The sequence below is a fragment of the Geotrypetes seraphini genome, chromosome 2 (assembly GCF_902459505.1).
Source record: "Geotrypetes seraphini chromosome 2, aGeoSer1.1, whole genome shotgun sequence".
Classification (NCBI taxonomy): domain Eukaryota; kingdom Metazoa; phylum Chordata; class Amphibia; order Gymnophiona; family Dermophiidae; genus Geotrypetes; species Geotrypetes seraphini.
The window spans coordinates 265,670,810-265,733,017 of record NC_047085.1 but is presented as its reverse complement, the minus strand read 5'-3'; the positions used below and the strand labels follow the sequence as shown (position 1 = coordinate 265,733,017).

The 62,208-nt window shown below is 43.4% G+C and overlaps 1 protein-coding gene across 1 annotated transcript; it reads left to right on the top strand.

Annotated features, from left to right (window-relative positions):
• Nucleotides 1–1,632: 1,632 nt before the first annotated feature.
• Nucleotides 1,633–47,413, top strand: GALR3 (galanin receptor 3). The gene is made up of 5 exons (XM_033929591.1): nucleotides 1,633–1,698; nucleotides 6,991–7,039; nucleotides 9,103–9,198; nucleotides 27,633–28,001; nucleotides 45,564–47,413. The coding sequence occupies exons 4-5, from the start codon at nucleotides 27,655–27,657 to the stop codon at nucleotides 46,348–46,350; spliced, it is 1,134 nt and encodes a 377-aa protein (XP_033785482.1). The 5' UTR covers nucleotides 1,633–1,698; nucleotides 6,991–7,039; nucleotides 9,103–9,198; nucleotides 27,633–27,654; the 3' UTR covers nucleotides 46,351–47,413.
• Nucleotides 47,414–62,208: the final 14,795 nt, after the last annotated feature.

The following is a 62,208-nucleotide window of genomic DNA, read 5'->3' as shown; positions in this document are numbered from 1 at the left end:
TCAATACATCCAGTTTCCTAACCATCTGTCTTAGCTAAAGCTTTTCCCCTGCAAACTTGCACATAGGCTCACGCCATGGAGACCCATTTCTACCAGTCACCAAAATGGCTGCAATCATCATCCCCACAGAAACTCAGGACACCCTTTATAGAATATCGGTCCACAGTGATTTTTTTTTTTTTTCTGGCTCTCAAATTTGGGCACTATTTACTGAATCCAGCTGTGCACCAATGTTACAGAATATTGCTTGCTGTGTCTTCTCCTAGGACTCCTTGTACTCCTTGTACACCTGTGTGTGCGGGTCACCGGACTGGATGGACCAAAGGTCTGATTCGGTGAGGGCATTTCTTATGTTCTTATGTAAGCTGCGTTAGCAATTTTAGCGCGCGCTAACTCCACGCTACGCGGAAAATATTAACACCAGCTCTATGGAGGCATTAGCGTCTAGTGCACGCAGCAATGTAACAGCCCAGTTGTATGAGCAGTTCTTAAAATAAAGCTTCAACAATTCAAAGATTGTGGAACGTTGTGTTCTCCACTCACTGTAGTAACCACCAAAAAACTGAGACAAGTAAAAGTCAAAAACAATTATATATGATATATCCAATAGTGGAGATAGAGCCTCAAACACCCACAATACGCTGGTGTTTTTGCTGGAGTAATGAATATCATCACAGTCTCTATAAAAGTGGTCTCAAACTCACGGCCCGGGAACAACATGTGGCCCTCCAGGTACTATTTTGAGGCCCTTGGTATGTTTATCATAATCATAAACGCAAAATAAAAGTTTCTTCATCATATGTCTCTTTAGCTATAAATTACAATATTATTATTAAGACTTAGCCAAAAGGAAAGATTTATAAACTATAAAGAGTTTTACTTCATGCAAAATTTTCATTTCTCTAATAAGACATTAACTGCTTTTCTCTGCGGCCCTCCAAGTACCTACAAATCCAAAATGTGGCCCTGCAAAGGGTTTGAGTTTGAGACCACTGCTCTATAATCTTCCACTAGAATTGTGCCGTAATGTTTAATAAACTGAACTACAGTAGAATTAGATGAAGCACTACTTAGCTTTTGACCTGACGGGAGCTCTTGTCGTTTCACTTTTGAAAACTTCATCTGGGGTTTAAAGTTGTTTTAAGTCTTCATATTATTGTTCACAGCACATTAGCATAGACACCAGCTTTTAATAGATACCAATATAATATGCAGGAGTAAGAGAGAAACATCAATATCCTCCCCCCTTCCCCCCCCCCCCTTTAAGATTGTCAGCGATTTTCAGTCCAGCATTTTTGGGATCGTTTCTCATTATAAGAAATACTTTTTCGTACATTTTTTCAGCTGGGTTCGCATTGACAAGCTTCAATATCCCATAGGGCCACACTTGACATTTGTCCATTTGACATCTGTCAATTTGAATAATTAATTATGTTGTTTGTGACGTCAGACGAAACAATAGTAAGTTTGTTGCTCACATGAGGACCATTTCTCTTCGCCGACAGTTATGGCTTTTGGTGCTAATTCTGTGCTGATACATTTTGGCCTTATTTTTAAAGGAGTGAGTCCCTTGCCCTGACGCAGCTATACCGCGAAACACCAGCTAGCTATCGTCGGCAGTAAACCGGGGCACAGCAGAGACGACACTCAGTGAATGAGATCAACAGAGACTTGAACGATTCGACTTGAGCAAGATAAGTTTATTTACTTTATTACTTTATTAAGCTACAATTGAAGTGAAAGCAAACATTGCCAGCTCACAAAATTTAAACTGATACATTGATACAGATAATTTCAAGTGCTAAATTAATTTGTTACTTTGTGTGTTGTTGAAACATATGAAAGACTTGTTCATTTACTATCGTTTTAAAGCGGGAGGTTTTCCAGCCGATGAGGTGGTTTCCCTCTCTAGTATGCTTGTTCAGTCTAGTACAGTGAACATAAGAACATAAGAAGTTGCCTCCGCTGGGTCAGACCAGAGGTCCATCCCGCCCAGCGATCCGCTCCCGCGGCGGCCCTTCAGGCCTATCACCTGTGTAGTGGTCCCTGACTGTTCCTATAACCTACCTCAACTCCTATCTGTACCCCTCAATCCCTTTATCCTCTAGGAACCTATCCAAACCTTCTTTGAAGCCCTGTAACGTGCTCTGGCCTATCACGGCCTCCGGAAGCGCGTTCCATGTGTCCACCACCCTCTGGGTAAAAAAGAACTTCCTAGCGTTTGTTTTAAACTTGCCCCCTTTTAATTTCTCTTTGTGTCTCAAACTTTCTCAAGCTGGGCAACACTAAAGGTAGTGGCCACGGCTTAAGGCACCCAGAAGTGCGTGGACATCACCATGATTACATCATGCAAATGTATGACATCATAACGTTGATGTCCGTGGCGCGCATGTGCAGAGGCCCTCCAGATGGACCCTGAGACGCCAGTAGGGGGTGCCAGCAGGGAAGAGGGCCGGAGAGAACGAGAGGCACTGGCGCCAGCTGATTGCCTACAGCAGTGTTTCTCAAATACTTCAAGCTAAGTACCCCCCTAAATCTAACAAATATCAACTGAGTACCCCAACCACAGACCTCCCTAAGCCTACCCAAGATCCCAACCCCTTTATTAATTGTAACGCAATTTTTTCCATTAATTTTTCATATACACACAAATATACACAGCAGATATAAATTTTCAAAACTGACACATTTCAATCATTATATTGAAAATAAAATCATTTTACCTACCGGCGATCCTCTGCAGGCTGCTGTAATTAGTTTTAAAGGTGAGACCGGGAGGCCAGGGGGGAAGCCAGAGAGCATTTCGGCCTCAAGTCAGTGCGCTGGTCAAAAATTGTTTTTACAAGATTAGGATGATTAGATCTTTGGTTCCCCTCCTTGACATAAATTCTCTTAATGTGTTAACTCATTCTCTCCTAAATGGATTACTGTAATTCATTATTAAAAGGGATATGCCTAAAAGATATAAAACGTCTTCAACTTATACAAAACACAGCTATTAAAATTATTTCAGGCTCAAAAAAAATGTGATCACGTCACTCCTTTGTTACAAAAAGCCCACTGTTTACCTGTTCTACATAGGGTTATATATAAAATTGCCCTCTTGAACTTTAAAACTATGCAAACTAATGCCCCGGCATTTATAGATAGACTACTGATCCCCTATGACCCTCCCAGAATCTTAAGATCAACCTCACAGTATTCCCTTAATGTCCCATCCTTAAAGATAATTGGTACTCGTCGTACCCTTTTTTTTCCAGTCACCGCCCCTTCAATTTGGAACTCTCTCCCTCTATACCTTAGAGCCGAACAAAACTTGCAGAAATTCAAAAGCAGCCTAAAGTGCTTGTTCTTTAAAGATGCCTATAACTGATATTTACACATGTATCTACTCCAGCAATTTTTAACTTTTTCCCTTTTCCTATTGTATTTTCCTTTTATGTATTCTTTCTATAAAATTGTAGTTCTTCCCTCCTTTCCCATTGTTCTCAAGTCATAAATATGTTTGTTTGGTTCATGTATGTCTAATAATCAGTTCATGTATGCCTAATATTTTAAAATTGTTTGTCCCCTAGCTATTTTTAAATACTTTGTACAACGCTTTGTATTTTTGGATAAGCGTTCAATCAAAATTAAATAAACTATGACACTATGAATACTAGAGATAAGGGGAAAACATTCAGGCCTTTGGCAAATCGTGCAGTGCTGGAGCTGTACCGCGTAGGGAAGTCAGCTGACAGGCACCTCTCTTCCTCCTCAGTGTGCCGTGGTATACTTGGAATCTCAGGAGGCACACAGTTTGAGATACACTGGTCTAGTACTGTGTTCTTCAGCCACCGGTCCATGGACCTGTGCCGGAACACAGAAATTTCCTGCCGGGCCACAGGGCTGGCAAGTGCATCTGGTCCAAAACAGTGTTCTTCAACCGCCGATCCACTATGCGATCGATGCAGCGTTATCTTCAAGCCAGCTCCCTCTTCCTCACTGATTCAGTGCACAAAGCCACGGGCAGTGGCTCCTAAGTGCATTCTGCGCCTGAACCGGAAGCCTTCTCTCTGATGTCGCAACTCCCTCCAACTTAGGAATCAAGGAAACTCTTATATCTTGGCATCCCAAGTCCTGTAAATTTTCTTCACACTTCTACCTCTAACCCTCTGTTGTAGTTCCTTCCTATTTCTCCTACTGTAAACCGCGTCGAGCTCTACGAACATGGAGATGATGCGGTATACAAACCTAAGGATTAGATTAGATTAGATCCCCGAATTCTGGTCATGTGACCCCCTATTGGTACAAAAAAAAATGTATACCTAACTATTCCTCCTCTCAGTCCACGCCTCTCTCACTCCTCCCCTACGAGAGGAGCCCAAGCAGTCCAGAAACAGAGAATTCTTCATGAACTTTCTTCCTCCAGCTCTGAGATCCTTATCACTTTGCAGATGCTAATTAGTGGTTTTACAATTCTGTGCATCTTCAGGATGGCATCCTTGTATGCTAAAAGTTGGCAAAGGTGACCTTTCAACAATCCAGCTGCTTGGTTCCCATAACTCGGTTCAGAGACAGGGAGCAAATGTTTTGGTACCAAGTTTTCTCATCTCGCTACACCCACATCATCCTGCAGGGATCCTTGCTCATTATAAATGTTGTATGGCTTTCCAGGGTGCCTGGCATATGAAGTCATACAGCACTAATGACAGTTCAGCAGAACCTTGGAGAAATATCCTCCCAGCAGGGAATGGAGACAAAAACTTTGTAGCAGAGGTCAGCTGGGTTAGCATTGCAAAGGATACATGTGTTCACAGACAGAAAGGTACAGGCTGGGCCTGGCTATGGGAAAATATAGGTCTGTAGTGCCCAGCATACACAAGTGAGGCCAGTATGTTCAGATGATCCATCTGTATGTCCAGGTTATCCATCTCAATGTGCAGGAGATCTATTTGCATGTAGTGCTTTCAATGCATATTCATTGGGGAAATCCTGAACACCCGACTGGCATACGGCTCTCGAGGACCGGAGTTCCCTACCCCTGGATTAGGCAATCCCTTTCCTAGCAGAATTTCCATAATGACAAAGGCTTAGGACAAGGGTAGGCAATTCCGGTCCTCGAGAGCTGGAGCCAGGTCAGGTTTTCAGGATATCCACAATAAATATGCATGAGATAGATTTGCATATCAAGGAGGCAGTGCATGCAAATCCATCTCATGCATATTCATGGTGGAGATCCTGAAAACCTGATCTGGCTCCGGCTCTTGAGGACCGGAATTGCCTACCCCTGGCTTAGGAGATCACCATGTCTGTCAGTCTGTGCAGGTGTAGATCCCTAATAATTTTTGTATTATGCACACCAATTTTTAAGACATGTCAGGAGGTCCAAGAGAAGATCTCTGCCCTGATTGTGGCTAACCAGACAGACCACTACTGGGCACACTTCTAAAGTCTGTGCCCTGAAAACAGCAAAGACAAATAAAGTATGTATATGTAGTATCACATCATACTTTATGAATTTACCATGTTGGCCAGACTGGATGAATTATTCAGGGTTTTATCTGCCGTCATCTACTATGTTACTATGAGAATCTTTTTCGAAAAAGAAAACCATCTAAAAAGTGGCAGATGCCAAAAAAGTACAAAAGACCTTCAAGTTCTGGGTGATTCTACTTTAATGATGACACAGGCCGTGGTTCAGCACCTCTGCCCACGTCAGGGTTCAAAAAGACTTGCTGTTCAGTATAAAAGATCCAAGTTCTGAAGTTATATAAAAAATCTTTGCCCAAACTGGTGAGAAAGGAACATGCTTAGTCTGTCGACCTGGCATGACAAAAATGAAAATACACGCGTGCATACTGCTGTGCTATTCAATCAAACTATCAGACTCATTTTCAAAAAAAAGAAAAACATCCAAAAAGTGTAATAAAGGGACAGATGGACAATTTACTCACCAATCCCTTCCAATTCACTATTTTCGAAACCCACTTTCTAGCCGATTTCTATAGTGGTTGCCTGCAGTGTGTCTAAATCTGAAGGGGGCATGTTGAAGGCATGTTTTGCACAATTGGTGGTTTAAAGGCAATTTGAAGAGTGGCAGTTTGCTTGAGCCCTGCATGTCCCTGAGGCAGAAAATGAAACGAGGCTCTCGTCAGACTTATTAGAAGCCAGCAGCAGATAAGTTTTTGAAATATCACACTCTGAATAGGAGTGTCTTGAATTGTGGAATTAATTTTGTGTCTTTATCAGTCACGTTTACAGAGTGGGCATATAATTGGAATTTGACACAGCATGGATGGACCCTGAGATATTGTGAAACATTTTTGATTAACATTTTGCAGTGTAATAATTAGCATGAGAGCAACTCAAAACTATTTTGAGGAGAAAAGTAGTGTTCAAAATACCATATCACATGAGTAGAAACTGATGAACACCATTAATTGCAAAATGGTGAAATTTTTATAAATGAAGAAAAAAGCACCGTTTTGCTGTTAATGGAAGTCTTTATTTTTGTAATTTGCACACAATTTGAAGAAAATAAAAAATAATACAGAAAAAAAAATATTAAATTCATAACAAACACACACAAGCTTTTTCTGACCCATGATAAGAAGTTATGCCCTAATGTGTTGTGCTGACACTAATCCCCTCCTTTTACAAAACCGCAATAGCAGTTTTTAGTGCAGGCCGGTGCGTTGAATGCGCTACTCCCAATGCTCATAGGAACTCTATGAGGGTCAGGAGCAGCGCAGAGCATTCAGCGCCCCAGCCTGCACTAAAAACTGCTCTCGCGGTTTTGTAAAAGGAGGTGGGGGGAAGGCATAGTACAACAAAAAGAATCTTGAGATCTTTTCCTCGTTCACTTAACATCATTTGATGGTGTTCATCAGTTTTTTTTTGGGGGGGGTTGTCTCTCACCACATGCAGGACACAGATCTTACAAGTCTCTCCAGCATTGGGCATCATTCTCCCATTCTTGATTTTGTCACTCTTTGTCTCTATTTGCAGGACAGACCACTCAAGTCTACAGCATCGGCCTCAGCTCCCACTATTCTTGGTCAGTGGTCGGGCCCAGTCATACTCTGATTCTTCCCTCTCTCCTTAAAGAATGACATGGAGATGGTTTCCCATGCTTATCCGCGGGGACAGGAACAGTGATGGATTTTGTCAAAGTGTCATTCTCTGCTTGTAGCCTTAAGCAAATGCTAGATACTTCCTGCTTTGGTTTTATAGGTTAAGAGTTGCATGTGAGCACTGCTGTTTGTGCTTCTGCTGTATCCCATTTGCAGATCGCCTGCCTCTCTTTTCATCCCCTGTTAGCTGGGAAATTCAGTGACAGTAACGATGACTGGCTAGTTCAGCAGGGTTTAACTGAACAGGAGCTTCTTTGGAATTTATACCCCATAAAATGGACAATCCTATCTACCCTAAAAAAAGGAGAAATGATAAATTTATTCATTCATTTAATTTTCTATACCATTCTCCCAGAAGAGCTCAGAACGGTTTACATGAATTTTCCGCTATAGAAATAATGAATAGTAGTAGTACTCAAGCATTTTGTCCTGTCTGTCCCAGTGGGCTCACACTCTTATCTAATGTACCTGGGGCAATGGGATTAAGGGATCCTTTTACAAAGCTGCGCTAGCGGTTTTAGCGTGCGCTAAATTGCTGTGCGCGCTAGACGCTAACGCCAGCATTGAGCTGGCGTTAGTTCTAGCCGCATAGTGCGGGTTTAGCGCAAGCTAAAATTCTGCGCACGCTAAAAACGCTATCGCAGCTTAGTAAAAGGAGCCCTAAGTGACTTGCCCAGGGTGCTGAGGCTGTAGCTTTAACCACTGCGCCACATTTCCCCATTCATACTCTGGTTCTGGTAAAAGGAAATTATATTTCATTTATTCTATACAATATCTTCCTGTAAAACCTCTCATAGACCTCCCTACCATTCCTCACACTATTTTTGTTTTTAAAATTATGTATGTAATGTTGTAATCCGCCTTATATGAAGGCAGAATATAAATAATAAACTATAAGCAAAGCCTGGTGTAGCAGGCTTCACTCCTTGGACTCCTTCCTGCAAGCATAGAGGTGTTGCTCAGAGAGAGAACCCACCCTTATACTGCAGTGGTAAACAGTTTACTCAGCCTGGAGATCATAAGATCACACAAGACCAGAAGGAAGTGCCAGCTGGTGTGTTTTGAAAATGTTTGCATGCCGGTACAAAGAGAGATTGCACAGTGGAGGAAGCACAGAAGTAGGGGATCCCTCCATTTAGGCTAGTTGAGGTGGGGAGAGATTTGGGGATTGAAGCCAAGGAGGCAAAAAGGACTCGTTATGGACTAACTGGGTCCGCTACTCTCAGCATCGCTTGTATGTGGTTAGCACTTTACACCAGAATTTTTTGAAGCTCTGGAGCACTTCCCACTCATATGAAAATAAGAACTGTGATGTGACAAAGTATATTATGCATGCTATAACTCAGCACTGACTTGGCACATTCATATTCTGCATACTCCTGGGACTACTAGTAGAATCCGTACAAACCTATTCTTTTCCTAGCGACTAGTGAAAAAAAGTCTCTCCATTAGAGAATGGAGGAGATATGTACAGTATATGTTGCTGTCCATCTGTGGCTTGTAGCAGTACTGAATGCAAGGAATCAGCTGATAGGGGAATGAAATAGTTAACTGAAGCATCAAAAAAGGGGGGTAAAAATAAACAAGTGGTATTCAAATAAAGCTGAGCTGTGATCATAGAGCTTAACCAAGGACCAGAGAAAAACACTTGCTTGCTAGCAGGTACAGGGTGACAGGAAAATATGAACAGAGTGACAAAGAAAAAGAGAGTCAAGGTCATATTCAGTGACAGAGACACATACATAAAGCAAGAAATACACCTACATACACTGCACAAAGAAAGCAAACACAGAGCAACATCCAAAGACAGACTGGACCATTCCTAAGAGAAGGAGACAGTCTGACCATCCATAAGAGGAGGAGGCAGAGTGGTGGAGTGAGAGAAATACCGAAAGAGGGAGAGTGATCACTGTGGATTATTTATCAGAAATTTGAGGGTCTGTCCTAAAAGAAACATTGGAATTCTCCTTTCTTCTTTCCCCCGAAGGCTCATGATGGAAAGTGCTCCTGTCCTGGAGAGCAGGTTCTATTCAGTACAAATTCTAAACAAGCCGTTGTCCCAGAAGCTGCAGTGCTAACTAAGGTAAGTACAATCTGTAACCCAGCCCAGCAATGTGGGCTGCTGAAGCAGAACTTGGATTGGTACGTGCAGGATCTGTTTGCATCACCCGCACCGCCTTGGAACAAAACTTGTGCGACCGGATGGCAGTGTGTGTCGTGTGTTTGCACCAAAGGCACGGGTGCCTGTAGAATGCTTGTCCTCATTTTTGTGTAGCATGATTTGTACATTTCTGTGGTTGGATGAGTTTCTGTAAAAAATTTTTGCCTAAGCAGCTGTGTGTTTGCCCTCATTCTGAGTTTCACCTGTTTACATTCCTAGGTGTGTCGTTAGAGACTTTGCTTGTATAGATGTTGCTATTTTACTCCAATGGGGAAATCATGTAGTCATTTATCTGCATGCACCCTTGTGTGTTCATACCACAGCCTGTGTTATGGTTAGGGGAGCGGCCCACATCCACCTGAGCCTCTGTGATATGTAACATGTTTTGTGCACACGCAGAACATGTGCTTTTGAACAGGTGAGGGAACAATGGTCATATCTTTTTCCATTGTGACGTATTTGTACATATGCTGTGTGTTTAGTGAAGGAGTTCTCAACCCCGTCCTTGGGGACACACTGAGCTAATCAGGTTTTCAGGATATTCACAATGCGTGCAAATCTCTCTCATGCATATTCATTGTGCATAAGCCGAAAATCTGACTGGCTTAGTGTGTCCCGAAGACTGGGTTGAGAACTCCTTGGTTAGTGCAAGTGAGGTAATACCGGGGGGGGGGGGGGGGGGGGTGAAACAAACTGCTCTTTTGAGTCAAGCTGGGAATCTGTAAGACTAAGAGGAAAATGGAGCACTGAAAGCAGCCTCTTCCTTGGTACTCTTTTCTCCAGTAACTGCCCCAGTCAGCTGTGAATGGAATGCATGGAAATCTGTCTATCTGCTTTGCATTTCTCTGTGTGCTGCTTGGGTTGGGATGAGTACATGATTGGACTATTGGAAATGCCCTGATGTCCATATGCATAGCGTGGAGATATTTTGCCCGTGAATGTGAACATTTCACATGTTTACATGTAATTCAGCTTGCACCTATGCATAAAGAAGATGGATGATACCTTAGATACATACAGTTACCAAAATATGGGCTGGGTTTAGCTCAGTCCTGTTACAATAGTCGCTCAAGGTGAGTCACATTCAGGTACAGGAGGTTTTCCGCTGTCCCTGGAGGGCTTACAGCAGGGCTTACAGCAGTGTATCACAAACTGTGTGCTGTGGTGAGATTCTGGGTGAACTGTGAGACACCGGCGAGGATGCTTGCAGGATGTGCCTCTTGTAGCGAGAGGCATGTAATGTAGGCAGTCAGCCGGCGCCTCTTCTTCTCTCTGCACCTCTTCTCCTCCAGCACCCCCCACTGGTGTAGTACTAGCAGGCTCAGGGCCCTGTCTAGAAGGCCTCCACGAATGCACATTACATCATCATATCGAAGTCCACGCATTTCAGGATGCCCCGCCCCAGCCCCATGTTTAATGTGTCTTCAAAAAGTTTGCAGGGCACTGGCTTATAGTTATAAGTGTTCCCTCTAAGCCAGTGATTCCCTACGGGGGCGCTGAGAAGTCTAAGGGGGGCATTTTGTGTTAAAGTCATATTGAGGGGGTGCTGAGGACCAGCTGGCAATTGGCGAATCCAATGGCCACTGATGGCAGCACTGCCCCAAAGCTTCTCCTCTGACGCAAGCTGCCCAGGTGGAAACAGGAGGAGAAGCTTTAGGGCAGTCGCACGGGACTTGGTGAGAATGTTGCCACGTCTGGATACCTCAGAAAGAGAAAAATGAAGAGCGCCCACAAAGATGGGAAAGGGAGGAAGGTGGCCCGATGAGGGGAAGAGTTTGAGTGGCACTGAAGGGAAGTGGAGGGAGATGGGGAAGGGTATCAGATGCTGAAAGGAAGTGAGGGGAGAGAGAGGGAAGCAGACACTGAAAGGAAGTATGTACAATATAGGTTACCCAAGGGGGCACTATCGAATCATTCACTGAAAAAGTGGACTCTGATTCAAAAAAGGTTGGGAACCTATGCTCTAAGCTGAGTATGAGTCCTCCACCTACAGTCCTGCCTGTGTGGGGTGCTGTTTCATTATCACATTTTCATTGGTGAAGGACAGGCAAGTCTATAGGACTCCAGGGAACCAGCCTGTCCCTAAGAATTCAATGCACCACCCCCCACTGGCAACAATGCAATTGAAGGACTTCCGCTCAGCTTACAGGGAACAATATTCAGCCCACAGCTAGTGTTTAAAACAATGACAACCACGGTGAAAATAACACTGCATATTCAGCACTAGTATCTGGGAACCAGCTACTGCTATCCTGTAGGTGGTGATTTTCAGACCAGTGGGTAGTAAGGGGAGGTGGAGCACTCTGGGCGCCATTTTAGCTGGGGTGAACTGCCAACATCTCTCCTACCTCCCCCCAGCGACGGGAGGTGTCTCTTAAATGCATTTACCCCCTTAATACCTCTTCTAGTCTTGCTAACAATGAGCAAGAACTCCTCCCCACTGCTCACACCAACTTCAGCCCTCCATCTGTCATCACTTCCTGTTTGCGGAACCAGGAAATTATGTCAGACAGAAAGCTCAGCTGGCACAATCAGCGGGTAGAAGATCCTACTCACTGCCGATAAAGAGAGAAGACTCAAAAAGGTAGGGGAAGAGGAATGGAGGGGAAGAATGCATCTAAGAGACCTCCCCCACTACTGGGGGGCGCACAGCGCAGTGATGCTAGATGCCTCCACCCCAAGCGAAGGCTTCCTTCACTATGCCACTGATTCAGACCACTAACCAGATGAAGTTAGTAAATTCTTGTTAATAGTCTGAATAGCACGGTTAACCAGATTACCTCTGGCTATGCCCAAAGATCACCCTGGAATCTGTCTTTATCTGCTAAGTCTATTCCCTTCAGTAAGAAAAAAAGACAGAAATAAAGAGGGGGGCAGGGGGAGAGAGAAAGACAGAAAGAAAGAGGGGGAAGGGGAGAGAGAAAGAAAGAGAGACAGAAAGAAAAGGGGAGGGGGCAGAAATAAAAAAATATTGGATTTACAGAAGCAGGAAGTGCAACCAGAGACTCATGAAATCTCCAGACAAAAAGGTAGGAAGAATGATTTTATTTTCAATTTAGTGATCAAAATGTGTCCGTTATGAGAATTTATATCTGCTGTCTATATTTTGCACTATGGCCCCCTTTTACTAAACTGCAATAGTGGTTTTTTAGTGAAGGGACCCTATGAGCGTCAAGAGTAGTGTGGGTCATTCAGCGGTTTAGTAAAAGAGGAAGGGGTATATTTGTCTATTTTTGTTTATTCTCACCCGCCTTTATCCAAGGCGAGTTACATAGTAACAAACAAAATAAAAAATTTACATTTATCGTACAAAACACTTCAGAAACACACTATAACAAATTACATGCTTACATATCAAATCAAATTACATATAGTTGTTATTGAGATGACATTGCATATTTTAAAGTCATCTGCCTTGACCTCTTTGGAAAAAAAATCCAAATATAAATTATAATTAACATTTTCTCTGCATACAGGTGTGCTTTGTGTTTTTTAAAATATTATTGTTGGTAGATCATTTGGTTACTTTAAAAGTAGCTCGCAAGCCAAGAAAGTGTGGGCACCCCTGGATTAGATAAAATAAAAAGTAACTGACACACACAGAGCTCTGCTAATGCACCTCAGGCCTGACCTGCAGTACTTTCTACTATTCCAATAAAAGGGACCTCCACACAAAACTCTGCCACAGAAATCCCCTTCCCACCCTCCACAACATACACATGTGGCTCTTTGAATACCCCTCATTTATTAGGATAGATGAAGTTAACGCTCCTCTTTCCCTCTGTGAGAGAAGGGCACAAGAAGATATTTACCTGTTCTTATTGTTGGTATTGATTACTTGGATATTTGAACTATGTTTGGTGTATTTCTCGATGACGGTGATGTATTACAGTATTATTTTGCTATTGTTAGTCCCTTTGAGTCTGGGGGGGGGGGCGTACAATATATGAACATGCTATAATATGTAATCTCCAGCATTTTCTAATTATAACCAATGGACTTCAGCCCAATGATTTCTCCACCACTTTGTTGCCATGAGAATTGGAGTCTATTGCAGAATATATATTATTCCATCACAAGTTAAAAGAAACTTGCTGTTTTGTTACCATTAGGGAGAATATTCTGTATAGTGTTTTTGCAGTATTGTGTGGTGAATGTAGGAATTGGAATATTTTTAATGTATGAAACTAGCTGTTGCCCTCTGTACAATCCAATAGTTGCAAACATGGATTATATGTCTTTAAAGGGAATGAAAACAAAATATAACCTAAAGTACATTCTCTAGCTGGAACAATAGGATATTGTACTAATGGCTAGAGTTCAGCCACATGGATCTTTTGCTCATGTTTTATTAGTTCATTTTGTCACACATCCTCCTAATCTAGGCAGAATTAACTATACCTAATTAACTATATATTAACTATAGTTTAAATTTGCCTCCTTCTGCTTCAAAGCACTACACGGACTTGCCCCTAAATATATAACTGACCTTTTCATCTTCTCAGCCAATAGACACAAGAGAAGCTCACATTCCAACTTCGTTTCCCCCCAGTGAGAGGTTGTAAACTGAAAAAACACCACGAACATCTTCTCTCGCACCAAGCAGCATCATGGGGTAAAGACCTAGAACAATTGCTTTCGCCCACTACTTATGAGGAATTTAGGAAACGTCTGAAAACACACCTGTTCCTAAAGTATCTAGACTACTTCTCTCTCCCCTCTATAGCGATTAACTTGTTCTATTGATCACTCTCTCCTCAAAAATGGATTTCCTGTCCTATTAACCCTCTTTCTTCCTCCCCTCTTAAAGTCAATCAATTTGTACCTTTGCAAACCGCATAGAACTTCACGGTATTGCGGTATATAAGCTGTTATTATTATTATTATTATTATTATACCTGGGTACAAATTATATTGCAAGGATAGAGTAGATCAAATTGTAGGGGGATTGCGCTATGTTAAAGAGGGAATTTAATCAAATAAAATAAACATTCTGCATGACATAAATAGCAGTGTAGAATCCTAATGGATAGAAATTCCATGTGTGAAAGGAAGGAACATAAAGTTAGGGTTATACCACCATGCCCCGGGACAAAATGAGCAGACAGATGAAGAAATGTTTTCAGAGATTAGGAAAGCTGAAAAATGGGCAACACTATAATAATGGGTGATTTCCATTACTCAAAATATCTAAGGAAAGAACATATATAATCATAAAGTTTCTCAGACTTATGTCCTATCAGTAACCAAAGGGAACCCCCAAGACACTGCAAGGTCCACCCATTGCACTAAACCCATACACACTGTGTACAAACCCACTCATACAACCACACACAAAAAAACAAAGAAAAAAGTGGAGAAATTGCCTCAGTACAGCTTCATATGGCAAAAAACTCCACTTATAGAACAAGAGCAGGTGAAATCATTCAAACACACACCAGTGTTTGTATGAGTTGTAGTTTCAGTAGATGGTGGGCCTCGACTGCTGGTGATGCAGGATGACTTTATCCCCTGACACAGCATAGCGAAACAGAGATTTACCCGACGGGCACAATTGGCTGCGGGGGCCGGGTGGGCTAATACCTTTTTGGGTGCTTGGAAGTCAGCCTGGATACCGTCTGCAGCTAAGTTTTCAAGTTTTGTTCCTTTAGCTCACTTTTGAAATTGTTTGAGACTTTGTGGATGTACTGCTTTTTTTTGCTCATACATTTGAGTTTTGAAATTGATTGGCATGCAATTACGTAGCCTTGCAACTGTGTAACAACCCGTAACCTGCATCTTTGTAGCAGTCTGTTGCCCTGCAACTCTATAGTAGTCAGTAGCCTGCACAACACCACAGTAGCCTGTAACCTCTTACAACATTGTTTAAGCAGACAGCCAACCAGACAGTCCGCAGCCCATACAGCCTATATAGCCTGACAAATATTTCAACCTGATAAGCCTGTACAACCAGGACAAAGACTATTTACCCCGTAATCTCACACACACCACCCTCTACTCCTCCCACAACACCCTCTTGCTAACTTCCAAACAACAAGCACCTCCCCCCACATGCGCGCCACTATGTTCTGGCCAAACTCTCACCAATGCGCCTCACTGCTCCTACTTTATCTACTCACCATCAAGATCTGCACAGCCAACCCAATATACTCTGCACCCATCCCAGTTCACTACTCCTCATACCGCACAGTAAAATCCAAATTTCATACCTTTACTCACCACACTCCATATGACTACCCAGATACAGGTCCACCCCCTGACACAGGTCCTCCCCCAACCCCAAATCCCCCCTCCCTCACAGATCTACCAAGCCTCACATGAAAAAAACAAAGATCACTGAAAAAACTAGCCTACTCCCACTACCCTCCAACAGACCTCACTAACTACCAGAACCTACAAGGATCTTACCTAAATATAAGATCGATGAGAAACAAATCCATTTTGATCAAAGACTGGTTACTGAAACCAATCCCAACTTTGTTCTACTCACGGAAACCTAGCTGCTATCAGACAAAGATATTATTATCAAAGACTGTCTTCCCCCAGGCTTCAAGATTCTATCCTTAGCCAGAACCTGGGGAAGGTGAGGAGGACTAGCAATAATCTATAGAGACCATCTAAACTGCACCACACTTAACACCAAATCTTCTCCCAACTCAGAAATATTAACCATCTCACTAACTTCAAAGTCATTTGCCTCCTCCCTAACAATCACTTTGTTCTATATCCCACCCAAAAAATGGATCCTAGCCAAAGAGTACTTCGCAGAATGTCTACTAACTAACTCTTTAGCAAGTCCATACAACCTATTATGCGGGGATATCAACATTCACCTAGAGCAAACAGACCAGTCAGATATATCGGGTTTTTGGTCACTTATTTCTCAACTAGGCTACTTCAAACCCCTGCCCATCAAAACCCACCAAAGAGGTCATCAGTTAGACCTGGTGACATTCTCTGCCAAAGAACAAACCAACCCCAAATTCTACTGGAAACAAGATAGCTGGACAGACTCCCTATGGTCTGACCACAAACTATATAGCTTCTCCTTTCACTGCCAACAAAAAACCACCAAAAACAGCAAAAAAAAAAGAAACACCAAAACTCACACCACTAGAGGTAAGATCGACCCGGTCGAATTCTGGTCCCACTATGAAACTATCGCAAAACAAAATGAAGAAACGGATCAACTTATGACCTCCTGGATCAAAGACAGCACAAACATTCTAAATGAAATAGCCCCCATAAAAACCCGTGGAATTAGATCTCCAAATCAGGAGGGAAGGTTCAATTCAGAGCTACTACTAGTAAAGAGGGACCTTAGAAAATCAGAAAGACTATGGATTAAATCTGGAACACAGGAACACAGAGTAGCATGGAGACTCAAACTAAAAAACTACAAAAACCTCACCAAGGAAAAACGAAAAAATTTCTATGCCCACAAAATTGGAAATGTCACAACTAACAGCAGTAACCTCTTTAAACTGGTTAACGACCTCTACAACCTTGAGACACTCACTGATAACCGTGATGATGAATCCACATTAACCGCTAACACCCTAGCAGACTTCTTTAACTCTAAGATTCAGAAATTAAGATCATCGTTAACTGCCCCACCCAACCCCCATGGGGACTTTCCAATTCTCCCAAACACCGACAGGACTAAACCAGACCTAGGGTCCAGAACGGACCTAAGCTGGAATCAATTCACAATTATCGACTGGCATACCTTCAACAAATACTTCAAGAAATATACCAACTCCTTCTGCAGACTGGATACCTGCCCCCCCCAAACATTATGAAAACTGCTCCGATCCACTTCAAAGCCAATATGTTGGCATGGGTAAACCTCCTTCTATCCACAGGTAGTTTCCCAGCAGAACAGGGCCACATTTCGATAACCCCAATCATAAAAAACACGAAAGAACCATCCAATACCCCGTCTAATTACAGACCGATCGCAAGCATTCCGCTATTCACCAAAATAGTTGAAGGGGTGGTAAATGCCTAACTCTCCACATACCTGGAAAAATTCAACATCTTAAACGACAATCAATCAGGCTTTCGCTCTGACCACAGTACCGAAACCATCATAGCCTCTCTACTAGATCACCTACACACACTCTTTAGCCAGGGCTCCAGCGCCTTGATCCTGCAACTCGACCTGCGCAGTGCATTCGACTTAATCGACCACAACATTCTCTTAGACTGCCTTGCATACATCGGCATCTCCGGCCAGGTCCTCAACTGGTTCCACGGGTTCCTACGAAACAGATCATACAGGGTATTTAAGAATGACTCTTCTCATATAACTGGGACAACTCCTGTGGTGTTCCGCAGGGCTCCCCCCTGTCCCCCATCCTGTTTAATGTCTACCTTGCATCCCTGGGAAACCTCCTGCAAAGCCTCAAGCTAAAATTTTTCATCTACGCAGATGACATCACAATAGTCATCCCGCTATCCAGTTTTACACCAGAGTTTCTCACCTTCCTTTCAAGTACACTCAATCAGATAGAACTCTGGATGCTATCCTACAGACTAAAACTAAACCCCGACAAAACAAAATTCTTCCTAGCTACCTCCAAAGACAATATCAAAGACACCACAATTCAAGTAAAAGGATCAACCTTCCCCCTCGAACAAACCTTTAAAATACTGGGAGTCACACTGGACAAACATCTATCCCTGGAGAAACACACTGATATTACAGTTAGGAAAAGTATCTCGGTGCTCTGGAAACTACGCACCATAAAAAAATATTTCGACGACACGCCATTCCGCCTGCTAGTACAATCCTCCATTCTTAGCATACTGGACTACTGTAATATCATTTACTTGAGCTCCACGAAGAAAACCATCAGAAGACTCAGAATGATCCAGAACACCGCTGTCCGCCTCATAATCGGCCTGAAAAAATGGGAACATGTCACCCCTTTTTACCACAAATTTCATTGGCTGCCATTAGAATCCAGAGTCCTATTCAAATTCACCTGTTTTTGTTACAAAACAGTATTTGGTCTATCCCCAAGCTACATCAACCCACACTGCTTCCTGAATCACAGAAACAAGAATTTCCGCAGAATTCAGCTGTTCACCTTCCCCTCCCTAAAACTCTGTCACTCCAATAAATTCCTCGACAAAACCTTCGCCTTCCAGGCTGCCAAACTAAACCCATGGATAGCCCAAATGATCCTCGATGCCCCCACCTACCTCGGCTTTAGAAAATTACTCAAAACTCACCTCTTCCAAGGCCAGGACCCTTAATGCCCCCTCCTCAAAGAACCAAAACCTCGCTCCCCCTATTGTACCACCCTACCCCCCCGACCCACTCTTTCCTACTCCTTCCAAACTCAACTACTCTGTTGCCTGCAACTCTGATCAATTGATACTGAACCGTTTGTAACTCTGTATTAATTGATGTGAACCGCCTAGAACTCCCTGGGTTGCTACAGGGCTGCTACAGTGTTTTTCCCACTGCTGAGAAGTTACCACATGTGTGTTTGTGATTTCACCTGCACTTGTTTTATAAGTGGAGTTTTTTGCCATATGAAGCTGAACTGAGGTATTTTTTCCACTTTTTTCTTTGATTTTTTGTGTGTTGTTGTATGAGTGGGTTTGTACACAGTGTGTGGGTTTAATGCTGTTGGGTGGACCTTGCAGTGTCTTGGGGGGTTCCCTTTGGTTCCTGATAGGACATAAGTCTGAAAAACTTTGTGATTTCAATTACCCCAATATTGACTGGTTAAATGTTACTTCGGGGAGTGCTAGGGAGGTAAAATTCCTAGATGTCATAAATGACTGCTTCTTGGAGCAACTGGTCCGGGAACCGACAAGAGGGGGTGCTATTTTAGATTTGCTCCTTAGTGGAATGCAAGACATAGTACAGGAGTTAACTGTGTTGGGTCCACTGGGATAATAACGTGATAATAATGTGATCAAATTTGAGCTGATACCAGGAGTAACGTCGCAAAAGAAATCTACTGTAGGAGCATTTAATTTTTGAAAGGGCTATTATGATAAAATGAGGAAAATGGTTAAAAAGAAGCTAAAAGGATGAGTTGCAAAGGTTAGGACTATATACCAGGTGTGGATGTTATTTAAAAATACCATTATGGAAGCCCAGACCAGATGTATTCCATGTATCAGCAAAAGTGGAAAGAAGAGGAAACGAGAGCCAGAATGGTTAAAAGGTGACGTGAAAGAGGGTATTAGAGCCAAAAAAACATCCTTTAAAGAATGGAAAAAGGATCCGAATGAAGAAAATAAGAAGGAACACAAGCACTGGCAAGTTAGATGCAAAGCATTGATAAAGGCAGCTAAGAGAGAATATGAAGAGAAACTTGCAAAAGAGGCAAAAACTCATAGCAATTTTTTTAGGTACATCAGAAGCAGAAAACTTGTGAGGGAAACTGTGGTACTGTTGGATGATCAAGGAACAAAAGGGGCGCTCAGGGAGGATAAGGCCATTGCAAAAAGACTGAATGAATTTTTTGCTTTGGTCTTTACAGTAGAAGATGTAAGAGATCTACCTGAACCGGAAATGGTTTTCAAGGGTGATGATGCGGAGGAACTAAAAGAAATCTTGGTGAATCTGGAAGATGTACTAAGCCAAATCAACAAGTTTAAAAGTGATAAATTGCCAGGACCAGATGGTATACATCCCAGGATATTAAAAGAACTAAAAAATGAAATTGCTGACCTGCTGTTAGTGATCTGTAACCTGTTGCTAAAATCATCTGGAGCGCAGGTGGTTTTCTCATCGATCCTCCCAGTTAGAGGCAAGGGAAGAGCCAGAGATGAACGTATCCTGAGGACGAACGAGTGGCTACAGGGATGGTGCCGGGATATGAACTTCGGATTCCTAAACCATGGGGGAGGGCTACAAGGACTTCAGGGACCAGACGGACTCCATCTGACCAGTAGGGGTAAGAACGTCTTCGGACACCGACTAGCCCGCCTGCTTCACAGGGCTTTAAACTAGGTAAGTCAGGGGAGGGTACCCATTCACATATTAGTGCAGAAAGGAATTATCCTGATGAGGTGAGTCGAAACTCCGCTTCCATGTCCAAGGTAAGTACCCACATTGCAAACAGTTCTTTAGGAGTCACACCGACTCGGGTAGGATACGCCTCACAGGGACTTAGCAAACACAAGATATGGAGGGCCATGTATGTCAATGCACACAGTTTAGGTAACAATATTCTAGAATTGGAGGCTGAAATAAGGAATGCCGACCTAGATGTGGTGGCAATATCTGAAACTTGGTTCACGGACTCACATGGGTGGGATATGGCTATACCGGGCTACAATCTACTTCGTCAGGACAGAGAGGGCAGGTTAGGAGGGGGGGGTAGCTCTATATATTAAAGAGGACCACCAGGATCACAGATGTCAAGTACACCGGGGAGTCCCTCTGGGTAAACCTGGCAAGAGGCATAGAAAAATGCCTATATCTAGGTGTGGTATACAGACCCCCAAGACAACTGGAAGACATGGACGCAGAATTAATTGAAGACATAGAGAATATCACTCTACGAGGAGAAGCTGTACTGCTAGGGGACTTCAATATGCCTGATGCAGACTGGAACTCATTTTCAGCGACAACCAGCGGTAGCAGGAGGCTCTTAACCTCCATAAAGGGAGCACGTCTCAAACAAATGGTAACGGAGCCCACTAGGGCCCAGACGATCCTCGACCTGGTACTCACCAACGGGGAAAGCGTCTCAGAGGTTTCAGTAGGAGATAGGCTAGCATCCAGCGACCACAACATAGTATGGTTCAACCTTAGGAAAGGCTTCCCTAAATCAAACACGAAAACAAAGGTACTCAATTTCCGGGGCACAGACTTCGCACGCATGGGAGATTTCGTCCATCGGACGCTGCAGGACCAAGCGGAGACCGATGATGTAGAAGCTAAGTGGTTAACACTGAAATCAACCATACATGAAGTAACTAGCCGCTTCATAAAATCAGTAAATAAACGACAAAGAAACAATAAACCCCAATGGTTCACCGCGGAGATCTCGCACCTCATTAAGGAGAAGAAAAAAGCGTTTCTCTCCTACAAGCGCACGGAGAAAAGAGAGGCAAAGGTAGAATATAGGACCAGGTCTACAGTGGTCAAAATGGCAGTTAGGGAGGCAAAACTTCGAGTGGAAGAAATTCTGGCAAAAAACATTAAAAAGGGGGACAAATCCTTCTTCAGGTATATTAGTGACAAAAAAGGAACACAGGTGGGATAATACGCCTTAGAAGACCGGACGGAAGTTACGTGGAAGCAGATTCCGATAAAGCCGAACTACTGAATGAATACTTCTGCTCAGTCTTCACCTGTGAGGCACCGGGACACGGTCCGCAGTTGAAGGCAACACAAAGCACAGAAGACCCGTTTCAGAATTTTGAGTTCACACCAGGTGAAGTTTACAGTGAACTGGCAAGACTCAAGGTGAACAAAGCCATGGGACCAGACAATTTGCACCCAAGAGTGCTCAGAGAATTGAGCGATGTCCTGGTGAAACCATTGGCTGAGCTATTCAATCTCTCCCTAAGTAAGGGGAAAGTTCCCCTTGACTGGAAATTAGCTAATGTCGTTCCTCTGCATAAAAAGGATTGCAGGGCAGAGGCTGCGAATTATAGACCGGTGAGTCTCACATCAATAGCGTGCAAACTCATGGAAACACTAATTAAAAGCAAATTGGACACGATCTTGAATGAAGGGAATCTTCGGGATCCCAGTCAGCATGGATTCACCAAGGGTAGGTCCCGCCAATCCAATCTCATCAGCTTCTTTGACTGGATAACAAGAAAGTTGGACTTGGGAGAGTCTTTGGACATTGTGATTGGAGGGTGGCCAATGTTACGCCAATTTTTAAAAAGGGCTCCAGGGGAGATCCAGGAAATTACAGACTGGTAAGCCTCACTTCAGTGCCAGGCAAAATGGTAGAAACAATTATAAAAAATAAAATTGTGGAACACGTAGACAAACATGATTTAATGAGACAGAGTCAGCATAGATTCAGCTGAGAGAGATCTTGACTCACCAATTGCTTGACTTCTTTGAAGGTGTGAATAAACATGTGGATAAAGGGGAGCCAGTTGATATAGTATATCTAGATTTTCAGAAAGCTTTTGATAAAGTTTCTCACGAGAGACTCCTGAGAAAATTAGTGTCAAATTAGTGGCAAAGTTCAGTTGTGGATTAGGAATTAGTTATCGGATAGAAAACAGAGGGTAGGGTTAAATGGTCATTTTTCTCAATTGAGGAGAGTAAACAGTGGAGTGCCGCAGGGGTCTGTACTGGGACCGGTGCTATTTAACTTATTTATAAATGATCTGGAAATTGGAATGACGAGTGAGATGATTAAATTTGCAGATGGCACTAAACTGTTCAAAGTTGTTAAAACGCATGCGGATTGTGAAAAATTGCAGGCAGACCTTAGGAAATTGGAAGACTGGGCATCCAAATGGCAGATAAAATTTAATGTGGACAAATGCAAAGTGATGCACATTGGGAAGAATGACCTGAATCACAGTTACTGGATGATAGGGTCCACCTTGGGGATTAGCACCAAAGAAAAGGATGGGTATCATCATAGACAATACGATGAAACATTCCGCCCAATGTGTGGCGGCAGCCCAAAAAGCAAACAGGATGCTAGGAATTATTAAAAAAGGGATGGTTAGCAAGACTAAGAATGTTATAATGCCCCTGTATCGCTCCATGGTGTGACCTCTTCTGGAGTATTGCGTTCAATTCTGGTCTCATCTCAAGAAAGATATAGTGGCGCTAGAAAAGGTTCAAAGAAGAGCAATCAAGATGGTAAAGGGAATGGAACTCCTCTCGTATGAGGAAAGACTAAAACGGTTAGGGCTCTTCAGCTTGGAAAAGAGACAGCTGAGGGGAGATATGGTTGAAGTCTACAAAATCCTGAGTGGAGCAGAATGGGTACAAGTGGATCGATTTTTCACTCCTTCAAAAATTACAAAGACTAGCGGACACTCATAGAAACATAGAAACATAGAAATAGACGGCAGACAAGGGCCCACGGCCCATCCAGTCTGCCCACCTTAATGTCCCTCCCCTACCTTTGCCCTGTGAATAGATCCCATGTGCCGATCCCATTTGGCCTTAAAATCAGGCACGCTGCTGGCCTCAATCACCTGCAGTGGAAGACTATTCCAACGATCAACCACTCTTTCAGTGAAAAAGAATTTCCTGGTGTCACCTCGTAGTTTCCCGCCCCTGATTTTCAACGGATGCCCTCTTGTTGTCGTGGGACCCTTGAAAAAGAAGATATCTTCCTCCGCCTCGATGCGGCCCGTAAGATACTTGAACGTCTCAATCATGTCTCCCCTCTCTCTGCGCTCCTCGAGCGAGTATAGCTGTAATTTGTCAAGCCGTTTTTCGTATGGTAGATCCTTGAGTCCCGAGACCATCCGGGTGGCCATTCTTTGCACCGACTCCAGTCTCAGCACATCCTTGCGATAATGCGGCCTCCAGAATTGCACACAGTATTCCAGGTGGGGCCTCACCATGGATCTATACAATGGCATAATGACTTCCGCCTTACGACTGACGAAACCCCTTCGTATGCAGCCCATGATTTGTCTTGCCTTGGACGAAGCCTGCTCCACTTGATTGGCAGACTTCATGTCCTCACTGACGATTACCCCCAAGTCTCGTTCTGCTACCGTTTTTGCTAGGATCTCGCCATTAAGGGTATAAGACTTGCATGGATTCTGGCTGCCCAGGTGCATAACTTTGCATTTTTTGGCATTGAAGTTGAGTTGCCATGTCCTAGACCATCGCTCCAGTAGGAGTAGGTCGTGCATCATGTTGTCAGGCATTGAATCTTCGTCTGTTGTGCATTTGCCCACTACATTACTCAGTTTGGCGTCATCGGCGAATAATGTTATTTTACCTCGAAGCCCTTCTGCCAAGTCTCTTATAAAGATGTTGAATAGGATTGGGCCCAAGACTGAGCCCTGTGGTACTCCACTAATCACTTCCGTCATTTCGGAGGGGGTGCCGTTCACCACCACCCTTTGGAGCCTACCTCCAAGCCAGCTCCCAACCCATTTCGTCAATGTGTTACCTAATCCTATAGAACTCATCTTGCTCAGTAACCTGCGGTGTGGTACGCTATCGAATGCTTTGCTAAAGTCCAGGTACACGATGTCCAGGGACTCCCCAATATCCAGCTTCCCTGTCACCCAATCAAAGAAGCTGATCAGGTTGGATTGGCAGGATCTCCCCTTAGTAAATCCATGTTGTCGGGGATCCCGTAGATTCTCCTCCTCCAGGATCTTATCTAATTGGTGTTTGATTAGAGTTTCCATTAGTTTGCTCACTATCGATGTTAGACTCACTGGTCTGTAGTTTGCTGTCTCCATCTTTGAGCCTTTCTTGTGCAGTGGAATGACGTTAGCCGTCCTCCAGTCCAACGGGACGCTGCCTGTACTAAGGGAGAGGTTGAAGAGCGCGGACAGTGGCTCCGCCAAGACATCACTCAGCTCCCTAAGCACCCTGGGGTGCAGGTTGTCCGGCCCCATTGCTTTGTTAACCTTGAGCTTTGACAGCTCACCGTAGACACTGCTGGGCGTAAACTCAAAGTTACTAAACGGGTCAACTGAGCCAACCCTTGCCTGTAGCTGAGGGCCGAGCCCTGGTGCTTCTCGGGTGAAGACTGAGCAGAAGTATTCATTTAATAGTTGGGCTTTTTCCGAATCCTTTTCCACATAGTCTCCATCTGGAGTCCTAAGACGTACAATCCCGCCTGAGTTTTTTCTTCTATCACTGATATACCTGAAGAAGGATTTATCTCCCTTCTGGATGTTCTTTGCTAGAGACTCCTCCATGAGGAATTTAGCCTCCCTGACTGCTGTTTTGACGGCTTTTGATTTGGTCAGGTAGTCTGCTCTAGAGTCCTGCTTCCCTGATTGTTTGTAAGAGATGAATGCTTTTTTCTTCTCCTTGATCAGGTCTGAGATCTCCGCAGTAAACCACTGTGGCTTATTGTTCCTTCTTCGTTTACTTACTGATTTTACATAGCGGTTTGTTGCTTCTTGTATGGTTGCCTTCAAAGTCGACCACATGTCTTCCACGTTATCGGTTTCTTCTTGGCTTTGTAGCGCCTGGTGAACGAAGTCTCCCATATCTTTGAAATTTGTGTCCTTGAATTTGAGGACTTTGGTTAGTGTAGTAGATTTAGTGAAACCTTTCCTGATATTGAACCATACCATGTTGTGGTCACTGGAGGCCAATGTGTCGCCCACCGAGACCTCTGTGACACTTTCTCCATTGGTAAGTATCAGGTCCAGTATTGCCTGATCCCTTGTTGGTTCCAACACCAGTTGCCTGAGTTTTGCTCCTTTCATAGAGTTTAATAGCCTCCTGCTGCTGCCGGAAGCAGAGGTAAGTGTAACCCAATCCACATCACTCGATGAAGTTACAGGGAAATACTTTTAAAACCAATAGGAGGAAATTTTTTTTCACTCAGAAAATAGTTAAGCTCTGGAATGCATTGCCAGAGGATGTGGTAAGAGCAGATAGTGTAGTTGGTTTTAGGGAATGTTTGGACAAATTCCTGGAGGAAAAGTCCATAGTCTGTTATTGAGAGAGACATTTATTTTATTTTTTTATTTTATTTATTCAATTTTCTATATCGTTCTACCAGGGGAGCTCAGAACGGTTTACATGCATTTATTCAGGTACTCAAGCCACTGCTTGCCCTGTATCAGTAGCATGGAATGTTGCTACTCCTTGGGTTTTGGCCAGGTACTGGTAGCCTGGCTTGGCTACCGTGAGAACAGGCTACTGGGCTTGATGGACCGTTGGTTTGACCCAGTTGGGCTAATCTTATGTTCTTATATGAATGTACCGATCTTCTCAGGATCAGAGGCCCAATCATATATCCAGCCCCAAATATCCTTCATAGAGCAGCTTCATAACAAAGCACTCGTAGCCAGCAAGCAACCACCCCGGACAAAGGAACATCTAGTGCCTGGGCTTTTGGGATAGGAGAGCATGGAAAAAGAGTCTAGCATGATCTAAAGAAACCAGTTTGGCTGCTGATGGGAGAGGGGGTAAAGGTGAGGAATAGAAATTTGACATTTCAGGCTTTTTCTGTCTTTTTGGATTGGAAAATTATATGAAATTTCTTTTCTTTTATATGTCCATCCCTAATGTTCTCATGCCCTACCACCAGGGACTTTCACAGAGACGGTTTAGCACATGCAGACAGCAGTGTCAACTACCAGGGTTAGAGCAGAAAATTGGCAACCAGCAGAGGAGATAATGCAGTGGTGGGAAAAAGTCAACTTTTGCAGGTTGTTTTGTTCTTGTTGCCTAAACCACTGAGTCCTCTCCAATACTATTGCTTCATGAATTCCACATTCTTCAACACTAAAACGGGCTCCGTATGCTTTCAAGTCACCTAGGATCAGTTTGACATAGGTCATGAAGAGTTACCTTGGGCTCCATTCTCACCACCATCACCAAAGGGCACTTCCTGTACTGCAACATCATGACTTCCACACGCATTACCAATGTTTCATTATTCACGCAGGGATGAATTTAAGTAATTGAACCGGGGCGTAGCCAGACACCCAACTGTGGATGGGCCTGAGCCCAAAGTGGGTGGACACAAGAACCCTGCCCCCCCCTCCCCCCCAGCATCTTTCCCTCTCTTCACCAAGTGACCAGGCATCTTTCAACTCTCTCCCCCACCCCTTTGTACCTTTTAAAACCGTCATTTCTTTGCCAGCAGCAGCTCATACCAGCTGCACACACTGGTCCCAAGCCTTCCCTCTGAACTGTCCTACCAATGCAGAAACAGATGTGTCAAAGGGATGACTTGGGGCCAACAAGTGCAGCTGATTTGAGCTGCTGTTCATTGTTGGCAAAGGAATGCAAGACTTTAAAAGGTACAGGGATGCTGGAACACCTGCTGGGGAGAGAGAGATATAGAATACCCACAAGTAGGGTTACCATATGGTTCCAGAAAAAGGATGAATTGAGACATCTGGTTTTATTTCTATTGAAAGCAATAGAAGTAAAACCCAGATGTCTCAATCTGTCTTCCTTTTTCTGGAGCCCCATGGTAACCCTACTCACAAGCCACTTCATACACACTACTTCTGGGTGGGACTGAGTCCAAAGTCGGTAGGCCTGTGCTCACCTGCAGTTAGGCCATTGAACTGAACTAGAAAGCACTCGGACATCAACCCAAGAGTGTTAGTTCTCCCAGCTTAGCTACAGAAGACTTTTCTCAGCCGTAGACTGGTTGCTCTGTCTCTTACTTTAGGATTTCCTCATATTACAATCAGTCATTTTCTTTTGTTTTTTTCACTCACAGGAGATTCTTGTCATCTGCTGAGATGACAGCAAGTTGGAACACCTCAGAAACCCAGGATGTTAAGCCAGGGGGCATCATCGTGCCAGTGGTCTTCTCCCTCATTTTCTTCCTGGGGACTGTGGGCAATGGTCTGGTGCTGGCCGTGCTGTTGCGCAATGGGCAGATGAAGTACAACACCACTAACCTTTTCATCCTCAATTTGGGCGTGGCTGACTTGTGCTTCATTGTCTTCTGCGTGCCCTTCCAGGCCACCATCTATACCTTGGATGGCTGGCTCTTTGGAGCCTTTATGTGCAAAGCTGTGCATTTCTTCATCTATCTCACCATGTACGCCAGCATTTTTACCTTGGCCACTGTGTCTGTGGACAGGTAAGGGTCCTTCAGCCTGCAACACAGGCCCACAATTCACTGATTTTTCCTTTGTCTAGAAACAAAGGGAGCAATTCTATGACTGGGCACCTAGATTTAGTGTGCTGAACCCAAATTCTAGAATGTCATTGCTGTCAAGATTCTATTATAAAAAGCTAGCATAAGTCAGCATCGCTGTGCCGTCATTTAGGCAATGCCCACTGTGATGAACCAACCTGCCCAGCAGGTCCAAATAGTGCCCCTCCTGGAGGACAGTGCTTCTCTTTCCTCTTCCTCTGAAAGCACAGGGAGAAGGACAGAGCCCCTTCCTCAGCTACTTCAAAGAAAAATGCAGTCAAGCTGAGGAAGCCTCCCATTCATCTGAGAGGAGAATAAACTGTTAACTGTTTATTTATGCTTCAGTGTGGCAAAGCCATTCTTTCCCGTCTTGGTGCCTGGCTCAGTTCTGAGTGTCCCAAGCTTGGGTGCGGTATAATGGTGTTCTCATTCTTTAGAACAAAACAGAAATAAAAAATAAAACTTCCCTCTTCAGCATGGTTTCAGTACAATTCCCTCTTCATCCAAGGGCTAGCTTCAAAGTTTAAATATCAGGGCTCACCCCTCTTCTTACAGGTGAAAACATAAAACTCCAAAACTGCTTTGCTTTTCCATTCTTTTTCTAAGAACCTAGCAGACACAAGCTGCTCAAGGCAAGGCTGCTCTTTTGCTAATCCCCTCAATCAATACAGGCAGCAGCTGTGTTATTTTCTACTTTCCGAGCAGGTTCCAATTCATCTTCCCCCTCACTCCAAGCACTGTAACATTCTTGCTGAGGTGTAATGCATGAACTAACCTCTGCTTTCCAATATAATTTATTTCTATATATTAAAGCGGATTAACTTGGCTACTGCACCATTGTACTCAAAATAATTCCCAGAAAGTTTTTACTCTTCACATTCCAGTACAGGGAACGTGGGACTGAAGTTTCCTTCTGTATTCTTTGCCTTAACCTCAGCCAATCTCAGTATCTGACCCTGGAGTTTAACCAGTCCTGAGACCCCCCCCCCTCCCATTTTCAGAGAAGTTCCTAGAGAATGACATGAGAATAAATTTTCCTTGTCCCACTGGGATCTCTCTAATCCTGTCCCATCCTCATGAGCTCTGTCCCTATCCCTGCCCTATTCCTGCAAGCTCTGTCCTCATCTGCACAAGCCTCAAAAACTTTAAAATCATAAGTGTTCGAGGCTTGTGTGGTTAAGGCATATCTTGCAGGAATGGGACAGGGATGGAACTCATGGGATGGGGATATTGGAATCCTGCAGGGACAGGGACAAATTTGTCCCCATGTCTTTCTCTAGGACAGGAGAGGCAGGGATTCTGTAGACCCTGATGCTGTGTTGCTAGGCAACACCTTCTCCTTGTCAATCCAGGTAATCCTGGCTCCCTGCCAGGAAGAAGGAAGGAGCCAGGAGCTATAAAGTGAGGTTTTTGGGGCTGGTGGGGGACAAAGAGGAAGGAATCATCACACTATGTGGTTTTCTCCTTTGTCTAGAAACTCGTGGCTTATTCTCTTTTGCAAGAAAGCTATAAATTTTACTGGTTACAGTCCACATAAATCTTTAGGCTGTAATAATTCTGTGTTTTTAATATGTTTTATTATGTATGTAATGATTTTGTTACCTGCTTAGAATTGTGGATTTGCGGGTTAGAAATATTTAAATAAATAAATAAAGAATAGCTATAGAGATGGCTAACTGAACTAGGGCTTGAGTGTAATCATTATTAGATTGCAGTGAAAGCAGTGGCTAGGGCAGTCTGTGCATTCCAACATGTGATTTCTTATTTAAATTCCACAAAATAAATTAATGACATGGACAGGAAACCTTGGGCTTTTCCATTGAAACAATGCTAATTGTATATCTCAGAAGTTCTTTTAGATGCTGGGCCGGAAGAGGAACGTAAGAGGTGGAGCTAGCTAGAAGGGTAGGGAGAGAAGGAGATGGTTAGATTGAAAGGGGAGAGGAAAGAGAGAGGTAAAGATGACTGGATTGGAAAGGGGCGAGAGGGAGAAAATGGCTGAACTGAAAGAATAGAGAAGTAAGAGAGGTGAAGATTATAAATTATCTGGTAAAAAATTGCACCTTCCCCAACTCTAACCCAAGTGTCCCAGATTTGATGCCAAAAATATGGTAACCTTACACTTGCAGTATTTGTTTCCCAGAGATGAGTTAAGATTTCCTCAGCTAGGTTGATTCTGCATGATATATAACATATGTGCTGTGACTTGTAAGGTGAGGAGGCTTGATGTCAAAGCCATGAAGGAAACAGTTTCATGAGACACTGGGGTTGATTTTACAGAAAAAAAAAATAGTGATTACGAAAATGCCTTAATTACAGGACTCAGAGCCAGACATATAATCAATATTACATATTCACAGATTAAAAAAAAAAAAAAATCCATTTAAAATCTCCATCTAATTTCCTTGGTAGCACATCTTTGAGAATTTTGTTTTGTAGTCTGCAAAATTCAGAAATGTACAAAATTTCTGTATATTTCTGTAGGAGAGAGCCAAATGTCTCCAGCAGTTCATTTAAAATTTTTTTTTTTTTTTTTAACATGAGAAAAATATAGCTCGAATATAACCCAACTATAGATGCCAACATTAAAAAAAAAAAACAAAAAAAAAACTGGAAGTGCCAAACATAATACAAATTGCCCCTCCCTGGACTCAATGAACGTGCTTGCTCAATATTGGGGGTGCTCAGTACCCACTGTCATTCACAGAGCTGGCTCCTATATTTCCACATATTAAACCTTTATAGAGCTCAGGAATTAATGTTTGACATGCATCTCACTTCTAGTAGTTTCTAAAAGGGGCATTTTTTTTCCATGCTTGATAATTTACCCTAAATTCCAGTGCGTCCTGGCATAGTCAGGGTCTTGCTTTTTCCATTAGAATTCTGCACCACAAGCCTCAAAATGCAACTTCAGGAGGAGGGGATCAAAGACCATTACTGGCCTAGAATCCCCCTTCTGACACTGGGCAGCTGTGTCACAGTGCACTTTCTAATCAGTGATAGGGTTGCCAGATTTCCTCTTAAAAAAAACAGAAGACGCTTGTCCCTGCAACTTTTTGCTCCCAGCCCTGCCCATTCCACCTCCAGCCCCGCCCCCAGCTGAACCTGTTGTCTCCTTCCCCAAGGTCTGGAGGGAATCTGTGCTTGCACTGATGTCAACACGATGATGACACATGCATGCATATGATGTCATTGCGTTGACATCTGTGCATGCGCAGAGGGCCTCCAGACGCAGCCCTGAGCTCGGGGACTTCTAAAACCCAGACAAACTGATGGGTTTTGGAAATCCCTCTGGGCACTCAGACAGTCCTCTACATCTGGTAACCCTAGTCAGTGAGATTATGAACCTACAGATTGCTCCAACCTGATACCCTCCTGACCTTTATTTTCAACTCTAACCCTGAGGCAGGCAAAAGGGGGAGTTGGAGTTGCAGAAGGAGACATTTAGGGCCCCTTTTACAAAGTGAAGAGGTCGGCCTGCAATTAGTTGGCTGGATATGCTGAAAACAACCATGGGGATGATGCTGGAGGACCTTACTGGACTAGCACAAAATCCATTTCTTTTTAGATGTGTAATTCATCAAGTCACTAGGACTTGAATACAAGTCGATGGTGCCTAAGTAACTTTACAAAGCTGCAGTAGCGAGTCCCAGCGCAATGGGCTGCTTTGCATTTGCTGCACCGGGACTCACTACTACGGCTTTGTAAAAGGGGTCCTTAATTCCCTATCCCTCACTTGAGCTGCCAACATTTGACAACAGTAAAGCTCAGCTCTGTTTCTGCTGGTCAGTCAGAGGATGTCTACTTAACAGTGTTCTGTAAAATGTCAAATAGTACTGCATTCTCAACAGAGGTGGAAACCTGGCTTCTCTCCAATTTCCATAGCAGCTTTTCAAGTGTAAATTGGATTTAAGGACTCTTTAGGATCTTTGCTGAGCACTTGGCTATTTTGTTATTAGGTTCAGGGATTGACATGATAGAAAGGAATTAGTGCTGCTCTACAGAAAAGGTAGGGGACTGGAGCAGATCCCTGAAGTTCTTATGTGCTTATCATGTACTTTATAGACATACAAGGCAAAAGCCAAGTATCTTGACTAATTTAAGAAAGCTAAGGAAGATGTGAATTGATAACTCTGTAACATTGTGAAAATAATCATTTTCTGAATAATATGAGCATATAGAAGCATGATAGCAGATAAAGGCCAAATGGCCGATCCATTTCCAACTATTTTGAAAACATCTGAGAACTTGGCTATTTTCAAAGTTGTAAATTCCAATTCTACCCTTACTATTCCAAAATCTTTGCTAATTTTTGTAAACCGTATCAAGCTCTATTGTTTATAGAGAAGATGAGGTATATAAGTCTAAGGTTTAGGTTAGTTTAGTCTGCCCATCTACAGTAACCATTATCTCTTCCTCTCTCTAAGAGATACCAGTAGTCTTCAAGAGGTCCTGGAACATGTATTCAAGGCTTTCCTTTGCCTCCGACTCTCTCTGAAATTCTGGGCATGGAGATTTAGTTGGATTTCTTTATCACCTTTTCATGAAGAGATTCACTCAAAGCGGTTTACAATACATTGAATAGTAATCAAGTACTCTTAAGTATTTTCCCTATCTGTTCTAACAGACTCACAATTTGTGATTTATCTTCCTCTGCTTAGATTTCAAAAAGATGAGTGGTGGATCTAAAATCCAAATCCAGTTAAAAACAAGCCGGTTAATATTCAGCCATCACAAGCAGAATTAAGCCCCAGTATTCGATGTTGGGCCATGTCTGGACACTTGCATTATCCATCTGGGTCTAACTGACCAAGAAATACTTACCAGGATTTAATTGGGTCTTCATATTTAGGTCCCAGTTGAATATTGGCTAGGACCCAATAAGGGAATGGATCAGAAAGAAGGCCTATCTCTACACACTCCCATCAAACTAGATTCCTCTGCAGTTCAAATTGTACCTACTTTAAAATTGCTAGGAGTTATTCTTGACAGCAAGTTCAGCTATCATGCTCAAATCAGTTCTGTGATACAGAAATGTTTTTACAGACTGCAAATGATTTGCTGTCTCTCTAAAGTTCTAGAACCATCATCCATAAACACTTTGATCTACCTACTACTGTAACGCTTTTTATAAAGGCATAGCAAAAAAGAAATTAGACAGCTACACATTGTGCAGAACACATCAATTAAAATAATTTTCAATGTCCCAATTAATCAAAGCCCACTGGTTATCAGTGAAGCACAGAATTACTTATAAAAATTCTACTACTAATGTTCAAAACTCGATCTAGTAACCAACCAGAATTCATCAAAAGGCTTCTTATTCCTTACATTCCACTCAAATCCCTTCACTCAGTCACACAAAATCTCCTCACTATTCCATCTCTAAAACATATTAATAACATGCGATCTAATATCTTCTCAGTTACCACACCCTCCCTCTGGAACTCCACACCAAATAATCTGAGAAGAAACAACCTTAAATAATTTCAAATCAAAATTGAAAACATTTCTGTATACTGACACCTTTGGACTATAATTGTCCTTATAATGACAATTCAATGCTCTTTCCCTACCTCTTGTTTGCCCCTTTTATGTTCCTTTTCTCTCATTATTGTAGTTCAATCCCGCTTTCCTTTTGTCAGCGTTCGTCTGTTTGTTGTACTAACTTTACCTAGTGAAGTTCTTACTTACTAATTCAGATATTTTATTTTAATTTTAAATGTACTTTGCAGAATATCTTTTTACTGATGTACATCGCCTAGAAGTCTGATTAGGCGGTATAACATTTTTTAAAATAAAGTTGAAATTTAATCAGTCAATTCTCCCCTCCCCCCAACCCGGTCTAATCCCTCCTTTTTCTTGACCCTTCTAAACATTACTGCCCCCTCCTAACTCCCCCAAACATCAAGGAAACCACAATCAGAACACCCCCCATAGGCCCTTATTCCAGATCTACCTTTAGCAATCGCAGGGTCCGAAGAGCAAGAGTGATGCCCACTCACTCCTGCTCATCATAGTACTAATCTCAAAATGGCTGCTGCAACTCTAGCAGCAAATGAGTGTATATCATTCCTGACCTTGGCACCCTATTGCTTCTAAAGGCAAGCCTTAGGAGGGGCCTACAGAGAGTGGGGAGATTCAGGTTGCAGTTTCCCTGATGTTTTTTTTTTGGGGGGGGAGGAATCAGGAGAGAGTGGGTACTGCTTTTTGTGGGGAGGTGATCAGGAGAGGTTTCCCTGTTGCTGGAGGGAGTCTAGAGGGAAGGGGCAGTGCTATTTAGGGGAGTGGGAGGGAAGGTTTCCTATTGGCACAGATAGGCAGACTAGATAGATCATATTTATTTATTTTTAAAATGTATAACCTGCTACATCCACCAGTTCAGCACAGGGTACAATAAAACACACACAATAAAATCATAGTAACAACTTATAGTCTTTATTTTTCTCTGTTTCTGTTGTTTGGAGGTTCCAGGAGGGAGAGGACACTGCTTTTTGGAGGAAGGGGCAAGGAGGGAAGGGGATCATAATTGGGGAGGGGGTTGGGGGGCAGCACAAAAAAGCTAAGCCTTTTTGCACAGTCCTATTTGATCACTTAGCCATGCAGACACTGGCACTGAAATTTGCCGACACCCATATAGCTACTGGCTCCTCCCTGACTCTGCCCTTGAAATGCCCCTCTCCTGCCCACTTTCAAAATGGCCAGTTAGTGCCAATATGGAACTAACTTTTTGAAAGTCACAGAAATTATTAAAAAGTTTCATTCTGCCTGGACTGGTTATCATCTGCCTCTCACCTACTTCAGCAACTCCTCCTGGGCTATCTTCTTCCACCACTTCTGCCTCAGGACTCTGCAGCTCGGCTTGAGCTGCCTGGGGTTACTGTTGTCCACTTCTCAGCCTCTGCAACCCCTCCTCTTGGGCTATATTTTCCATTATTTGTTTCTCATTCAATGCAGCTCTTCCTCCTGGGTTGTGTTCTCTGAACACCACCTGCTGCTTTACTGCAGCATAGCCCCTCCTCCTGGCTTGTGTCTTCTATCATTTGCTCCTCAGTCACTGCAGCTCTTCCTGCTGAGTTTTGTCTTTCATCATCTGCCTATCAGTCACTGAAGCCTCTTCCCCTGTGAAGTTAAATTCCAGACACATGGCTCCACCCTGTTCTGCTCCCAGCCCTGCCCCATTCCCCTAGCCCTACCCCCATAAAGCCTCGTCTCTTCATTCCTGACCTCTGGGACATGTCCAGAAGGCCTCCGTGCATGCGGCTGGAGCTTGGGACTATCCAAAACCTGGACAAACTGATTGGTTTTGGAAAGTCAGTCTGGGCACCTGGACTCTCCTCTAAAAAGAAGCATGTCTGGGTTTTTACGGACATCTGGTAACCCTACCTTCTCCTGAGCTGTGATCTCCTGGGTGCTACGTACCTTTCTGCTACTGCGGCCCCTCCTCTGGGGTTGTGTCCTCCATGTGCCTTTCAACCACTGCAGCCCCTCCTCTTAGGCTATCTTTGTTCTTTACAATCTAGAAAGACCTTCTTCTCTTGCAATGAGTAATAGCCATGCTAGGTGCAAGACTTGCAGGGGCATTTTCAATATGACATCTAAATCTGATTTGGATGTTTTGGGAAAAACGTCAAAAAAATGCAGTAAACATCCAACTTTTTGTTTTGAAAATGGCTAGATGTTTTTGAGCTCAGTGCATCTATCTTTTAGGACCATTTTTAAAAAGAAAAAAAACAAGGGGGAAATGCACAAAAATAAGCCATTAGGATGTATGGGGGTGGGGGCGGCACAACATTCTTGGTAGATTGGCCACACAGACATCCCAGCACAGCAGTGAGGCACCCTAGAGGGCAGTGCAGTGGACTTTACATACAAGGTCCCAGGTACACATCTCACTATCACCCCCTTGCATTGTATGGGGAGCTACCCAAAACCTACTGGACCCTATGATACACCAGAACAATAGCCCTTATGCCTGCAGGTGTCACCTATATGTAGGTACAGTAGTTTTTTGGTGGGTTGTAGAGGTCTCATATAGAGAATGACACGGTGAAAAAATTGGTCCCCGTCACCGCCCCGTCCCCGTCTCACCATCCTCTGCACCGCCCCGTCACCGCCATTCCCTTCACCGCACCGTCACCGCCACTGCCACCCCATTCACCGCCCCGTCACCGCCACTGCAACCCCATTCACCGCCCCGTCACCGTCACCGCTGCATACATAAAAGCCTCAAACGGGTACGATTTTATATACTTTTCTTTATTTACGTATAAAGGAAACATTCTTTAAAACTTTAAAACTTAGTTAAATATTAGTTAATAACTATACAAAAACAAAACACGCAGAGAAAAAATTAATTAATATAAATTCTCAAAACTGACACATTTTGATCACTAAATTTAAAATAGTTATTTTTCATACAGTTTTTCAATCACTAATCTTCCACCACCCCTGGGGCTAGCAATGCAAAAATAAACACGACATGTACTTTAAATGCTTACATTGTTAGCCTACATGGTAAGTAGACGCGGCCGCTGTACCTAATCGCGGCAAAGATCTCCCTGCCGTGATTAGCATAGTGACCACGGCTACGGCTGCAAGTCTCCCCTCCCCCCAGCGATCACGGCAGGAGGGCACCCAACCCCTCCTGTAGACCCCCCCCAACGGCCCTCCCGACAATCGCAGCAGAAGGGTACCCAACCCCTCCTGACGGTCCTCCCAATGGCCTCCCCTAAGATCGCCGGCAGGAGGGTACCCAACCCCTCCTGCTGGACCCCCCCCAACGAACCCTCCCACCCCGGAACCCCCTTAGTCTTACTTTCCAAGTTGGACTGGACGGCTCCTCACACGTATGGCCAGCAGGCTTGCCTCCGTCCAAATGAGGCGGGCCCGCCCCTACCCTGCCCAACCCACAGGATCCTAGGGCCTGATTGGTTTAGGCACCTAAAGCCACTCCCGCTATAGGAGGGGCCTTAGGTGCTTGGGCCAATCAGGCCCTAGGATCCTGTGGGTTAGGCAGGGGAGGGGAGGGGCGGGCCCGCCTCATTTGGACGGAGGCAGGCCTGCTGGCCAGACAAGCGAGGAGCTGTCCGGTCCAACTTGGAAAGTAAGACTAAGGGGGTTCCGGGGTGGGAGGGTTCGTTGGGGGGGGGGGGCCGGCAGGAGGGGTTGGGCACCCTCCTATTGGCGATATAGGGGGCCGTTGGGGTTGCCGGCAGGAGGGGTTGGGCACCCTCCTACCAGTGATCATAGGGGGGCTGTTGGGGAGCTGGCAGGAGGGGTTGGATATCCTCCTGCTGCGATCGTCGGGGGGGCTGTTGGGGTAGGCAGGAGGGGATGGGTACCCTCCTGCCGCGATCGTTGGGGAGGGCTAGTTCTGTCGGCATGAAGGGCTGAGGGCGATCGTCGGGGGGGGGCAGGTTCTATTGGCAGGAAGGGTTGATCTGACAAATGAGGAGCACGGTGAAACACAGGTAAATAGCGGTTCCTAGAAGGGGGGACATTGGCCTGCGGGGACAAATCTATTCACCGTTTTTGCGGGCGGTGAAAGGATTTGTCCCCGCGTCTGCGGCGATTTGCTAATGAGGTCACCATAACCCGCAGCCAAACCGCAGCCACGCAGCGGTTCGCTGCGGGGATCGCTCCCCGTGTCATTCTCTAGTCTCATATGTTTCACCACTAGTGTACTAGATAAAGTGGGATATGGGCCTGGATCTCCATCTCTATAGTCCACTGCACTGAATACTAGGTCTACTCCAAGAACCTGCTTGCTGCTGTAATAGTACTGGCCATACCATCTGAAGCTATTATTCAGGCTGGTATGTACTACTTTTTTCACACCTTTGGGGGTAGGAAGAGGTCTGTGACCACTGGGGGAGTAAGGGGGAGTCATGCCTTAATGCCTCTGTGCTCATCTGATCAGTTTGGACACCTTTTTGGCACTTATAAGTTATTGAAACAGATCTAGCCTTAAACATCCAATTTTTGCCCTGGACGTTTTCTATAATGTTCCATTATTGCAAAAAAAAAAAAAAAAAAAATGTCTAAATTGTAACACACACCCTTGAGATTTAGATGCAGCGCAGAATCTCTCTAAAATTGAGTTTTGAAAATAGTGATTTGGATGTTATGCTTACAAAAACATCCATCTGCCACTTTGTGCTACTTTTTAAACCTTTTTTTTTCTTTTGAAAATGCTCCCCTTAGTGAAGTAAGCTCTTCCAGTCCTCTATCTGGCCAGTATCAATTAAGGGCTAGATTCACTAAAGGATAGTGAGTCAATCGCTGTTGGCCGATTTTAAAACAGCGATTGATTCACTATCAAGTTTGCATGCAAATGATTTGCACGGAGGCTGAGAGCAGCAGATCGGGGCAGAAGCAGGGCGGCGATCGGGGCAGATAGAGCTGGAAAGTCGGGGGCTAAGAGCAGGAGATCGGGGCAGACAGAGCTGGAAAGTGAGCAGGAGATCGGGGCAGAGAGTAGAGAAGCAGGGCAGAGAGCAGGGCGGCAGAAGGCAAGGCAGTCAGAAAGAACTGGTCCTCAGCAGTCACTTATTTTTGGATCGGTCAGCCCAGCCAGTGTCCCTCATTTTTTTTAGTGATTCGCTGCCTGCATTTGAATGCCTTTCCCCCTCATTTGCATGCACAGATCGGAGGATGATCAGGACAGAGGTTAGTGAATCAGGTCAGAGGGAAATCGGGTTGCAAAGGGGTCTCAAACCAATTGGTACACGATCGGTTTGCTTAGTGAATCTAGCCCTAAGTGTCCTTCTCTGCTAGAATTATATATCTTTGAGTTCCCAAAGCCTGCATATTTTAGTAAGGTTAGAAAGGGCATCCTCATAGTAGTTTAGATCCAGGCAGTAAAACAGCACCTGTACATAACATTTTCAAATGGACAAATACAATTTTGCTTCCACTCAGCCATAAACAACCATGAGGATTTAATCTGCAGCTGTCAATTTTCAAAGGGAAGTAACAAATGTGTTCCCCTAATAAATCACCTGCAGTGGACATGTAAGTATTCATGCACATTGATAACATAGGCTACAGAACATTACCACTTTTAGAGATAATTTATAAGGGGGCATCTAGTTAAAGTGCCTTTTGAGGTTATTTATAAACACAGGTATACACCCATTTGTCCTTACAAAATACTAATGTAAGTGGCAGGCACAGAAGTTTTCAGCAATCTTAAAATCGGTATAAAATTCTATCTCTCAAATTCTATATACTGCAACCAGATTTGCACGTGCAAAACTGTGCACTTTGCCAATTTGCATGCACAACTTAATTGATTAACAAACCAATCTTTGCTGATCATTGCCAAATAACAATATTGGCACTAATTACCATAATATACTTGAATAGAAGCCAACCCGAATATAAGCCAAGATAAGCCCTTCCCCCAAAAAAAGGGAGGAAAAAGAATTGACTCAAATATAAGCTAGGGTGGGGAGTTAATATTCAAGTGCCCTGCCCCGCCAGGCTCTGCATCCTGTTCCCCCTCCCTTTCCCCCTGCCCTGGGCCCTCTTCCTTCCTCCCAATGCATTGCAGACCTTTACTGGGCCTGCCGTAAGACCTGGTGGTCCAGCGGTAGGCCGGGACAGAAGGAATCCCTCCTGCCTCCTGTCCCTGCCAACTCTAAAAACCTTTACTTCCCTCCCACTTCCAAGGCGTACTGTTTGAATTCCCTGGCAGTCTCATGGTGGGCCGGGACAGGAGGGATCCTTCCTACCTCCTGTCCTGGCCGACTGTGCTGTTTTTTACCTCCCTCCTGCCTCTCCCACATACCTTTCAATTTCCTGGTGGTCCAGTGATGAACTAACTGAGCAGGAGCGATCTTCCTGCACTCCTGCATGGCAAAGAACAGCTAGCTGAATGGCTGCCGTGAGTTCTCACTGAGCAGGAATGCGGGAAGATCGCTCCTGCTCGGTTCACCACTGGACCACTAGGGAATTGAAAGATACGTGAGAGAGGTGGGAGGGATCCCTCCTGTCCTGGCCCACCAGGTCTTAGGCAGGCCTGGCAGAGGCCTGCAAGAGGTTCGGGAGGGTAGCAAGTGGGCGTTGACCTGAATATAAGCTGAGACCCCCATTTTTTGGGCCATTTTTTTGGGCCCACAAATCTCAGCTTATATTTGAGTATATACTGTAGAATTTAGGCACACAACCTTTAAGCATATTCTATAAAGTGGTTCGTGTATATTCTACTGTGCAGATCTTAAAAAGGGGGTACGGGTAGGGGAGAGAAATGGACAGATCATAGGTGTTCCTAAATGTCAAAACACTGCTGTGGTGCCCATCTTGGATTTCCAAACACTTTTTAAAAAGTTCTCCAGAACCTTTAAATCTCCTCATTTTGCTTCAAAACTGGCAGGGACGGAGTCCTCAGGGTCCTTTACCCTTAGTTCTTGCCAGGTTTGCACTGGATGGGCACTTGAAGAATGCCCTTGTGCCACATGCTGTGCAGCATGTGAAGAGGGAGAAGGAGCAGCTGGCCTAGCCTCGCCTTTGTTCTCTAGGGCTGAGGAATGGTCAGGGGGGTCTGTCAGCTGGGAGTAAATCATTTCCTGAACCCTGGAATGGTTAGATGTAGTACCGTGGGCAAGAGCTCATATGCTTCCTCTCCAGAGTGCTCTTCTATCACGTTGGTCACCACAATCGGACTCCTTGCAGATATCTTTGCCATGGACTCCGGAAGCCCGGGACAGTATGGGCTGGTGGCTCCGCCCACAGACATTATCGAGGGGCATGCCTCTCAAAATAGTATTATGGGTAATTGTAACAATGGATGCAAGGGGGGCTCACTGTAAGGGATGCCCAATTCAGGGGCGCTGGTCGACCTCCCAAAGGAAGTGGTCGATTATCAGATTAGAATTTCAAGCCATTCATTTGGCATTGCAGATGTTGGAGAAAAGTCTGGAGGGACAAGTGGTCTGAGTGTTCTCGGACAATGCTATCGCATTGGCTTATGTCAACCGCCAGGAAGGCACCAAGAGTGCACAGCTGAGTCTGGAAGCTTGCTTTCTGATCTGGTGGGTGGAGTGTCATCTTCAGGCTCTGTCGGTGATGCGTATAGTGGTAATGGACAATATTCAGGTCAATTTTTCAGCAGACACTCTGGATCAGGGAGAATGGATGCTGTCTGCTGCAACCTTACAAATCACTGTGCATCACTGGGGTCGCCCAATATTCGATCTGATGGCAACATCAAGAAACAAGAAGGCTGACTACTGCTTCAGTCGAAGATCCAAGCTCAGAAATGTAGGTCTGGATGCTCTGGTTCAGCTGTAGCCAAAGAAAAAGCTCTTGTATGTGTTTCCTCCGTGGCCCATGATAGGTCGGAAACTCCACAGAATTACAGGCCATCTGGGAAAAGTCTATCATGGCACGATTGGCCTTTCAGACTGATATGCAAATCTAGTGCATCTTCAGAGGGGCACAGGTCTCAGACCTCAAGTGCAGCCAGACCTTCTTTTTCAGGTGCCAGTGATCATAGAAAATCTGGATCACTTTGCTCTTATGACATGGCTCTTGAGCGCGTGGATACTCAGAGGTAGTGATTGCTATTCTTCTGAGAGCCAAAAAGCCTACAATGGCCTTTGCTTATGCTAAGGCATGGGAAACTTTCCAGCCCAGGTGCATTAAGGAGAAGGCAGAGCCTTTCTCTGCTCCAATCTTAGTGCTAGCCTTCCTCAAGGTGCCCACCTTGACAAGGGTCTTACAGTGGCATCCCTCAGAGTCCAAGTAGTGGAACTCTCTTGTTTCAGGGCTCCAAAGCATAAAGATTCCCTGGCATCTCATCCTGACATAGCCAGATTTCTAAAGGAGGCACTGCGGCTCAGACCCCTGGTAGAATATCTGTTTCCATCATGTAACCTTAACATGTTGCAAGGCCTCGGTCAGGCTCCATAGTGTCCTTGATGGATCTGATGCTCAAGACAGTCTTTCTCATGGCTATTACCTCTGCAAGAAGAGCTTCAGAACTACAGGCTCTTTCCTGCAGAGAGCCCTTCTTCAAGATCATGGAGACTGGAATTCTATACACACCATTCCATCTTTTTTTGTCAAAGGTTGTTTTGGTTTTCCATATCAATCAAGAGGTCAGATTTCTGGTATTCTAATCCACAGGATCTAAGAAGAAGGACCAGATTCTAAAAAAGTTGGATGTAAGGAGATTCCTTCTATGATATCTTGAGGTTACCAATGAGTTCAGGCTGTCTGACCATCTTTTTCTGTTCACCAGTCAGGCTCAACGTGGCACACCAGTGGCCAAGGCTACAATTTCCAGATGGATCTGCAGGGCCATTTCATCAGCATATATTGCCTATGGAAAACAGTCACCAGTCTCTGTGAAGGCACATTTGACTAGAAGCATGGCTTCTTCTTGGGTGGAAGCTCAGGTGGTCTCCCCCAAGGAGATTTGTAGGGCAATGACCTGGTCCACTCCTCATACATTTTCCAAGTTTTACAGAGTAGATGTAATGGCAAGGGAGGACTCCATCTTTGGGTCTCCATTGTTATGAGCCAGCACAGAAGTCTCACCCTAGATTTCTGGGACTGCTTTTATATGTCCCATTCTTCCAGAATGGCACACCTATTGCAGTAGAAAAAGAGATTAGGCCCTTACCTTGCTAATATCTTTTCAGTAGATAGATATGTCATCCTGGAATTTCACCCTCTCGGGTATCTCCTGCACCTTCCTACCGTCTCAATCAGAAAGTTTGAATCCAAACTGAAATTTGGATGTCAATCAAACCTTAAGGATATTAAGAAGAATCTAGTGCTATAACATATTAGGGTATTGTTTGAGCTCCATAAATGTTTCTATTTGGTATGATTATTTCGATGTTTTGATTGTTCAAAAGCCATGTTTAACATGTTTGTTATAGTTTCAGAGCAGAACAGAGTTGTAGTTCAGGGAGTTTCCCATACCCCTCCTTCACATATGTTTCTATAATAGGGCTATCGCCTGCTTTTGTACAAACTGAAGGGGGCTGCAGAGCCCTCTGGTGAAGGAGGCAGAATTGAAAACCTGGAATGGATTCCTTCTGCATGGCTCAAGAGCATGGGGAGATTACCCGTCCATTCAGAATGACACATTTATTTACTAGAAAAGAAATTAGCAATCTCTTTATATAAGGTCATTTCCATGCACGTGTGACTCCCATCTATGCAAAAAGGACCAAAAAAATTTACTCAAGTGTTTTTTTTATTTTTAAAGTACATGCTTATGAGATAAAATGACACTCCACAATGACCAACTATCTATGACCATGACTGATCTCCCACTAAAACAGGGGATGCTGATAACCTCACAATCTAAGGACAAGAAAGAAGATGATAGATATGTAGCAGGCCACTAGGGGACAGTAAATGTTGCACACAGAAGTAAGGATGAAATAATACAGACATGCATCACAGTAAGTATGCTAAACAAACACCACAGCTACCCAGTCTGACATTAAATTTATATCATAGTCAAGAAGTTTAGATAAAGCTGTATGGTAGCTTTGGAAATCCCTCCATATTATGCATAGTGATCTCTTGATTCCGGAGAAATCATCGTTTTCCTGATGACCCCAGAACTTTCTCAGCACACAAATGAAATATGCCATGATAGTGCTAAAGAGTTCTTATAAACCTTTCTGTCCCTGATGTCCAGTCAGTGTGCTTCTTCTTGACTTTCATGAGTCACTGGGAACAATCTCTTTAACTGAGAAGACAGGATTAGGAGATACAGTACAGTCTCGATTATCCAACAAACAAGACTGACTCATTGTCGGATAAGTGAAAAGTCAGATAATACAGAAAACAATGGCAAAAGCAGGATTCCAAGTCACAAAAAAATTGTCTCAGGTGCAAAACTTCCTCTGTGCTATGCCAGTAAAATGGAAAGAGAAGCCTCATGCTTCTTAACAGTGACGCAATGATGTATATTATACTGGACGGTCAGATTAGCGAAGGTTGGTTAATTGAAACTGCTGTTTTATTTTTCTGATAAAGTCGGCTGCAGAGGAAATGGCAGAAATAAAAACTGCGGATTCAGTCAGCAAAGAGCTGGACAAATGTCTTAATCTCAGCATAAGGAAATCAACACAACCAAGATTAAGTCATAGCCTACACTTGGCAACAGAATGCTAGGAATGATTAAGAAGGGGATCACAAACAGATTGGAGAAGATTATCATGCCACTGTACCAGGCCATGGTGCGCCCTCACCTGGAATACTGCGTCCAGCACTAGTCGCCATACATGAAAGGACACGGTATTACTCGAAAGGATCCAGAGAAGAGCGACTAAAATGGTTAAGGGGCTGGAGGAGTTGCCTTACAGTGAGAGATTGGAGAAACTGGGCCTCTTCTCCCTTGAAAAGAGGAGACTGAGAGGGGACATGATCGAAACATTCAAGATAATGAAGGGTATAGACTTACTATATAAAGACAGGTTGTTCACCCTCTCCAAGATAGAGAGAACGAGAGGGCACTCTTTAAAGTTAAAAGGGGATAGATTCCGTACAAAAATAAGGAAGTTCTTATTCACCCAGAGAGTGGTGGAAAACTGGAACGCTCTTCCGGAGTCTGTTATAGAGGAAAACACCCTCCAGGGATTCAAGACAAAGTTGAACAAGTTCCTGCTAAACTGGAACGTACGCAGGTGAGAATGGACTCATTTAGAGCACTGGTCTTTGACCTGGGGGCCGCCGTGTGAGCAGACTGCTGGGCATGATGGACCACTGGTCTGACCCAGCAGCGGCAATTCTTATGTTCTTATCTGAGAGGAACAGGATAGTTGGGGATTGGATAACCACAATCATTACATAGTTAGCAAGGGATACATTTTATAAAGCAATACCTACTTGCAAATTTAGAAATTTACGAGATGGGTTGCAAAACCCTAAATGGATTTTTGTAGGACAGAGTCTTGAACACACTCATTAAACTAAATTTACATGTTTAGATTAGGATGATGAAGCAAAACAAAACATAGTAATGCAGCTCTGAGCAGGATATCATCTTTAATGGCTCACCACTATGATCTGGGCAATTGTTGCTGTCTGTGATTTCAGACAGATAGAGATGGGAAAATGCAATGATAACATTAATAAACTGAAAGTATTTGCATAGATATATTTCATTTTTAAAATTTTATCACTACATGTTCCTCTCTCTTTCGTATTTTTCTATTGTTGTGCTTGGCACAAATTTAGACCTTAATGATTGTTTGCTCAAGGCTGTTTCCTTGTTATGGTTGTCTCTGTATGTTGTTTATTTTCAATGAAGATATTGCTAAAAAAAATAATAAACTAAAATTAAAGGAAAACAAATGATAATAAGGACCAGAAAGGAGATCAGTTAATTCAGGTGTTTAATGATGACATTAATAGAGGGGTTGTGATTAAACTACATATTAATAGTGCATATATGTACAATGATGTAAAATTGAAAACGACTGAATATAAATCACATGTTGACTCATTTTTCACTCTTCTGTTTTGCAATAGGTATCTGGCTATCCGATATCCACTTAAATCTAGAGACCTTCGGACATCCAAAAATGCTGTGATTGCTATTGCTGTTATCTGGGCCATGTCCATTCTGTTTGCTGGACCATACCTTAGCTACTACCAGATCATCCATTACAATAAGGTCCCAATATGTATCCCCACCTGGGTGCGCAACCGTCGCAAAATCATGGATGTCTCTACTTTTGTCTTTGGTTATCTGATCCCGGTTGGCATCTTGAGTCTGGCCTATGCCAGAACAATCAAGTTTCTGTGGACCTCTGTTGATCCCATTGAGACTATCTCTGAGTCCAAGAAGGCAAAGCGTAAAGTGACCAAGATGATCATCATTGTGGCCGTCCTTTTTTGTATATGTTGGTTGCCCCATCACTTGGTTATACTATGCTTCTGGTTTGGCCACTTCCCTTTCAACAAGGCCACTTACGCCTTTAGGCTGATTTCTCATTGCATGTCCTATGCTAACTCCTGCCTTAACCCCATTGTCTATGCACTCATCTCTAAGCATTTCCGCAAGAAGTTCAAGCAGGTTTTCACATGCATGCTGAATAATAAGAAAGCTAGTAACAAGGTCCATGTTGTCAATGTAGCCAATGCAGTAGGCTTCTATGGAGGAAATACAGAAGTGACCCAGATCCAAGAAGAGAATGCCAGGGTCTGCCGGGCCCTGCAAGAATGTGCAGACACAGCTGGGAGTTTCTTAGGAGACAGACTAAGTCCCAAGAATGGACCAGCTTATAAAGCTATCAACTTGCCTCAGGATGCGTGACTCTGTATCATATGTGGTACTTCTTAGCTCCTTCTCCACAAGGCCCTGACTGACAACTGCTTCACAGCAATGACCAATGCAAGGGTGGATTGTGACCAAAAATCAGTCCAGGCATGAGGATTTTGTTTCTAGCCCCTTCTCCTCTCTCCAGTTAACCTTGATGCTGCAGCCTGTGCTTGTCAACCTCTGGATGCAAACCCCTGCCTCAACTGATGTAAACAAACTCCAGCGGCAGTATGTCAGTACATCCCATCAAGCCTGCCCTCTTAAAGTCACACGAGTTCATGAGTTGCCAGCTATTCATATATTGCTGGCCTGAAAACCTCTCTACCTTTAAGAGGACAGACTCAAAGGGGATATTCTGTTTACATCAGTGGCCCTCCCATGGATGCTCAATCCCCTGATAGGGCAATCCATCCCCGAAGCAATGAGCCATTATATATAGCATATGTATTGGGATTTATTAGCTGTCTTTATGAAAAGATTCATCCAAGATAGTATACAGCTTGTACAACTTGACCTAAAACTTACAATTTTATTAACAACAGGACAATAGTAAAATGATTAAATGTAAGCAAAAATACAATCAATGAAGTAAAACATCACAAGAAAACATCCAATTTCAAAGTTACCTATTAGCCAGTGTAGGCATCGGATATCTTCTTTTTATTTGACAAAATCTTTGCCAATGTCAGAAGATTCTTAACTTTCTACAGTGAAATCTTCCTTATTTTTCATAACTATCATCCACAGAAGAGCAGGGGAGTTTATTTGGTTTGGGGTTTGTTTGTTTGTTTTGGGGGGGGAGTTTTCTTATAAGACATCCATGAATGATTAAAAGAGAAAATTGTTGGAACTTTTTAATGAAGGAAACACATCATGAGTGCTAAACTAGAGACTCATTAAAGGATCGAATGTGGATATTTCAAACAGATGACAGAACTGCATCCCAATTGGGTTGTCACCTTCTGCTATAAAAGGCAAAACCAACAGAAATGTGTAATTAAGTTGAAAACATTTTAAGTATGGCTATAACAATACAGTCCCAGTGGCATGAAGAGTCCATTTGCTGTTTGATGATGTCACTGATAACATACAGTATATGGTGCCTCACTTTAATATATAAATATTGAAACAGTGACGTTTTGCCTATCAGTTAGTACTGTACACATCTGATACATCTTTCCAACTGAAGGGACATAATGTGTGCAAGAAAGAAAAATGAAACTCTAGATTTGTAAGGAAATGTGACTTAGCATCTGGTATGTTTTTGTTTTCTTTTCTCCTTCATTCCTTTCAGGGTCATCCCAAGCCAGAAACACACCCTATGCAAAACACCCCTCTAGCACTCCCATCCTGCCCACTATGTCATAGCCAAGCATGGGAGGTAATGGATGAGGCACAATTTTGGTGCCCCTTTTCCCCTTGCATCCTGTACAGCCACATTGCCCACACCATAGCTTGCTTTGGCCCTGCTTCCTTTAAACTTCACCCCGGACAGCATGTCCAGGCAAAACTAAGATACTTCAAGCCTGTCCTCCCTCAAAGCCAGAAGAGCAGCCTTCAAAACAACAGTGTGTCAGCAGCACAGTTTCTGGCTACTAGGGGGTCATCGAAATGGCAGCAGCTTTCAATGGAAGTAAAACCCAGATGTCTTAATCTGTCCTTTTTCTGGAGCCATATGGTAACCCTAGTCTATAATGGCATTAGGTGTATAAAGTAGATTCCATTATAACATACATGCATAACCTGGCATTGGCTTGTCTAACACTTACGCACTTATATTTAGGGCAGGATTAAGGCATAGAAAAGTAGGCATGTACCTAGGCCCAGATGCTTAGGAAAGGCCTTCTCAGATGTGCTACTTCAGTGGCTCCCAAGGCAAATTCTGGTCCTGGCAAGTCAGCTGCAGGCAGAAAGAAGAGTTGGAAGAGGAAGCCCTCAGAGGTTTGTATTTTTTAATTTTATTTATTTGAACACTTGCTATACCGTAATTCCAAAAGGTCAAAGCGTTTTACAATCTAAAAGGAAAGAAAGGAACTCCAAAGTAAAATTTAAAAGGAAAGAGCAAACAAGATGCACTCACACACTTGAAAAAAACCCAAAACATCTGTTTATCTGTGCTCACCACGCCCAGAAACCCGTCTGAAGCAGTCCAACTAATCAGTTGAAGTCTTGGTCATAAAAAAAAGTCTCAAGGGTTAATGGTGTCGCGAGGGTGGGCAGCGCCTGGGGCGGTGGTGCCCCTCCCCGTCCCCCTTCTGTGCACGTGCACCCCTTCCCTGTACCTTTTTTACTTCGGCATGAGCAGCCACCATCAGGACCAAGGCGCGGGTCCCAAAAGTGGCAGAGAGCGCTGAAGCTGACACGGGCAGCAAGTTGGTAGCTGCGCACATCGAACTTAAAAAGCTACAAGGGAGGGGCGCGTGCGTAGCAGGGGGAGGACTGGGAAGGGGGGACGGAGAGGAGGAGTGGTACCAGTGGCCAGAGCTAGATGGCGCCTGGGATGGACCGCTTCTTTCACCCCCCCAACCCCCGCTGTAAAGGGCTAAAGCGGGAGAATGTCAGAATGCCTAACCCTTGCCTATCCTTCAGTTGGCAAGTGCTTCTTTCATGCTTCTTCCTCCTCTGCTGGATTTCCTCAGTAGTCAGATTTATGGGGAGGGGAAATAGGGCCATTTGTGGGAGTTTTAAAATACGTATTCCAAATGTGGCCCAACATGCTTCTTTACCTAGGACCCACCAAAGGGTTAATCCTGCTCTGCCCACAGTTAAACCAACCATTAATCTAATGCCACTGTGGGCGTATAAATACCATAGGGACATGCATAACTTACAGAATTCTGTAAGTTACACATGGAAGTAGGAGCCCAATCCATTCCCCTCTTGTGTTTCACCCATGTGAATGGCCCCTTGAATGCACAGTGCACTTGATCATGCACCATTAACAAAAGTGCACTTAGGCACCTTGTTGGCACTTTTGCAGATAAGTGCACACGTACACAGGAAAGTGCTGGTATTCTGTACATTTACATGTGCAAATGTAGTGTAAATACAGGTGCCCAGTTAGTTATATAATTAGGGTGTATTTGCCTAGGAGAGTGTGCAGTGATACAGCCCAGTCCACAGGGCCAAGGCCCAAATATAGTATGTGTTACCGATCATCTCACAAGTTAAGGGATAACTCATTTTAAAGTGTCCTTTTTGATAAACACGGAGGTGTAAAGGCTCTTTGTAAGTTATGACTGTGCAATTGGAAGCTGCCCAGTATTCATCTGTGTATTTATTTGTTTAACCTGTCCTGTCTAAAATGCCCAAGATGAATTACTGGGGAATTTTCTTAACCAGTTAGCTTTGCTCTCCATAATAACTAGCCAGCAGGAAACAAGGGATTGTTTACCACCTGCCTAAACTGCATCAGATCTAATAGGCTAAGGGCACATTAGTAATTTATTCCATAACACTGGAATGACACGAGAATAAGCACACCAGCCAAAATATATGGGTTAGATCAATTTCAAACACAAAAATTTATAGAAATAGGGGGGGGAAAAAAAAATCTCAGATATGACAACATATATAAAAATCCCAGATATATAGCAAATGTATAATCAATTCAAAAAGAGTTGAAATCACCAGTCTCTTATACTTTGTAGATGTTACTTCTGCTTTGTTAGCATTTGAGTAAAGCAATGAAGCAGAAGTTACGTCTATAAAGTATAAGCGGCCGGTGATTTCAACTCTTTTTGAATTTTCCAGTTGGGTTCCTTAAAGCATCCCACAAAACATGGTCCATGTCAAGACCCAGGAAGATTTGGAAGATAAGTGGTTTTTCAATATAAATTTATGAACTCTGAATTTCAATATGTTGATAAATTACTGCAACATCAAAATTATATGCAATGATTGGATGGTAAAACCTATCTTGTGGGTTTGTACCCTAAAATTGGAAGCACTAGAAGCCCCTCATCTTGGAATGGTAAAGAATGGGTTGGTTGATCACACAACAGATCATTGAACATATACAAAAAGGCCCATATAATGCAAGGCTTTAAAGGCCAAACTAAAGGGGTCCATAAATATTTACTGCTCATAAACAGCAAAAATCAATGAGAAGTTAAAGCCTGTGTAATAAATGCAGCTGGTATACCCTGTATCTGCCTTACAGTTACCACACAGGGCAGATAGTTAATGCACATGTACTATGTTATATACCAGGGCCAATAGCATGAGTCCTTTGTACCATTACCCTGGGAATTTGAGCATCAACATTCAACAGTATAGATACCCATGAAAGCATCACTCATTCCCAGACTCCCTCAAGCCCAGATCATTACTTAATCAGCTCTCTCATTCAATCCCCACCACCACCACCCAATTACAAAGTCTGAAACACCCACAAGCCCCTCCCACCAAGCCTCTCCTTTAGCTTAGAGTAGATTCTCAAATTTCATCAATGTCACCTCTCCCGACATGCATGTTTCAAAAATAAATTTTCTTCAGGATCGAGGGGAACAATTGAGGGATCACAGTATCAATATCTAGTGCTTGGTATGTGTGGATATACCATTGAGCACTAATTTTGTGGCAAAAACTTGAGCCATTCCTGATATGACATGGAAGCGCGTTCCATAGTGTCAGGGACACCACAGAAAAAAATAGTCTTGCGCATTGTCATAGAAAATATGGCGAAGTGGTGGAATTGAAAGGAGAGATTGTTGGGAAGATCGTAGTGGTCGGGAGGTAGTGTGTGGGCTCAATAGTTTGTTGATGGAAGCTGGTGTGTTTTCTTGTTTTGTCTTGAAGACGAGAAATAAGCAGACGGGTTTTTGTTTGTGTGATGACTACAGAATGTGGAGGCCACTAGCCAAAGGTCTGCTTTTAAACAGGACTAGACAGCACTGCAAATTAACACAAAACTCTGCAAAAAGTTATTCAAAACCTAAGTAGAAAACTTACCAAACCATAAGATCCCTAACTGTTATATAGACAGTGTTATAAATATTATACTGGGCCCTAGAGAATGACACGGTGGCGGTTTACCCGCGGCCACCACGTTTAGCCGCGGGTAACCCGCTGAAACGGGGAATGAAAACTAGCAGTCGCTGCGGCGACGGGGACAAGGCCATTCACCGCCCCGTGGAGCGGTGAATGGTCTTGTCCCCGCAGTGAGGCATGAAGGATCGCGCGGTCCCCGCAGCCCACACCCGCCTGCCCAATCGATACTAGTGATTAGCCAGCTCTCTCCCTTCTCCTCATCTTAGTTTGTAGGTTTTCTTTTTCGGTGACCCGCACGCTATCAAAGAGCCGCGCACCCACTGCTGCTCAGTTTCGATCTTCTGCTCTGACGCAACCGAAAACAGGAAGTTGCAGCAGAGCAGAAGATTGAACACTGAGCAGCCATGCGTGCGCGGCTCTTTGGAAAAGCGTGCACGTCGCCAAAAAAGAAAACCTACAAACTAAGTGAGGAGAAGGGAGAGAGCTGGCTAAACACTAGGATCGATTGGGCAGGCGGGTGGTGGCTGCGGGGACTGTGCGATCGCTCGTGTTCCCGGCTCAAACTGGAAGGAGGGAGTGAAAGGGAAAAGGATTCTGGGCCAATGGGATGAAGACGGAAAGAAAAACCCACAGCAGGAAAGAAAGGGAAGGACAGGCAGGTGAGCCTGATGCTAGAAGCAGGGGGGGGGGGAAGAAAGAGGGAAAAAAGCTAGATGGGGTTGAAAAGAAGAGACAGACTGGTATGGAAGAGGAAGATAGGGGAAATCTAGACACAGGAAGGTAACAGAAAGAGGGGAAATTATGTGCATGGGGCATAGGGACAGAGACATAAAGGGGACATGCCATGGGGATGGTATATGGACACGGGGGGGGGGGGGCAATGGCAGATACATAGGGGAGATATTAGAAATGGAGAAAATAGGAGCACAGAAGCGAGATGGTTTGTGGGGATGGGACAGGGACCGAGCTCGCAGGCTCCAGTGGCTTGCACAAATTACATTGTAACATGCCATGAAAATAAGAGGGAGGAAGGTAGATAGATAGGCCACGCGAGAGGAGCTGAAGGGTGGTAGAAAGGAACAGATGGTAAAGGAGGGAGGGAAGGGTGGTGGTGGAAAGGAATAGGACAGACATTGAAGGAGGGTGGAGAGGAACAGACCCCGAAGGGAAATGTGGAAGACAGAGTGGGAAGAAGACAGATGCCAGACTATGGGGGAGCGGAGGGAAGAAGATGGGTGCTAGACCAATTGGGGGGGTGAAGGAAGAGGCACAGTAACAGCAAATGGAAGACGCAGAGAGAAGACACACAGTGGATGGAAGGAATTGAATGAGAAGATGTGGAAAGCAGAAACCAGACAACAAAGGTAGAAAAAAAATTATATTTATTTATTTCTTTTTTGCTTAAGGATAAAATTGTATATTAGTTGTGTTGATAAAAATTTATAAACAAAGCCCTGCCAGCTGAACATCTCTTTCTCTAGTTCAGCAGCAGGAACTTTGATTTATAAGAAAGGAATAAGCTAAATATTACAGTACTAAGGCTTATATGGATACAGCGGGGACGGTGACGGGGCGGTGAATGGGATGGCAGTGGCAGTGACGGGGCGGTGAAAGAGATGGCAGTGACGGTGATGGGGCGGTGAAGGGAACAGCGGTGACGGGGCGGTGCAGAGGATGGTGGGCCCGGGACGGGGCGGTGACGGGGACAGATTTTTTCCCCGTGTCATTCTCTACCCTAGATCCATCTGTATTCCTGTTACTGGGAAACCAGAACTAGCTGTACACTTCTCCCTCCGTATTCACTGTGATAGGGGATTAACAGAACCGCAAATACAGAAAAACCGCAAATAACTTTTTCATATGTTATTCGCTGTTTTCTATTATAAACCCATCATGAATATAGTGAAACCACAAATAACATGGTGGGAGACCTGGCCTGTTGCAGAAGGAGAGGCAAAATACAGTGAAGAAAGTGCTGGGAATCAGCAATTTTCTCTGTAAAAGCTTGGAATCAGCGATTTCTCTATACAAGCTGATGTAATTTTGGGGGAGGAGCCAGCAAGCTAAAAACCGTGAATGATCGAAACCGCAAATAAGGAGGGAGAAGTGTACTGTTACAAATTCCTACACAGACACTTCATGCTAGCATAATCCTTTACCTCAATCATAGAGGCAGACCCTCACCTGATACAACATAGGGGATTAAAAAATAATAATATGTACACAAAAACTGAAATGTTATGTTCACTTCAGGAGCAGAGCCAGCAGCCACAGGTAAATAGAATGCCAGTTGACTTCTGAGGCATCAGGCCTGGGGGAGAAAACAAACTTTAAGAAATTGGGTCCAAAATTGTTCACTTGCAATTTTCTTCCGGAAGATAATAAGTTTTGGAGTACAAGATTGAACCCCAAGATGAGACATGAAAACAAGAAGACAAGAAGTACCCAGAAAGTGATCAGACAATGGAACTTGTTCCCAACGAACATCTTCAACTAAAGTTTTATGATCAGTAAGATCGAGAAAACTAATGATATCAAGAGATATTAGATATTAGTGTAATGTATGTAATACCTACTGTTTGTTCATTTGTATGACACTGTTTTAGATTAAAAATCAATAAAGATTAAAAAAAAAAAAAAAAAAGAGAGGGCCTTTCTCATGAGTTGGAGCGGTCTTAAGAGGAGGAAAACCCAGAGAGGTGAGAAAACTGCTGAATTCGATAACATCCTTATTAGCGTTATCATCTCTAAATGAAGATTAATGTCACCAATAATCAATAGTCTTTAGAATTTTAGAAAAGTACTTGTTATGGTCTCAAATACTAGTTCAGAAGATTTGTTCCAGAGAACACTTATACATTAATGTACTGTAACTAACTTTAAAAATACATAAAATTCAATATTCCATTAATTCCATTCATTACTAAAATATTATACCATCATTACTTAATTAAATAGCACCAAATGTTCAGCAATTATTCATTACTTATAAAAACCTACCAAATTAGCTAATAAAACCATAGTTCATTAATCCATTTTTCCCTTCTCTGAATCTATCAACTACCAGCTATATTATATTCTGCACTCTGCAGTTTTAATCAATAATGAATATTTATAAAGAGTAGGCTATTTGAAAATTCATAAGTTAAACTTAGTGGTGCTGTTAAAAACAATTAACTAAATACTAAATAGTTCATAGTAAGATACAACAGCTGCGGCATATATTAAGAGATTTGTTCAGTCTCACCCAATCAATTGACACTAATGGCCTCTTTTACAAAGCCACGCAGCAACAGCCCCGAAGCCCTTTAAATCTCTATGGGCTTCGGGGCCATTAGCACAGCGTAGCCACTAGTGCAGCTTTGTAAAAGAGGCCGTAAGAAATATTATGAAAACGAAGTTTTACTAAACATTTCAATCAGTTCAAATTAGCGCTATCCTCTGTTCAAATATTCATTTAACAGCACTTTAAAATTTGATGCTGATCGATGAAATAAAATGGACTCACCACTCCTATTTCTTTCAAAGGTTGTCTAAGTTGTAAAAAATTTTTCCTGACCTGGACAGTCTCTTTTGCAAAATCTGGGAGAAAAACCAACTTGGAATCTTTGTATGTTAGATTTTTTTGTCTCTTATGCAGCTTTTAAAATATCCAGTACTTGTTGGAATCGTAGGAGTCTCAATATTACAGTTCTTGGTTTTTCTTGATGTTGAGCATTTTTCCTACCAATTCTATGTGCTCTCTCAATTTCCAGTATACTTTTAATTTTTATTGGAAGAATTTTTGGTATTGCATCTTCTAAAAAAGAGATCATGTTTTCCCCTCAGCACCTTCCTTTAATCCAATTATTCTTATATTCTGTCTTCTAGACCTATTTTCCATATCTATCATTTTTTTATTCATTTCCATCAAGATATTATGATCTTCCTTGTAATTTTGTTGTATGTGTTCAAATTTTTCCATTCTATCTTCCATTTTGTCCATTCTATTATTTAATATATCAAACTTACTGTTCATGAGATTCATTTCTTTCTTCATTTCCATTAGGTTTAAAATGATATTCCTTAATTCTTCCATTACTTCAATTATATCTAGGGCATCCATAGGTAATGGAACCCTGCTGGCAGTTTGTGGATCTTCTTTTAATCTCTTAGTCTTTCCTGTTGATTTAGCAGGAGTTTCTTGTAACTTTAATTTAGTTGATGTCATTTCCACAAATTTTAAATTATTCTGGAGAAAATTTATTGCTTTAAATCTAATAAATGATGCTCATAGGATGGAGCTCAGCTGTTAGCCAGCCATCCAACAAGTCTCCAAGTTCCGGAATCCTATTGTAGCAATTAACAACAGCGAGTCATTCTCCAAACAATGCTCATGCAAATCAGGTTGGCGGAGAGTAGCGAAGAATCACTACATCTGCATGTGCCCATCACTGGTGATAGACACATGTGCAGAATAAACGCAAAAAATCTCAAAACAAAACCAAATTCAGCTGCCGAAGTCAAGCAATCCCCCACCCAACCCCCCACCCCGGCAGCAGGAGAGATGCCCACTCCCTCCTACCACCAAGCAATTACCCCCCCGAACGCCATCTAGCAGCAGGAGAGATGTCCACTCTCCCCTGCTGCCAAGCAATACCCCCGACACCAATCCGGCAGCAGGAGAGATGCCCACTCCCTCCCACTGTCACGCAACCCCCCACGTGCCTCTGAAGAACCCCCCCTCTCCTTACCTTACATATAATGGCTGGAAGAGTGGCAGGGAGTGCTCAAGCAGCAGGGAAGAGTGGGAGGTGCATGGTGTGATGATGCTGGGCGCCATTGCCCCGGCCACCAACCTCTCTCGCTACGCCACTGAACTCAGGCAGTCTGTTCCAGGCATAAGGTGCAGCAGGAGAGAAGGAGCGTAGTCTGGAGTTGACAGTAGAGCAGAAGGGTACAAATAAGAGAGACTTTCTTGATTAACGGAGTTCCTGGGGTGGCATATAGGGAGAGAGAAGAGATATTGAGGAGCTGCAGAGTGAATGCAATTGTAAGTCAATAAGAGGAATTGTTTCTAGCCAGTTAAATCACATTGAATAGCTACCTCTACGTTTAGGAGCTCACATTTATGCCTGCTATTGACATAGCATAAGTAGGTGCCCTTTAATGTTGAGCATGTGAATGTTGACTTAAGTTTCCAAGTTTAATATGTATTTGATTAATCGCTTATATCGACTTCTAAGCAATTTACAAAAGATAAAAATATTGAGTTACAATAATCAAAGGGGAACAAATTATATAAATATGACTGACAGGACAAAATTAATTGATACAGAAGGAAGGGGTAGGTACAGAAATACAATTTTAAATAGTAAAGAACATATAAGGGAAAAACGTTAGAGAAGGGAAGAGCAGAATCTGGATGTCCAGATGCTGTTACAAAATTCTCACTCGATCTAAGAACATAAGAATAGCCTTACTGGGTCAGACCAATGGTCCATCAAGCCCAGTAGCCCGTTCTCACAGTGGCCAATCCAGGTCACTAGTACCTGGCTAAAACCCAAAGAGTAGCAACATTCCATACTACTGATCCGGGGCAAGTAGTGGCTTCCCCCATGTCTCTCAATAACAGACTATGGACTTTTCCTCCAGGAAATTGTCCAAACCTTTCTTAAAACCATCCGCTCTTACCACAACCTCTGGCAACACGTTTCAGAGCTTAACTATTCTCTGAGTGAAAAAAATTCCTCCTATTAGTTTTAAAAGTATTTCCCTGTAACTTCATCAAGTGTCCCCTAGTCTTTGTAATTTTAAAAGTGTCAGAGTAAAATATCGATCCACTTGTACCTGTTCTACTCCATGCAGGATTTTGTAGACTTCAATCATATCTCCCCTCAGCCTTCTCTTTTCCAAGCTGAAGAGCCCTAACCGTTTTAGTTTTTCCTCATATAAGAGGAGTTCTATCCCCCCTTTCATCTTGGTCGCTCTTCTTTGAACCTTTTCTAGCACCACTGCTGCTTTTTGATGCCTAAATTGTGGCATAATTTATAGATATGCCCCTTATACTGTATATAATGTATATAAAAAACTATATGATGGCCTCCTAGCCACTCAAGCAGCAAAACTAGATGACCAAATCTCCAATCTACTGATAACAACTCCAGACTACAAGTTGTTCATAAGCACATAAGCATTGCCACCGCTGGGTCAAACCAGAGGTCTATCATGCCCAGCAGTCCGCACACACGAAGGCCCATCAGGTCCAGGACCTGTGTAGTAGTCCTCTATCCGTACTCTTCTATCCCCTTTTCTTCAGAAAGTTGCCCAATCCCTTCTTGAACCCCAATACTAACTAGAAACGCCTTCACCGGATCAGAAAAGAAATAAAGACTATCCTCTTCAAGAAATTTCTGAAAAAGTCTTAACACCACGAGTACCTTCCTTTTTCCCATCTCCTTCCTGTCTCCCCGATACTACCTGATCTACTCTTTACCTTCACTAGAAATGACCAGAGATCTTCCTTTGTAACCCACCTACTTTAACTCTTTTGTAATCCGCCTTGAACCGCAAGGTAATGGCAGAATAGAAATCTCTAATATAATGTAATATCTATCTATCTATCTATATCTTTTATAATTATTTGTGTGGCATGTGTGTTATTTTTTACCACTTAGTCTTTCTGGCAACAGCTTTTTACCAGGCTTGTGCCACATTTTCTCTATCCACTCTTCTTTTGAGGGTAAGCTGTTTTTGAAATTATGCCATTTGTTGTGACACTTTTAAAATTTTGTAGGGAATTAGCTATAGGTATTCATAATCCTAAAAATTTTTCCTTATCCCATCCTACCCCCTTTTTTGCCCAAAGTTGTGTCCTAACTCAAGCAGGCAGTGCGTGAAGCTCCGGTCCTGGCAGTATTCAAATCCAGGCTAAAAGCCCACTCACTTGGAAAGTAACTATGTCTGAGAAACTCCCTAACCCCTTACTCACCATGTTTTTTTGATTAGATTGTAAGCTCTACTGAGCAGAGACTGTCTGTTGAATGTTTTAATGTACAGCGCTGCAGTGCTATAGAAATGATAAGTTGTAGTAGTAACTCCTGGCTGGTTAAATTACCTGTTCGGGATTAACCAGTCATTTTCAGTGACACTTAACTGATATTCAGTATTTAACCGGTCAGGTTAGCTGTAATAAGACCACATACGTATATGGCAGTCTTATGTTTATGTAATAACCCATATTTGGTTAAATGGTGAATGTTGCACTTAATCAACTATGTGATAGCCAGCTCCGGGAATCTGGAAATTCAATTTCAGTGTTCTGACATAGCCCAACACTGATTTTCCAGGTTTCGTGCCAGTAGCCGTCAGCAAAACGCTGATTGCCGCTGGCTGAATATCAACTCCTTAGCTTGTAAATGGCAGCGTTCTATAATCTAAAATTGTGACACACCCATATCCCACACATAGGCTTCCCCTGCCAATACCTCCTTACAGGTATGCACTATGCAACTTGAATACTCCTATTCCTATTATCGCTGAGCACACACGTAGCACTTACACGTGTGAATGTAACATCTAGGTGTGTACAAGGGACCGCTGAAAAGTTCTCAGCCCAAGAAGAGAACGATGTGGAGCCGTGAAACTTACAAGTTTTTCCACACAGTGGCGCAGTGGTTACAGCTACAGCTACAGCCTCAGCACCCTGAGGTTGTGGGTTCAAACCCTGTGCTGCTCCTTGTGACACTGGGCAAGTCACTCAATCCTCCACTGCCCCAGCTATGTTAGATAGTGAGCCCACCGGAAAATTGCTTGAGTACCTGAATGTAAACCACTTAGATAACATTGATAAGCGGTATATGAATACCTAATAAATAAATTTCATATCATTGAAACGAAAAGTGTAGAATAACTTGTAAGCTTCATGGCTCCATTTCGTTCTCTTCTTGGTTGGGCTGAGAACATTTCAGTGACCCCCTCATAAGTACTAGAGTCCTATAGCATGCAAATTGTGCTCACATTTAAACACTAACCCCAAAGTCTACCTCAAGTTAGGCAAGTACATCTGGGCGCCTAGCCGATGTAGGTGCCTTACTGAATTAATTAATAGGCTTAATCAGCACTGATAATTGGCACATACCTCATAATTGGCATTAATTGGACTTAATTAAAAGTTAAGCACCTAACTCACAAAGCGCAGTTCTATAAAATGTAGGCGCCTAATCCAAAGTGAATAATTAAAAGTGGGCATGGTTAGGGGTGGATCGCAGGCATTTAGGCCAAGAGTACCCGGGGATAAATATAGTGCATCTAAAAGGTAGGAGGCCTAGCGATGCCTAAGGCTGCTTAGGTAGCACTAAATGTAATTCTATACAGTTTGCCTAACTTTTATAGAATCGCTGTACTAGTCGGAGCCAATATTTTAGGCAACATCTCGTATATAGAATCGGGGCCTAAGGTTTTAGAATAAGAGGTACAGTGTCCAATTACAATATCCTTACAGGGAATCACTATTTGGCTTTTCTAAAAGGGGCCCTGAATTCTACATCACAGCAAATGGTAAAAGAGTGGAGGAGTGGCCTAGTAGTTAGAGACTCTGCCTCAGCACCCTGAGGTTGTGGGTTCAATCCCTGTGCCACTCCTTGTGACCCTGGGCAAGTCATTTAACTCTCCATTGCCCCAGGCAGTGTAGTTAGATTGTCAGCCTGCCAGGACAGGTAGGGAGAAATACTTAGAGTACCTGAATGTAAAATGTTTCACATAGAAGCAGTATAGAGTGTTCCCCCCCCCCCCACCCCCCGTCAGCGGTTTGCAGTCCTGGTCATTCGTGATATTTTCGGACTGCAAACCGCCAACAAGGAGAGGGCAGCGGTAGAGGCAGGAGAGAGCAGCCGGAGCGCCACAAGAGCAGGAAATCACTCACGTATGCTCCGACCGCCTCTTCCTGCACTAAGTTGGACCTTATCCAATCAGGAGCTTCTTTGACACGCAGCTCCTGATTGGATAAGGCCCGACTTAGTGCAGGAAAAGGCGGTCAGAGCGTACCGCAAGTGATTTCCTGCACTTGCAGTGCTCCGCCTGCTCTCCTGCTGCCCTCTCCCGCTGCCCTCTTCAGGCTCCCCCATGAAAAACCGTATTTGCGGTTTTTCGAGATTCACAGGGTTTCTTGGAACAGAACCCCCACGAATCTTGGGGGAGCATTGTATAAGAAATGTAAGTAAAATAACCAACCAAAATGGCCTGAAAACTATATAAATAAAGAGATTCAATGGTGGAGAAGTTAGGGTGAGAGGCACTCGGGGCAGTAGTGCCCCTCCCCCACCCTCTTCTCTACCCCACCCCATCCACTCCCTCCCTGTCCCCCTCCTGCCACATGCGTGCCCCTTCCCGTCCCTCATAACTCCTTAACATTCACGGTGTGAGCAGCAACCTCAACCTATTGCTTGTGCCAGCCTCAGCTCTTCCTTTTGACATCACTTCCTAGGTATGGCATGAGCAACAGGTTGGGGTTCCTGCTCACACTGCGAAAGTTAGAGATACGAGGGAAGGGGCATGCGTGTGCCGTAATGGGGGAGCTGGGAGGCAAAGAGGAGGACAGGGGCCGACACCCCCACCAAGATGGCACCCGGGTCGGACCCCCCCCTTAATATGCCACTGAAATTCATATAATTTAAGCAGCCTTTAGAACTGTGGAATAAAATAAAGTCAACATGGATCTAGTGAATCTTGTGAGTACAGAGGGAATGATCAAAAGTACATCTAAATATTAAAAGACAAACAAAAAGGATCTTTCAATGTTCCCTTAAAAAAACCTTTTTTTCATGCATCTCAATTCAGCTGTCAATCAAGCTCTAACCGCAACAAAACACCTGTATTAGAGGGCAGCCGCTGCTTGTGCAGATAGCAAGCTTCATTGCTTTTGCATTATGCATCATGATGTTTGCAAATTTCAAGTACTTTTTCTGTTCTTTGACTCTTCTTTTATTTTATTTCCAGTCTGAAGGAAAAAAAAAAAGACTTTTTTAAAGGAACATTGAAGGATTCCTTTTTTTAAAAAAAAAAATCTGTTTATTGGCAAACAAGATGCATAAATTCTTTCAATTTGTCTTTTAATATTTAGATGATCTTTTGATGATTTCCCTTCTGAATATTTAGAGGGCCATTTTCTATAAATACATCTAAGTCCAATTTGGACATTTCCTGCTAAACGTCCAAAGTTGGAAGAACAGAAATACCCATTTTTTAAGCTGAATCACTAGATTCCCCCCAATTTTTTTTTTTCCCCCCAAACATCGCTTACTTGAATGTCAAGGCCGACAGGACGTCCAACCCTTAAGACACCTAACTTTATATCCCATTTTTTACAACAAAAACATCCAAGTGGATAATGTCCAAATTCAGACCATTTGGATATGGGAATGGCCACTGCTGTGAACTTCACAAAAAGAATGTCAGAAGTACATTTCACCATATACCCCTTATAATTTATGGTGCGCCCTCCAAAACTACCCCAAACCCTACTAGACCCATCTGTCTACCACTCCAATAGCCCTTATGGCTGCAGGTAGCACCTATATGGCAGTGGAGTAGGTTTTGGTGGGTTTTAGTGAGTGATAAAGAAAGGGATCACGAACAGATCAGAGAAGGTTATCATGCAGCTGTACCAGGCCATGGTGCGCCCTCACCTGGAGTACTGCGTCCAGCACTGGTCGCCATACATGAAGAAGGACATGGTAATACTCAAAAGGGTCCAGAGAAGATGGTTAAGGGGTTGGAGGAGCTGACGTACAGCGAAAGATTAGAGAAACTGGGCCTCTTCTCCCTTGAACAGAGGAGATTGAGAGGGGACATGATTGAAACATTCAAGGTACTGAAGGGGAT

What these genes read in the sequence shown, in the direction of transcription:
- GALR3 (XM_033929591.1), top strand. Translation starts at nt 27,655, where the DNA reads ATGACAGCAAGTTGGAACACCTCAGAAACCCAGGATGTTAAGCCAGGG. An exon ending in GCCACTGTGTCTGTGGACAG is followed by an intron (nt 28,002 to 45,563) that starts GTAAGGGTCCTT and finishes GTTTTGCAATAG; the next exon opens with GTATCTGGCTATCCGATATC.